This window comes from Triticum aestivum, chromosome 1B, assembly GCF_018294505.1.
Source record: "Triticum aestivum cultivar Chinese Spring chromosome 1B, IWGSC CS RefSeq v2.1, whole genome shotgun sequence".
Lineage (NCBI taxonomy): Eukaryota > Viridiplantae > Streptophyta > Magnoliopsida > Poales > Poaceae > Triticum > Triticum aestivum.
Genome location: NC_057795.1, coordinates 101766739 through 101837985, shown reverse-complemented (window position 1 = coordinate 101837985; position 71247 = coordinate 101766739). Strand labels below are relative to the sequence as shown.

General features: G+C 45.5%; 4 protein-coding genes across 12 annotated transcripts; 2 read left to right on the top strand and 2 right to left on the bottom strand.

Moving 5' to 3' along the window:
- Positions 1-43215: 43215 nt before the first annotated feature.
- LOC123110441 (uncharacterized) lies at positions 43216-51621 on the top strand. Of its 2 annotated transcripts, XR_006453389.1 has the most exons (10): positions 43216-43387; positions 45098-45544; positions 45626-45728; positions 45941-46094; positions 46173-46323; positions 47253-47401; positions 47483-47583; positions 47671-47914; positions 47990-48076; positions 49951-50097. XR_006453389.1 is itself a non-coding variant. In XM_044530959.1 (7 exons), exons 1-7 carry the CDS (start codon positions 47771-47773, stop codon positions 51236-51238), a joined length of 807 nt encoding a protein of 268 aa, XP_044386894.1. In that variant the 5' UTR covers positions 47732-47770; the 3' UTR covers positions 51239-51621. The 2 variants fall into 2 exon arrangements, 1 of the variants encoding a protein (XP_044386894.1); XM_044530959.1 differs by lacking the exons at positions 43216-43387; positions 45098-45544; positions 45626-45728; ... (2 more) ...; positions 47253-47401; positions 47483-47583 and adding exons at positions 50561-50693; positions 50785-50846; positions 50935-51001; positions 51072-51621 and having other exon boundaries at positions 47732-47914.
- Positions 51622-51691: 70 nt separating this feature from the next.
- On the bottom strand, positions 51692-58643 carry LOC123110443 (protein ALP1-like). 6 transcript variants are annotated; one of them, XM_044530969.1, is made up of 7 exons: positions 58280-58643; positions 57456-57524; positions 55712-56756; positions 55300-55604; positions 55148-55220; positions 54509-55048; positions 51692-52266 (listed from the first exon to the last, which is right to left on the bottom strand). In XM_044530969.1, the coding sequence occupies exons 3-6, from the start codon at positions 55872-55874 to the stop codon at positions 54747-54749; spliced, it is 843 nt and encodes a 280-aa protein (XP_044386904.1). In that variant the 5' UTR covers positions 55875-56756; positions 57456-57524; positions 58280-58643; the 3' UTR covers positions 51692-52266; positions 54509-54746. The 6 variants fall into 6 exon arrangements, 4 of the variants coding, with proteins under 4 accessions (XP_044386904.1, XP_044386918.1, XP_044386912.1 ...); XM_044530983.1 differs by having other exon boundaries at positions 55712-55834; XM_044530977.1 differs by lacking the exons at positions 57456-57524; positions 58280-58643 and having other exon boundaries at positions 55712-57444.
- Positions 58644-59604: 961 nt separating this feature from the next.
- LOC123077508 (uncharacterized) lies at positions 59605-61827 on the top strand. Its single transcript, XM_044499793.1, has 3 exons — positions 59605-59833; positions 59937-61625; positions 61729-61827. The coding sequence occupies exons 2-3, from the start codon at positions 60603-60605 to the stop codon at positions 61825-61827; spliced, it is 1122 nt and encodes a 373-aa protein (XP_044355728.1). The 5' UTR covers positions 59605-59833; positions 59937-60602.
- Positions 61828-64091: 2264 nt separating this feature from the next.
- Positions 64092-67668, bottom strand: LOC123110427 (uncharacterized). Of its 3 annotated transcripts, none has more exons than XM_044530946.1 (2): positions 67346-67668; positions 64092-65987 (listed from the first exon to the last, which is right to left on the bottom strand). In XM_044530946.1, the coding sequence occupies exons 1-2, from the start codon at positions 67479-67481 to the stop codon at positions 64522-64524; spliced, it is 1602 nt and encodes a 533-aa protein (XP_044386881.1). In that variant the 5' UTR covers positions 67482-67668; the 3' UTR covers positions 64092-64521. The 3 variants fall into 3 exon arrangements, with proteins under 3 accessions (XP_044386881.1, XP_044386872.1, XP_044386865.1); XM_044530937.1 differs by having other exon boundaries at positions 64092-66001; positions 67360-67668; XM_044530930.1 differs by lacking the exon at positions 67346-67668 and having other exon boundaries at positions 64092-66488.
- Positions 67669-71247: the final 3579 nt, after the last annotated feature.

The following is a 71247-nucleotide window of genomic DNA, read 5'->3' as shown; positions in this document are numbered from 1 at the left end:
CTCACGCAATACTTGTGGTTATAGAGTTTCAACCGGACACTGAGAAAGAGAGGGGCTTATTGTGTTGCCTCCCAACGTATTCACCTTTAGGCGATGTCAACAATAATAGCCTATGCCAACTTACATCCAATTGGATATATGTATCATGATCTTTCAAACACGAGGAGCTTGCCAAAGGATAAAATGAAAAAGCGGAAAGGTGAGGATCACCTTGACTCAAGCATAAAGTAACATAAAGTAAAAGATAGGCCCTTCGCAGAGGGAAGCAGAGGTTGTCATGCACGTTTAGGGTTGATGCATGAAATCTTAATGCAAAAGAACGTCACTTTATATTGCCCCTTGTATGTGGACCTTTATTATGCAGTCCGTCGCTTTTATTACTTCCATAACAAGTTCGTACAAAGCTTATTTTCTCTGCACTAATAAGTCATACATATTTAGAGAGCAATTTTTATTGCTTGCACCGATGACAACTTACTTGAAGGATCTTACTCAATCCATAGGTAGGTATGGTGGACTCTCATGGCAAAACTGGATTTGAGGATATTTGGAAGAACAAGTAGTATCTCTACTTGGTGAAAGGAATTTGTCTAGCAAGAGGGGGAAAGGCAAGCTCAACATGTTTGGAAGGTCAATGACAATATACTTTAACTGAGATGTCGGAAAACATAAACCATTACGTTGTCTTCCTTGTCCAACATCAACTCTTTTAGCATGTCATACTTAATGACTGCTTCACAATCATAAAAGATGTCCAAGATAATATATCTATACGTGAACCCCTCTTTCCTTATCACTTCCTATTAATTGCAACGATGACCAATGCCACGTTCATCAACTCTCAACAATTTTTATGCCTCATACTTTCTATGTGTGAAGTTATCACTATCCATAAGATCAATATGAACTCGTTTGTTCTTTCTACTTTCTCAAGATCATAGCAACATAGCAAAGCCCTTGACTCAACACTAATCTTTATTATAGATAGCACACGGACTCACTTACATAAAGAGATCACAATGCAAAACTCAAAACTACTTGATATCAAAACTTCAATCTACTAGATCAAGATACTACTAAAAGGATCGAACTAAATAAAGCGGTAAAGATAGGAGTGTGAAGGTGATACGATACCGGGGCACCTCCCCCAAGCTTGGCAGTTGCCAAGGGGAGTGCCCATACCCATGTGATTATTTCTCCTTCTTCACGGTTGGTGTTATGATCTTCTTGGCGATGATGCCCTTCAGGATACGGTTCTCCTCCTCGAGCTTATTGACTTGTTGTTTGAGGTCCATAATTTCTTTACGGAGCTTCCCGTAACGGCCAAAGCTCCTTTTACCCAAGGATGCTGCATAACTTCTGGAGAATACGTGAAACTCTTTTTCATATTTTCATAAGAAAGAAATCTAGAGTTGGAAGGGATGACCGAAGCAGGGATAGCCAGGCTAGGTAGTTCCCCCATAGTGAATTCTGCTTGGAGACGAGAGGTAACTTCTTGATCTTCCTCCATGGCATCTATCCTTTTCAAATCAGCCTTCATCTCATCCTCCGTTGATGGTCCAAAGTAATAGGCATCACCATTTGCTCCTGGACCTGGCATTGGGTGACACATCCGACTCTCCCCAACTGATTCCTGAGAAGACATCTTGCTTTATTCCGCAACAGGAACAACTCGAAACGAAAACAGAAGATATTTGCATGATACGGTGGTCAAAACCTTTGGGAGTATATATAATGAATTTTTACCGACCAAAATACGTAACATACAAGAAAACGGAGTCCGGGAGGTACACGAGGTGCCCACGAGACAGGGGGGCGCGCCCTACTATGGGGCTGCGGCCTCCTCTCTCGTGGGAGCCTCGTGTCCTTTTCGAACTACTTCTTTCTTCCTAAAATTCTTAAATAATCCAAAACTAATAAAAATTGCCATTAGAGTTGTTTTGGAGTCGGTTTACTTACTGTACCAGGTACCTATGCCTTTTCGGGGTCTGGAACATTCTGGAAAGTGTCTCTTATGTATTCCTCGGGGGTTATGGTTTCAATAATATTAGTTTCAACATTGATAGGATTACTTGAAATATAATGTTTAATTCTTTGACCGTTAACCACCCTCGGATTTGTGCCTTTGAAGTTGTTAATTTTTATAGCACCAGAACGATAGACCTCCTCGATAATGTAGGGACCTTCCCATTTTGAGAGAAGTTTTCCTACAAAAAATCTTAAACGATAGTTGAATAATAACACATAATCTCCTACGTTAAACTCACGCTTTTGTATCCTCTTATCATGCCAGCGTTTGACTTTTTCTTTGAAAAGCTTGACATTCTCATATGCTTGGGTTCTCCATTCCTCAAGTGAGCTAATATCAAACAACCTCTTCTCACTGGCAAGTTTGAAGTCATAATTGAGCTCTTTAATAGCCCAATATGCTTTATGTTCAAGTTCAAGAGGTAAATGACATGCTTTTCCATAAACCATCTTATATGGAGACATACCCATAGGATTTTTGTATGCAGTTCTATAGGCCCATAATGCATCATCAAGTTTTTTGGACCAATTCTTTCTAGATCTATTCACAGTCTTTTGCAAAATTAATTTGAGCTCTCTATTGCTCAATCTACTTGACCACTAGACTGCGGGTGATAAGGAGATGCGATTCTATGATTGACATCATACTTAGCAAGCATCTTACGGAAAGCACCGTGAATAAAGTGTGAACCACCATCTGTCATAAGATATCTAGGGACTCCAAACCTCGGAAAAATAACTTCTTTAAGCACTTTAATAGAAGTGTTATGATCAGCACTACTAGTTGGAATAGCTTCTACCCACCTAGTAACGTAATCAACATCAACTAAAATATGTGTATAACCATTGGAGGCAGGAAAAGGTCCCATATAATCAAAGCCCCAAACATCAAATGGTTCAATAACAAGAGAATAATTCATAGTCATTTCTTGACGTCTACTAATGTTACCTATTCTTTGACATTCATCACAAGATAAGACAAACTTATGAGCATCTTTGAAGAGAGTAGGCCAATAAAAACCAGATTGTAGTACCTTGTGTGCAGTTCTATCTCCAGCGTGGTGTCCTCCATAAGATTCAGAGTGACACTTGCGTAGGATTTGTTCCTGTTCATGCTCAGGCACACAACGTCTAATAATACCATCTACTCCTTCTTTATAAAGGTGTGGATCATCCCAGAAGTAATGTCTTAAATCATAAAAGAACTTTTTCTTTTGCTGGTATGTGAAACTAGGTGGTATATATTTAGCAACAATGTAATTAGCATAATCAGCATACCAAGGAGAAGTACGAGAAGCATTGACAACTGCTAATTGTTCATTAGGAAAACTATCATTAATAGGCAGTGGGTCATCAAGAACATTCTCTAACCTAGACAAGTTGTCTGCAATGGGGTTCTCAGCTCCCTTTCTATCAATAATATGCAAGTCAAATTCTTGGAGCGAGAGAACCCATCTAATGAGTCTATGCTTAGCATATTTCTTTTCCATAAGATATTTAATAGCAGCATGATCAGAGTGAATAGTAACTTTGGAATCAACAATATAAGGTCTAAACTTATCACATGCAAACACAACTGCTAAGAACTCTTTTTCAGTAGTAGCATAATTTCTCTGGGCAGTATCAAGAGTCTTACTAGCATACTGGATAACATTCAATTTCTTATCGACTCTTTGCCCTAAAACAGCACCTACAGCATAATCACTAGCATCGCACATAATTTCAAAAGGTAAATTCCAATCAGGTGGCTGAACAATAGGTGCAGTGATCAAGGCTTTCTTAAGTGTTTCAAATGATTCTACACAATCATCATCAAAGGCAAAAGGAATATCTTTTTGCAATAAATTAGTCAGAGGCCTAGAGATTTTAGAAAAGTCCTTAATGAACCTCCTATAAAAGCCGGCATGACCAAGGAAACTTCTTATACCTTTTATGTCCTTGGGACATGGCATCTTTTCAATAGCATCAACTTTGGCTTTATCGACTTCAATACCTCTCTTGGAGATCTTGTGCCCCAAGACAATGCCTTCATTAACCATAAAGTGACACTTTTCCCAATTCAGGACGAGATTAGTGTCTTCGCATCTCTGCAAAACTCGATCAAGGTTGCTCAAACAATCATCAAAAGAGGATCCATAGACGGAGAAGTCATCCATGAATACCTCACAAATATTTTCACAAAAATCAGAAAATATAGCCATCATGCATCTTTGAAAGGTAGCAGGTGCATTACATAAACCAAAAGGCATACGTCTATAAGCAAAAGTACCAAAAAGGCAAGTAAAAGTAGCTTTAGATTGATCCTTCGCGAACACAGGTATTTGAGAGAAGCCAGAATAACCATCTAGAAAGCAAAAATGTGTGTGTTTGGATAGCCTTTCTAGCATTTGATCAATAAAAGGTAAAGGGTAATGATCTTTCTTAGTAGCTTTATTTAACTTATGGAAATCAATTACCATCCTATAGACTGTAATAATTCTTTGCGGGATCAATTCATCTTTATCATTAGGAACAACGGTAATACCTCCCTTTTTAGGGACACAATGGACGGGGCTTACCCATTCACTATCAGCAACGGGATAAATAATACCTGCCTCAAGGAGCTTTAGTATCTCCTTTCTTACCACTTCCTTCATCTTGGGATTTAATCGCCTTTGGGGATCTCTAACTGGTTTGGCATCGTCCTCCAATGTAATTTTGTGTTGACATAATGTGGGACTAATGAATTTAAGAACATCCAGAGTATATCCAATAGCAGCTCGGTGCTTCTTCAGAGTTTTCAATAATCTTTCTTCTTTCTCTGAAAGGTTAGCACCAATAATAACAGGATATATTTCTTTTTCATCAAGATAAGCATACTTGAGATTATCACGTAAGGGTTTGAGTTCGAACATGGGATCACCCTTGGGTGGAGGGGGATCCCCAAGAATTTCAACGGGAAGGTTATGTTTTAGCATAGGTTCTTGTTTAAGGAACACTTCATCTATTTCTTCCCTTTCCTTCATAAACATATCGTTTTCATGGTCTAACAAAATATTGTTCTAATGGATCAGTTGGAGGAACAGCAATGGAAGCAAGACCAATAATTTCCTCCTTACTAGGTGGTTCCCTTTCACGAGGTTGTCTACTAAACTTAGCAAAATTAAACTCATGAGACATACTGAGGGAGTTCCGGACTAGGGGGTGTCCGGATAGCCGAACTATCATCATCGGCCGGACTCCAAGACTATGAAGATAGAAGATTGAAGACTTCGTCCCGTGTCCCGATGGGACTTTCCTTGGCATGGAAGGAAAGCTTGGCGATACGGATATGTAGATCTCCTACCATTGTAACCGACTCTGTGTAACCCTAGCCCTCTCCGGTGTCTATATAAACTGGATGGCTTTAGTCCGTAGGACGAACAACGATCATACCATAGGCTAGCTTCTAGGGTTTAGCCTCCTTGATCTCGTGGTAGATCCACTCTTGTAACACACATCATCAATATTAATCAAGCAGGACGTAGGGTTTTACCTCCATCAAGAGGGCCCGAACCTGGGTAAAACATCATGTCCCTTGTCTCCTGTTACCATCCGCCTAGACGCACAGTTCGGGACCCCCTACCCGAGATCCGCCGGTTTTGACACCGACATTGGTGCTTTCATTGAGAGTTCCTCTGTGTCGTCACCAATAGGCTCGATGGCTTCTTCGATCATCAACTACGACGCGGTCCAGGGTGAGACCTTTCTCCCCGGACAGATCTTCGTATCCGGCGGCTTCGCACTGCGGGCCGATTCGCTTGGCCATCTGGAGCAGATCGGAAGCTACGCCCCTGGCCGTCAGGTCAGATTTGGAAGTTTGAACTTCACGGCTGACATCCGCGGGGACTTGATCTTCAATGGATTCGAGCCACAGCCAAGCGCGCCGCACTGTCACGACGGGCATGATTTAGCTCTGCAGCCGGACAGTATCCTGGAGGCCGCACTCGAGCCCGCTCCGATCTTCAATTCGGAGCCGGCTGCGCAGATCGAGGACGGATGGCTAGACACCGCCTCGGGGGCTGCAACCTCTACGGCGATAGAGCCGAACACTGACCTTGTCCCTCACAAAGCTCGTGACTCCAAGGTGCCGGACTCCTTGCCGGACTCCGAACCTCCCGCGCCCCCTCCGATCGGATCTGATTGGGCACCGATCATGGAGTTCACCACAGCGGACATCTTTCAACACTCACCTTTCGGTGACATCTTGAGTTCGCTAAAGTATCTCTCGTTATCAGGAGAGCCCTGGCCGGACTGCGGTCAAGACGGTTGGGATGCGGACGACGAAGAAATTCAAAGCCCACCCACCACCCACTTGGTACCACTGTCGACGACCTAACCGACTTGCTAGACTACGACTCCGAAGACATCGACGGTATGGACGACGATGCCGGAGACAACCAAGAACCAGCACCCATCCGGCATCGGAAAGCCACCCCAACGCATGACGTATACATGGTGGATACACCAAAAGGAAGCGACAACGAGGAAAAACCGGACGGGGCGAAGGACAACTCCCCCAACAAACAACCAAAACGGCGATGCAAGCGCCGCCCGAAGACCGGCCTCGATAAAAACGGCACCCATATGGACCCGGCCCTAGAGCAGGGCGAAGCAGTGGACGACGAACATGCCACCAAGCAACCCATCCCCGGCGAAGACGATCTCACATCACCAGAGCATATGAACCTTCATAAAAGGCTCGTCGCCACTGCAAGAAGTTTGAAGAAGCAAAAGCGGAAGCTCAAGACAGCGGAGGACGCACTCAGAATGAGATGGAGCAAAGTACTCAACACCGCAGATAAATATGGTGCTAGTCACCAGACAAAGAGCTACCCGAAGCGCAAGTTGTTGCCCGAATTTGACGAGGAGGCCTTAGAGCCCCCGCAGTCAAAAAAGAAAGAAGCCGCCTGGCCGGATAGACGACCAGATGACAGGCCAAGAGCAGCAAGGGGCGCCGGACACAAGCCGGCACACGATCCTCGGAAAAAGGGTGACACGGCTAGGTCCATCTATGGGCCAAAAAAGAATACTCCAGGAAGCAACATAACCCGCCGAGCATTTGAAGACAACGGCACACCCAAATACAGGGGCGCCGCACACCCACTATGTTTCACCGATGAGGTACTAGATCATGGATTTCTAGAGGGATTCAAACCCGTAAACATAGAGGCATATGACGGAACAACAGACCCCGGAGTCTGGATTGAGGATTATATCCTACACATACATATGGCCAGAGGAGACGATCTCCATGCCATAAAATACCTACCCCTCAAGCTCAAAGGGCCAGCTCGGCATTGGCTCAAAAGCCTCCCAGAAAATACCATTGGAAGTTGGGAAGAGCTTGAGGATGCGTTTCGAGCAAATTTTCAGGGGACTTATGTCCGCCCTCCGGATGCAGACGATTTAAGTCACATAACTCAACAGCCCGGAGAGTCAGCACGCAAATTCTGGAACAGGTTCTGTTGGGGAACGTTGCAGAAAATAAAAAATTTCCTATGGTTTCACCAAGATCCATCTATGAGTTCATCTAAGCAACGAGTGAAAGGGGAGATGCATCTACATACCACTTTGTAGATCGCAAGTGGAAGCGTTCAAAAGAACGAGGTTGAAGTAGTCGGTCTCGTCGTGATCCTATCACCGGAGATCCTAGCGCCGAACAGACGACACCTCCGCGTTCAACACACGTACGGTCAGCGTGACGTATCCTCCGTCTTGATCCAGCAAGGGGAAGGAGAGGTTGATGATGATCCAGCAGCACGACAACGTGGTGGTGGATGCAGCAGAACTCCGGCAGGGCTTCGCCAAGCTGCTGCGGGAGGAGGACGAGGTGTAGCAGGGGGAGGGAGGCGCCAAGACTTGGGGTGCGGCTGCCCTCCCCCCTGCCCTCCTTTATATAGGCCCCCAGGGGGGGCCGGCCCTGGGAGATCAATCTCCCAAGGGGGGGCGGCGGCCAAGGGGGGTGGAGTGCCCCCCAAGGCAAGTGGTGCGCCCCCCCTAGGGTTTCCAACCCTAGGCGCAGGGGGGGCAAGGGGGGCGCACCAGCCCACTAGGGGCTGGTTCCCCTCCCACTTCAGCCCACGGGGCCCTCCGGGATAGGTGGCCCCACCCGGTGGACCCCCGGGACCCTTCCGGTGGTCCCGGTACAATACCGGGTGACCCCGAAACTTTCCCGATGGCCGAAACAGCACTTCCTATATAGTTTTCTTTACCTCCGGACCATTCCGGAACTCCTCGTGACGTCCGGGATCTCATCCGGGACTCCGAACAACATTCGGTTTGCTGCATACTCATATTCATACAACCCTAGCGTCACCGAACCTTAAGTGTGTAGACCCTACGGGTTCGGGAGACATGTAGACATGACCGAGACGGCTCTCCGGTCAATAACCAACAACAGGATCTGGATACCCATGTTGGCTCCCACATACTCCTCGATGATCTCATCGGATGAACCACGATGTCGAGGGTTCAAGCAACCTCGTATACTATTCCCTTTGTCAAACGGTATGTTACTTGCCCGAGACTCGATCGTCGGTATCCCAATACCTCGTTCAGTCTCGTTACCGGCAAGTCACTTTACTCGTACCGTAATGCATGATCCCGTGACCAGACACTTGGTCACTTTGAGCTCATTATGATGATGCACTACCGAGTGGGCCCAGTGATACCTCTCCGTCATACGGACTGACAAATCCCAGTCTCGATCCGTGTCAACCCAACAGACGCTTTTGGAGATACCTGTAGTGCACCTTTATAGTCACCCAGTTACGTTGTGACGTTTGGTACACCCAAAGCACTCCTACGGTATCCGGGAGTTACACGATCTCATGGTCTAAGGAAGAGATACTTGACATTGGAAAAGCTCTAGCAAAACGAACTACACGATCTTGTGCTATGCTTAGGAATGGGTCTTGTCCATCACATCATTCTCCTAATGATGTGATCCCGTTGTCAATGACATCTAATGTCCATAGTCAGGAAACCATGACTATCTGTTGACCAACGAGCTAGTCAACTAGAGGCTTACTAGGGACGTATTGTGGTCTATGTATTCACACGTGTATTACGATTTCCGGATAATACAATTATAGCATGAATAAAAGACAATTATCATGAACAAAGAAATATAATAATAATCCTTTATTATTGCCTCTAGGGCATATTTCCAACAGTCTCCCACTTGCACTAGAGTCAATAATCTAGTTACATTGTGATGAATCGAACACCCATAGAGTTCTGGTGTTGATCATGTTTTGCTCGCGAGAGAGGTTTAGTCAATGGATCTGCGACATTCAGATCCGTATGTACTTTGCAAATATCTATGTCTCCATCTTGAACATTTTCACGAATGGAGTTGAAGCGACGCTTGATGTGCCTGGTCTTCTTGTGAAACCTGGGCTCCTTGGCAAGGGCAATAGCTCCAGTGTTGTCACAGAAGAGTTTGATCGGCCCCGACGCATTGGGTATGACTCCTAGGTCGGTGATGAACTCCTTCACCCAAATTGCTTCATGCGCTGCCTCCGAGGCTGCCATGTACTCCGCTTCACATGTAGATCCCGCCACGACGCTCTGCTTGCAGCTGCACCAGCTTACTGCTCCACCATTCAACATATACACGTATCCGGTTTGTGACTTAGAGTCATCCAGATCTGTGTCGAAGCTAGCATCGACGTAACCCTTTACGACGAGCTCTTCGTCACCTCCATAAACGAGAAACATGTCCTTTGTCCAGTGTTCCTTGTCGGGATTACTTTGGTACCTTCCTACCAAACTTACGACAAGGTTTACATCAGGTCTGGTACACATCACGGCATACATAATAGATCCTATGGCTGACGCATAGGGGATGACGCTCATCTCTTCTTTATCTTTTGCCGTGGTCGGGCATTGAGCCGAGCTCAATCTGACACCTTGCAGTACAGGCAAGAACCCTTTCCTGGACTGATCCATTTTGAACTTCTTCAAAATCTTATCAAGGTATGTGCTTCGTGAAAGACCTATGAGGCGTCTCGATCTATCCCTATAGATCTTGATGCCTAATATGTAAGCAGCTTCTCCAAGGTCCTTCATTGAAAAACACTTATTCAAGTAGGCCTTAATGTTGTCCAAGAATTCTATATCATTTCCCATCAAAAGTATGTCATCTACATATAATATGAGAAATGCTACAGAGCTCCCACTCACTTTCTTGTAAACGCGGGCTTCTCCATAAGTCTGCATAAACCCAAACGCTTTGATCATCTCATCAAAGCGAATGTTCCAACTCCGAGATGCTTGCACCAGCCCATAAATGGATCGCTGGAGCTTGCATACTTTGTTAGCATTCTTAGGATCGACAAAACCTTCCGGCTGCATCATATACAGCTCTTCCTTAAGATAACCGTTAAGGAATGCCGTTTTGACGTCCATCTGCCATATCTCATAATCATAGTATGCGGCAATTGCTAACATGATTCGGACGGACTTAAGCTTCGCTACGGAGAGAAAGTCTCATCGTAGTCAATCCCTTGAACTTGCCGATAACCCTTAGCGACAAGTCGAGCTTTATAGATGGTGACATTACCATCCGCGTCCGTCTTCTTCTTAAAGATCCATTTGTTTTCTATCGCTCGCCGATCATCGGGCAAGTCAGTCAAAGTCCATACTTTGTTTTCATACATGGATTCTATCTCGGATTGCATGGCTTCAAGCCATTTGTTGGAATCTGGGCCCGCCATCGCTTCTTCATAGTTCGAAGGTTCACCGTTGTCTAACAACATGATTTCCAGGACAGGGTTGCCATACCACTCTGGTGTGGAACGTGTCCTTGTGGACCTACGAGGTTCAGTAGCAACTTGATCCGAAGTACCTTGATCATCATCATTAATTTCCTCTCCAGTTGGTGTAGGCACCACAGGAACATTTTCCTGAGCTGCACTACTTTCCGGTTCAAGAGGTAGTACTTCATCGAGTTCTACTTTCCTCCCACTTACTCCTTTCGAGAGAAACTCTTTTTCCAGAAAGGATCCGTTCTTGGCAACAAAGATCTTGCCCTCGGATCTTAAGTAGAAGGTATACCCAATGGTTTCCTTAGGGTATCCTATGAAGACGCATTTTTCCGACTTGGGTTCGAGCTTTTCAGGTTGAAGTTTCTTGACATAAGCATCGCATCCCCAAACTTTTAGAAATGACAGCTTAGGTTTCTTCCCAAACCATAATTCATACGGTGTCGTCTCAACGGATTTAGATGGTGCCCTATTTAAAGTGAATGTAGCTGTCTCTAGAGCGTATCCCCAAAATGATAGCGGTAAATCGGTAAGAGACATCATAGATCGCACCATATCCAATAGAGTGCGATTACGATGTTCGGACACACCGTTACGCTGAGGTGTTCCAGGCGGCGTGAGTTGTGAAACGATTCCACATTTTCTTAAGTGTGTACCAAATTCGTGACTTAAATATTCTCCTCCACGATCCGATCGTAAGAATTTTATCTTTCGGTCACGTTGATTCTCTACTTCATTCTGAAATTCCTTGAACTTTTCAAAGGTCTCAGACTTGTGTTTCATCAAGTAGACATACCCATATCTACTCAAGTCATCAGTGAGAGTGAGAACATAACGATATCCTCCGCGAGCCTCAACGCTCATTGGACCGCACACATCGGTATGTATGATTTCCAACAAGTTGGTTGCTCGCTCCATTGTTCCGGAGAACGGAGTCTTGGTCATTTTGCCCATGAGGCATGGTTCGCATGTGTCAAATGATTCATAATCGAGAGACTCTAAAAGTCCATCAGCATGGAGCTTCTTCATGCGCTTGACACCAATGTGACCAAGGCGGCAGTGCCACAAGTATGTGGGACTATCGTTATCAACTTTACATCTTTTGGTATTCACACTATGAATATGTGTAACATTACGTTCGAGATTCATTAAGAATAAACCATTGACCATCGGGGCATGACCATAAAACATATCTCTCATATAAATAGAACAACCATTATTCTCGGATTTAAATGAGTAGCCATCTCGTATCAAACGAGATCCAGATACAATGTTCATGCTCAAACTTGGCACTAAATAACAATTACTGAGGTTCATAACTAATCATGTGGGTAAATGTAGAGGTAGCGTGCCGACGGCGATCACATCGACCTTGGAACCATTCCCGACGCGCATCGTCACCTCGTCCTTCGCCAGTCTCCGCTTATTCCGCAGCTCCTGCTGTGAGTTACAAATGTGAGCAACGGCACCGGTATCAAATACCCAGGAGTTACTACGAGTACTGGTAAGGTACACATCAATTACATGTATATCAAATATACCTTTAGTGTTGCCGGCCTTCTTGTCCGCTAAGTATTTGGGGCAGTTCCGCTTCCAGTGACCCTTCCCTTGCAATAAAAGCACTCAGTCTCAGGCTTGGGTCCATTCTTTGACTTCTTCCCGGCAACTGGCTTACCGGGCGCGGCAACATCTTTGCCGTCCTTCTTGAAGTTCTTCTTACCCTTGCCCTTCTTGAACTTAGTGGTCTTATTGACCATCAACACTTGATGTTCTTTCTTGATTTCAACCTCTGCTGACTTCAGCATTGAGAATACTTCAGGAATGGTCTTCACCATCCCCTGCATATTGTAGTTCAACACAAAGCTCTTGTAGCTCGGTGGGAGCGACTGAAGGATTCTGTCAATGACCGCCTCGTCCGGGAGGTTGATCTCCAGCTGGGACAGGCGGTTGTGCAACCCAGACATTTTGAGTATGTGCTCACTGACAGAACTGTTTTCCTCCATCTTACAACTATAGAACTTGTCGGAGACTTCATATCTCTCGACCCGGGCATGAGCTTGGAAAACCATTTTCAGCTCCTCGAACATCTCATATGCTCCGTGCTTCTCAAAACGCTTTTGGAGCCCCGGTTCTAAGCTGTAAAGCATGCCGCACTGAACGAGGGAGTAATCATCAGCACGTGATTGCCAAGTGTTCATAACGTCTTGGTTCTCTGGGATGGGTGCTTCACCTAGCGGTGCATCTAGGACATAATCTTTCTTGGCTGCTATGAGGATGATCCTCAGGTTCCGGACCCAGTCTGAATAGTTGCTGCCATCATCTTTCAGCTTGGTTTTCTCTAGGAACGCGTTGAAGTTCATGTTGACATGAGCGTTGGCCATTTGATCTACAAGACATATTTTGCAAAAGTTTTAGACTAAGTTCATGATAATTAAGTTCATCTAATCAAATTATTTAATGAACTCCCACTCAGATTAGACATCCCTCTAGTCATCTAAGTGTTACACGATCCGAGTCGACTAGGCCGTGTCCGATCATCACGTGAGACGGACTAGTCATCATCGGTGAACATCTCCATGTTGATCGTATCTTCCATACGACTCATGTTCGACCTTTCGGTCTCTGTGTTCCGAGGCCATGTCTGTACATGCTAGGCTCGTCAAGTTAACCCTAAGTGTTCTGCATGTGTAAATCTGTCTTACACCCGTTGTATGTGAACGTAAGGATCTATCACACCCGATCATCACGTGGTGCTTCGAAACGACGAACTTTAGCAACGGTGCACAGTTAGGGGGAACACTTTCTTGAAATTATTATAAGGGATCATCTTATTTACTACCGCCGTTCTAAGTAAACAAGATGCATAAAACATAATAAACATCACATGCAATTATATAAGTAGTGACATGATATGGCCAATATCATATAGCTCCTTCGATCTCCATCTTCGGGGCTCCATGATCATCTTCGTCACCGGCATGACACCATGATCTCCATCATGATCCATCATGTGTCTTCATGAAGTTGTCACGCCAACGACTACTTCTACTTCTATGGCTAACGCGTTTAGCAATAAAGTAAAGTAATTTACATGGCGTTCTTCAATGACACGCAGGTCATACAAAAATAAAGACAACTCCTATGGCTCCTGCCGGTTGTCATACTCATCGACATGCAAGTCGTGATTCCTATTACAAGAACATGATCTCATACATCACAATATATCATTCATCATTCATCACAACTTCTGGCCATATCACATCACATGACAATTGCTGCAAAAACAAGTTAGACGTCCTCTAATTGTTGTTGCATCTTTTACGTGGCTGCAATTGGGTTCTAGCAAGAACGTTTTCTTACCTACGAATAACCACAACGTGATTTTTGTCAACTTCTATTTACCCTTCATAAGGACCCTTTTCATCTAATCCGCTCCAACTAAAGTAGGAGAGACAGACACCCGCTAGCCACCTTATGCAACTAGTGCATGTCAGTCGGTGGAACCTGTCTCACGTAAGCGTACGTGTAAGGTCGGTCCGGGCCGCTTCATCCCACAATACCGCTGAAGCAAGAAAAGACTAGTAGCGGCAAGAAGTTGACAAGATCTACGCCCACAACAAAATTGTGTTCTACTCGTGCAATAGAGAACTACGCATAGACCTAGCTCATGATGCCACTGTCGGGGAACGTTGCAGAAAATAAAAATTTTCCTATGGTTTCACCAAGATCCATCTATGAGTTCATCTAAGCAATGAGTGAAAGGGGAGATGCATCTACATACCACTTTGTAGATCACGAGCAGAAGCGTTCAAAAGAACGGGGTTGAAGTAGTCGTTCTCGTCGTGATCCTATCACCGGAGATCCTAGCGTCGAACGGACGGCACCTCCGCGTTCAACACACGTACGGTCAGTGTGATGTCTCCTCCGTCTTGATCCAGCAAGGGGAAGGAGAGGTTGATGATGATCCAGCAGCACGACGGCGTGGTGGTGGATGCAGCAGAACTCCGGCAGGGCTTCGCCAAGCTGCTGCGGGAGGAGGACGAGGTGTAGCAGGGGGAGGGAGGTGCCAAGACTTGGGGTGCGGCTGCCCTCCCCCCTGCCCTCCTTTATATAGGCCCCTAGGGGGGGCACCAGCCCTGGGAGATCAATCTCCCAAGGGGGGTGGCGGCCAAGGGGGGTGGAGTGCCCCCCAAGGCAAGTGGTGCGCCCCCCCCCCCCCCCACCTAGGGTTTCCGACCCTAGGCGCAGGGGGGGCAAGGGGGGTGCACCAGCCCACTAGGGGCTGGTTCCCCTCCCACTTCAGCCCATGTGGCCCTCCGGGATAGGTGGCCCCACCCGATGGACCCCCGGGACCCTTCCGGTGGTCCCGGTACAATACCGGGTGACCCCGAAACTTTCCCGATGGCCGAAACAGCACTTCCTATATAGTTTTCTTTACCTTCGGACCATTCCGGGACTCCTCGTGACGTCCGGGATCTCATCCGGGACTCCGAACAACATTCGGTTTGCTGCATACTCATATTCATACAACCCTAGCGTCACCGAACCTTAAGTGTGTAGACCCTACGGGTTCGGGAGACATGTACACATGACCGAGACGGCTCTCCGGTCAATAACCAACAGCGGGATCTGGATACCCATGTTGGCTCCCACATACTCCTCGATGATCTCATCGGATGAACCACGATGTCGAGGGTTCAAGCAACCTCGTATACTATTCCCTTTGTCAGACGGTATGTTACTTGCCCGAGACTCGATCGTCGGTATCCCAATACCTCGTTCAGTCTCGTTACCGGCAAGTCACTTTACTCGTACCGTAATGCATGATCCCGTGACCAGACACTTGGTCACTTTGAGCTCATTATGATGATGCACTACCGAGTGGGCCCAGTGATACCTCTCCGTCATACAGAGTGACAAATCCCAGTCTCGATCCGTGTCAACCCAACAGACGCTTTTGGAGATACCTGTAGTGCACCTTTATAGTCACCCAGTTACGTTGTGACGTTTGGTACACCCAAAGCACTCCTACGGTATCCGGGAGTTACACGATCTCATGGTCTAAGGAAGAGATACTTGACATTGGAAAAGCTCTAGCAAAACGAACTACACGATCTTGTGCTATGCTTAGGAATGGGTCTTGTCCATCACATCATTCTCCTAATGATGTGATCCCGTTGTCAATGACATCTAATGTCCATAGTCAGGAAACCATGACTATCTGTTGACCAACGAGCTAGTCAACTAGAGGCTTACTAGGGACGTATTGTGGTCTATGTATTCACACGTGTATTACGATTTCCGGATAATACAATTATAGCATGAATAAAAGACAATTATCATGAACAAAGAAATATAATAATAATCCTTTATTATTGCCTCTAGGGCATATTTCCAACAGGTTCCTCACTAAAAAGAACCAAATAGTGGACTGTCCGGACGCTGAAGCCTTAGCAGCCTTTAAACACAACGTCCGAGACGAATGGCTCGCCATACACCTCGGCCAGGAAAAACCAAGAACAATGGCCGCACTAACAAGCCTCATGACTCGCTTTTGCGCAGGGGAGGACAGCTGGCTGGCTAGATGCAGCACCAGCGACCCGAGTACATCCGAAGTCAGGGATGGAAATGGGAAATCATGGCGCAGAAAAGATCAGCGCCGGAATAAGGAAAATGGCCCAAATAGCACGGCGGTCAACACCGGATTCAAAAGCTCTCGGCCAAATAACAAAACACTGCCCCTCAAGGACAACAGTGATGATCTATCCAACCTAAACAAAATTCTGGATAGGCTATGTCAAATACATGGTACCTTCGGGAAGCCTGCGAACCATACCCACAGAGATTGTTGGGTCTTCAAGCAGTCCGGCCGACTTAACGCCGAACGCAAGGAGCTCGACACACCAAGCGAAAGTGATGAACCCCAAAAGCAGCACTCCGGAAAAAAGAAGACTTTCCCACTAGAAGTCAAAATAGTGAACTCACTTCATGTGATAACACGAAAAAACAGCGTGGCACCTGCCGTATCAGGACACCGTCCATAGAATGGGGGTAGACCCTACCAAAATTCGCCATAATAGCACTTCCTTCAAAGGAGTGACGCCAGGCCTTTAAGCCAATTATACGGGCTCTGTACCACTAGAGGTTGTGTTCGATTCATCCGATAACCTCCGTCGTGAAAAGCTCACTCTCCATATTGCCCCATTTTACAGTAGCCATCGAGCACTACTGGGACGCAAAGCTTTCGCTCGCTTTAACGCACTACCACATTACACGTATCTTATACTTACAATGCCTGGTCCACGCGGCATAATCTCATTAAAGAGTAACTCCGAGTGTTCCTCGACCACGGAGAGCGTGGGGCTGCCTTGACAGCCACTCCGACCTTGCAGGTCAAGGCCCCTAAAATCAGGTCAATGAGACCCCGGACACGTCTAGGCGAGTCCGACGTAAATAAACAAGGGGCTTCCCAGCCGCATACCCCCTTTATAAGGGACCGCGCATATAAATGATGAGAGCCAATAAAGCTCAACTTTCTTCATTTTCCAAATTATACTTTATTTTAATATAACTTTTGCACGATATTTCTTAGAAACTAAGTCCTTCTCTTTTACAGATGAAGCACGTGCTACACCCGTCCAGGATACAGCACAACGGAGACACAGGCGCAGACGTGCAGCAGGGACCCGTTGCAAGGATTCTTTTCAGATTAAGACCCTGCGTAAACCTTTCTTACTGTCTCTTGTTGATACACATCCCCCGGTTTCCTACCATAGCCGAGGAGGAGGCTGGCGTTTTGGCATCGGCCGCGTCAGAAGTCCCCGTCTGTACCTAGACACTAGGGGCTTAGGGCATTGTTCTGCCCGGTATCATAAAGACCGAACACCTCAGGGAGTGTTCGGCGTCTCGAGTTAGGCCTTATATGCATCAGCTCCGAATCATGTCTTTGGTCAAATGTTGGGTTTGCCCGGCTCCTGTGTTTTGCTGCCTTACGTTCCGTATCATCGGCTAATGCGGCACCAGGAGAACTACTGCGATTGTGCCCCGGTTCGGCCGGGCGAGCACCTCAGTAGAGAAAGCCGAAAACTGACTGTCATGATATAGCGAGAGACCGGTCAACCACTCGATCGACCATTGGAATGTTTAGAATTCCTCCGCTTTGACGAAGGACCACTTCCCGGTCAGGCACATATGTGCCCGTGCGGTGCCTCTAGGGGCTATATAGTAGCCCCACCATCGAGCTCCTATGGCTAAGTGAAAGTGATAAAGCATTATAGTCCGGTTGCCTAGTTTGCTATGCTATCACCTCCTTCAAAGGACCAAGACGTTGGATTAAGTGTGAGAAAGCGCTTTTTTTTGCAAACACCCCCGCACCATGTGCGTGGGGGCTGAAGCCAAAGACTGCAACTTTCAGGTTATTCATACATATACGGCCGCACAGGAGATAGTTCAATACTTGAACGCACAAGTATAAAAAGCTATTGCATTATAAACATGATCTCACAAATTATACACGTCATTTGAACATGACATCTTTCGAGCACTGCGACTCTATTAAATGAGCGCCCTGCAGGACTTCCTCAAAATAGTGCTCGGCGGGTAATCGGCTCTTGTCCGAACCCCGGGATGCAACAGCGGTGGCATCCATGTCCGCCCAGTATGTCTTCACACGGGCGAGAGCCATCCGTGCACCTTCTATGCATGCCGACCGCTTCATCGCCTTGATATGCGGCACCGCCCCAAGGAATTGCTGCAACAAGCCAAAATAACTCTTAGGCTTGGGCCTTTCCGGCCACAGATGAGTGACCACATCCGTCATGGCAAGTTCGGACAATCTATTCAACTCAGCCCACTTAGCCAGCCGATCAGTCAACGAAAGTGGACGCTCCGGACTATGGAATTGAGACCAGTAAAGCTCTTCCATTTCGTGATCCTTCTGGCTTTGGAAGTGCACGACTGCGTCCGCCGCACTCGCCGCCAAATCCAGATAAGGATCCTCCACACCACACAACTGGCCTAGCTGAGCATACTTCGGATCCGTGAACTTCCTACGCAGAAGAAAGGGCTTTCCAGCCGCAATGTCTCCGGCCTGCCGCAGTTCCTCCTTCATAGCCCGCATCTCACTCCGGGCATCCTTGACTTCGACGCCGGCCTTCTTCAGGCCCTCTTGCTCCACTCGGCGTTCTCCTTCAAGAACCTCGCAACGGTCGGTAGCATCTTTTAATTTCAAGGCCATTCCGGCCAACTCTTCCCTGCTTCGGCAGTGAGCAGCCTTTTCGGCTTTTAGCTCTTCTGCTGCCTTCAAGGCAGCCGCATCACTTATCCTGGCTTGCTCCTTGGCTCGAGCAAGCTCTGCTCGAAGATCTTCCACAGTAGTGGCGCCATCTGCATCAAGCATACAAATTGTAAGGAACAGGCACCAGCTCCCTTACTAGGAAACCGCGTAGCAACCACCTACCTTGCGACTCGTTAAGTCATTTATTGACCAGTGCGATGTCCGCATCCGCAACATCGAGTTGCCTCTTCAGTTCGGCAACTCCATCAGTCCGGCTGGCCACCGAACGTTTTGCCACCTGCATAGGAAAGGCGACATTCTATAACTGAGATTATGATCCTTGGCACGCTATCGCTTTCGACAGCATACCAAGTCTCAGGGGCTACTATCTATACAGGGCGCACTTCATGTGCAAAACTGTCAAAAGGTATGTCATTTTTTGTGTACCTCAAACCCCGTCAGCAAGCTTCCGACGGCCTCATACAACCCGCTCTCGGCGGATGAGATCCTTTCAATCACCGTACTCATTAATGTGCGGTGATCTTCCAAGATAGACGCCCTCTTGAGCAAATCCTGCAGCTCCACCGGCCGTATTCCAATGGGTGCCGGACTTTCCGGCCCTGCCGGACTCGGGGAGACCCTCCGTGACGACACCTCAGGGTTGTCCGCCCTGCCCGACGGGGCGGCAGATGAAGGCGTCTCGTTTTCCATCATCTCCGGACGAAGGTCCCCCGAAGTTGAGCTCTGCTGAGATGGGCTGAGATCCGAACTACAAGGTGAAAACTTCGGTTACCTTTGGAAATAATATAGGGGCATTCCCTATTACAAAATTCCCCCTTTTTTACTTACGGCTCGCTGGAGGGCTGATTCCTCCGAGGAGATAGTACGGCCGGGGCTCTTCCCGACACCGGACCTTCCGGTACAGATTTCTTTCCCCGCTTTGAGGCCTTGACCTCCGGGTCTTCGGAAGCGGTCCTCTTCTCCCCCTGGAAGGAGGGACTCTCGATTCCTCCCTTACTGAAAGCCTCCTTGGCAGAGGTGGTAGTTCCCCTATGCTCCCCTTCGCCCTCCTCCGAAGGTGCAACCTCCAACATTTTGATTAACACGGGATCCTGCATGGTCTCAGGGAGGGGGGCCGGACACCGTATCAGTTTTGCTTGCGCTATCCACTCCTGTCCAAGGGATAGTTGGTTAAAAGGAAAACCCACGATAAATAAATGGACAATGTGTCCGGACACAGGGCTACTTACTTGAGTATCCGAGCGATTGCAGCTTAGGCTAGCGTCCTCGGTCAAGTCCGGACGCATATCTTGCGATCCGAAGAACAGTTTGTACATCTCCATGGGTGTCAAACCCATGAAGTGTTGAAGAGCTCGTGGCCCCTCCGGATTAAATTCCCACAGGCGGAGGGGGCGACGTTTGCAGGGCAGTAGGCGCCGGATCAGCATAACCTATACCACTGCGACTAGATTGATCTCCCTTTCTTGGAGGCCTCGAATCTGGTCCTGCAACAGGGGTACGTCTTTGGACGGCCCCCAGTCACGCCCCTTGTTGACCCATGACGTCAACTGTTGTGGAGGGCCCGAGCAGAAGACGGGCGGCGGCCTCTGCCTGCTGCCCCTGGGAGCGGTGATATAGAACCACTCATGTTGCCACAAGCCGAGCTCCTCCTGAAAAGAGCCCTCGGGCCATGGAGCATCGGCCCTCTTGCTTATAACCGCCCCGCCGCACTCTATCTGATGCCCCTCAATCATCTTCGGCTCCACGTCGAAGGTTTTGAGCCACAAGCCAAAGTGAGGGGTAGTGCGGAGGAAGGCTTCGCAGACGACAATGAATGATGAGATGTGGAGGATGGACTCCGGAGCCAAGTCATGGAATTCCAGCCCATAGTAAAACATGAGCCCCCTCACGAAGGGATCCATCGGGAAGCCTAAACCCCGACAGAGGTGAGACACGAACACGACGCTCTCGCCGGGCTCGGGAGTAGGAATAATTTGCCCTCGGGCAGGCAACCTATGCGAAATCTCGTAGGTTAAATACCTGGCGTCTCTCAGCTTTAGCACGTCTTCTTCCGTGACGGAGGAGGGCATCCATCGGCCTCGTAGGTCGGGGCCGGACATTGTCGAAGATCGAAGGTACCCGAATCTGGAGCCCTGGGTGTTGGAACTCGGGGCAAGGGGCGGATTCGATAGAGGATTGAAGGAAAAGAACGAGCCTTGGTCTCATTATAAAGAGGAAGAATACCAAGAGCCGTCCCCGTGACCGTTTGGAACCCCCCTTCGATGGAGGAGGTGTGGCGACGGGCACGGTTGGGTTACCCACGTCCGTATTGATGGGAATCCCGGAATAAGGGGAACACGATCTCTGCTTCGACAAGATGTGCCAAGGAAACCGCTTCGCTAAGCGCACTGAGGTGGTACAATAAAAATGATTCTAGTAAAGGCTTGGTAGTGGTGTGACGTCACGCCGCAAAATACGTCAGCAGATTGAACTTGTGTAATATTATTCTCTCTACGGTGGTGTGTGGAATTTATTTTTGCAGAGCCGGACACTATCCTGGTGTTCACAATCTTCTATAAATTATTCGGAGGAAGAACCCGCCTTGCAATGCCGAAGACAACATGCACGCCGGACTCGTCGTCATTGAAGCCTGGTTCAGGGGCTACTGAGGGAGTTCCGGACTAGGGGGTGTCCGGATAGCCGAACTATCATCATCGGCCGGACTCCAAGACTATGAAGATAGAAGATTGAAGACTTCGTCCCGTGTCCGGATGGGACTTTCCTTGGCGTGGAAGGCAAGCTTGGCGATACGGATATGTAGATCTCCTACCATTGTAACCGACTCTGTGTAACCCTAGCCCTCTCCGGTGTCTATATAAACCGGATGGCTTTAGTCCGTAGGACGAACAACGATCATACCATAGGCTAGCTTCTAGGGTTTAGCCTCCTTGATCTCGTGGTAGATCCACTCTTGTAACACACATCATCAATATTAATCAAGCAGGACGTAGGGTTTTACCTCCATCAAGAGGGCCTGAACCTGGGTAAAACATCGTGTCCCTTGTCTCCTATTACCATTCGCCTAGACGCACAGTTCGGGACCCCCTACCCGAGATCCGCCGGTTTTGACACCGACACATACCATCTATGCCAACTGTGACAATATTCTTTTCACAATTTATCTTAGCACTAGCAGTATTCAAGAAGGGTCTACCAAAAATAATGGGACAAAAATCATCTTGTGGGGAACCAAGAACAAGAAAATCAGCAGGGTATTTAATCTTCCCACACAAGACTTCAACATCTCTAACAATCCCAATAGGTTTAATGGTGTCCCTATTAGCAAGCTTAATAGTAACATCAATGTCTTCTAGTTCAACAGGTGCAATATCATGCATAATTTCTTTATAAAGATCATAAGGTATCGTGTTAGCACTAGCACCCATATCACATAAGCCATGATAACAATGATCTCCTATTTTAACAGAAATAACAGGCGTGCCTACAACAGGTCTACGTGTCTTAGTATCGGGTCTAGCAATATTAGCAGTTTCACCCAAGAAAGAGATAACATGCCCATATAAGTTCTCATCCAAGAGATCTTTAATCATAGCAATACCATGTTCAACATTAATTTGCTCAGGAGGTGTATAAGTCCTAGTATTACTCTTATGAACAACAGTCGAAGCTTTAACATGATCTTTTATCCTAACAGGAAAAGGAGGCTTTTCGACATAAGCAGTGGGAATAATAGGATCACTATATGTAATAGTCTTTTCTTCGACTGTAATAGGTGCAACTACTTTCACTTCAACGGGAGGATTATATTTAAACCACTTATCTTTAGGGAGATCAACATGAGTAGCAAAAGTTTCACAAAAAGTAGCTACTATCTCAGAGTCAAGTCCATACTTAGAGCTAAATCCACGAAAAGCATCGGTATCCATAAAAGATTTAACACAATCGAACTTAGGTGTCATACCTGACTCATTACCATCATCGGAACCCAAATCTTCAGAGTTTCGTTTAATTCTTTCCAATAAGTCCCATTTGAAATCAATAGTCTTCAGCATATAGGAACCAACACAGGAAGTATCGAGCAGGTTGCGATTATCAAGAGAAACCCGAGCATAAAAATTCTGGATAATCATTTCCCGAGAGAGCTCATGATTGGGGCATGAATATAACATTGACTTAATCCTCCCCCAAGCTTGAGCGATGCTTTCTCCTTTGTGAGGCCAGAAATTATATATGTAATTACGATCACGATGAACAAGATGCATAGGATAGAACTTCTGGTGAAATTCCAACTTCAATCGCTTATAATTCCAAAATCTCGTATCATCACATAGCCTATACCATGTCATTGCATTTCCCTTCAAAGATAAAGGGAAGACCTTCCTTTTGACAACATCATCGGGGATACCTGCAAGCTTAAATAATCCACAAACTTCATCCACAAAGATAAGGTGTAAATCGGGATGCAATGTTTCGTCTCCTGCAAAGGGACTAGCTAGCAGTTTTTCTATCATACCCAAAGGAATCTCAAAGTGAATATTTTCATAAGGTTCAGTAGGTTGAGGAGCATCTCTTTGCTCTTCTGGTTGGGGTGAAGATACCCCAAACAAGCCCCTCAAAGGATTAGTTTCCATAGTGACAAGTAACAGAAAATTTCAGCACACTATATAAATGTTTCCTTACCAAGTTCCACTCACCAAAAGTGCTACACTCCCCGGCAACGGCGCCAGAAAAGAGTCTTGATGACCCACAAGTGTAGGGGATCTATCATAGTCCTTTCGATAAGTAAGAGTGTCGAACCCAACAAGGAGCAGAAGGAAATGATAAGCGGTTTTCAGTAAGGTTTTCTCTACAAGCATTGAGATAGTAGGTGATAGATAGTTTTGTGGTAAGATAAATAGTAACAAGCAAAAAGTAAATAAAGTAAATAAAGTGCAGCAAGGTGGCCCAATCCTTTATGTAGCAAAGGATAAGCTTGGACAAATTCTAATAATGAAGAAGGAGCTCTCGAGGACACATTGGGAATTATCGTCAAGCTAGTTTTCATCACGTTCGTAAGATTCGCGTTCGGTACTTTGATAATTTGATATGTGGGTGGACCGGCACTTGGGTACTGCCCTAACTTGGACAAGCATCCCACTTATGATTAACCCCTATTGCAAGCATCCGCAACTACAAAAAGGAGTATTAAGGTAAACCTAACCACAGCATTAAACATATGGGTCCATATCAACCCCTAACGAAGCAACGCATAAACTAGGGTTTAAGCTTCTGTCACTCTAGTAACCCATCATCTACTTATTACTTCCCTATGCCTTCCTCTAGGCCCAAATAATGGTGAAGTGTCATGTAGTCGACGTTCACATAACACCACTAGAGGAAAGACAACATACATCTCATCAAAATATCGAACGAATACCAAATTCACATGACTACTAATAGCAAGACTTCACCCATGTCCTCAGGAACAAACGTAACTACTCACAAAGCATATTCATGTTCATAATCAGAGGAGTAATAATATGCATAAAGGATCTGAACATATGATCTTCCACCAAGTAAACCAATTAGCATCAACTACAAGGAGTAATCAACACTACTAGCAACCCATAGGTACCAATTTGTGGTTTTGATACAAGATTGGATACAAGAGATGAACTAGGGTTTTGAGAGGAGATGGTGCTGGTGAAGATGTTGATGGAGATTGACCCCCTCCCGATGAGTAGATCGTTGGTGATGACGTTGGTTGTGATTACCCCCTCCCGGAGGGAAGTGTCCCCGATAGAACAGCTCCGCCAGAGCCCTAGATTGATTCCGCCAAGGTTCCGCCTCGTGGAGGCGGAGTTTCGTCCCGTAAGCTTGCCCACGATTTTTTCCAGGGTAACAGTGATGATATAGCAGAAGATGGATAATAGCATGAGTGCTTCATAAATTGTAGATACGTTGGAGATGTATCAGGTACTACCGCCTCTACTACTGTAACTAGTGCCACAAAACCTGACACAAAAAACGAGCCCTCGAGTTGAGGCGGTAGGAGCACGAAGCCGCAACAGTACTACGTGATAACCCACAAGTGTAGGGGATCTCAACAGTTTTCGATAAGTAAGAGTGTCGAACCCAACGAGGAGCTAAAGGTAGAATAAATATTCCCTCAAGTTCTATCGACCACTGATACAACTCTACGCATGCTTGACGTTCGCTTTACCTAGAACAAGTATGAAACTAGAAGTACTTTGTAGGTGTGATAGGATAGGTTTGCAACATAATAAAGAACACGTAAACAAAAACTAGGGGCTGTTTAGATAAAGATGCAATAAAGTAAATATATCGAGTGTGGAAAAGTGGTGATAGGAGTTGTGGAATTGTCCCTAAGCAACTGACTATGTTACTAGACCGATAATCACTATTGCAATTCTATTTGAGGGAGAGGCATAAGCTAACATATCATCCCTTACTTGGAATTCTATGCACTTATGATTGGAACTCTAGCAAGCATCCGCAACTACTAAAGATTCATTAAGGTAAAACCCAACCATAGCATTAAAGTATCAAGTCCTCTTTATCCCATACGCAACAACCTACTTACTCGGGTTTGTGTTTCAGTCACTCACGCAACCCACTATAAGCAAATCATGAACGCATTGCAACACCCTACGGCGGTAATCCCTCACGCTTGCGCGACACAGAGGGCACCATAGGACAGCACCAATAATAAAACATGCAACTCAAACCAATCATAGCAATTCATCAATCACCGATAGGACAATGGAAATCTACTCAGACATCATAGGATGGCAACACATCATTGGATAATAATATGAAGCATAAAGCACCATGTTAAAGTAGAGGGTACAACGGGTTGCGGGAGAGTGGACCGTTGTAGATAGAGGGGGGAAGGTGATGGAGATGACGGCGGTGGTGGTGAAGATCGCGGTGATGATGATGGCCCCCGGCAGCGCTCCGGCGCCACCGGAAGCAAGGGGGAGAGAGGGCCCCTTCTTCTTCTTCTTCCTTGACCTCCTCCCTAGATGGGAGAAGGGTTTACCCTCTGGTCCTTGGCTCCCATGGCTTGGGAGGGGTGAGAGCCCCTCCGAGATTGGATCTATCTTTCTGTTTCTGCGTTTTCTGATTCTACCCTTCACCGTTTCCTTTATATCTGGAGATCCGTAACTCCGATTGGGGTGAATCTTTCGCCCAGATTTTTCTCATAAAATTAGCTTTCTTGTGGCAAAAGTAGGGCATCAACCGCCTTACAGGTGGCCCACGAGAGGCCAGGGCGCGCCCCCCCTATCTCGTGGCCACCTCGGACACCATTTTGCGTTGATTCTTCCTCCGGAAAATCCCAAATATTCCAAAATAATTCTCCGTCCGTTTTTATCCCGTTTGGATTCCGTTTGATATTGGTTTTCTGTGAAACATAAAACATGCAACAGACAGGAACTGGCACTGGGCACTGGATCAATATGTTAGTCCCAAAAATAGTATAAAAAGTTGCCAAAAGTATATGAAAGTTGAAGAATATTGGCATGGAACAATCAAAAATTATAGATACGACAAAGACGTATCAGCATCCCCAAGCTTAAGTCCTGCTCATCCTCGAGTAGGTAAATGATAAAAAAGATAATTTTTGATGTGGAATGCTACCTAGCATAATCTTGGTCATATGTCTAATCATGGCATGAATATTAAGACACGGGTGATTCAAAGCAATAGTCTATCATTTGACATAAAAAATACTTCGAGTGTACCAATAAAGCAATCATGTCTTTTCAAAACAACATGGCCAAAGAAAGTTATCCCTACAAAATCATATAGTCTGGCTGTTGCTCTATCTTCATCACACAAAGTATTTAATCATGCACAACCCCGATGACAAGCCAAGCAATTGTTTCATACTTTAATAATCTCAAACTTTTTCAACTTTCACGCAATACATGAGCGTGAGACATGGACATAGCACTATAGGTGGAATAGAATATGATGGTGGAGGTTATGAGGAGAAGACAAAAAAGGAGAAAGTCTCACATCGACTAGGCGTATCAACGGGCTATGGAGATGCCCATCAATAGATATCAATGTGAGTGAGTAGGGATTGCCATGCAACGGATGCACTAGAACTATAAGTGTATGAAAGCTCAAACTAAAACTAAGTGGGTGTGCATCCAACTTGCTTGCTTATGAAGACCTCGGGCATTTGAGGAAGCCCATCATCAAAATATACAAGCCAAGTTCTATAATGAAAATTCCCACTAGTATATGAAAATGAAAGCATAGGAGACTCTCTATATGAAGAACATGGCGCTACTCTGAAGCACAAGTGTGGTAAAAGGATAGTAACATTGCCCCTTCTCTCTTTTTCTCTCATTTTTTCTTTTATTTTTCATTTTTTTTTATTTTTTTCTTTCTCTTTGGTGGGCTTCTTTGGCCTCTTTTTTTATTTGGGCTTCTTTGGCCTCTTCTATTTTTCATAAAGTCCGGAGTCTCATCCCGACTTGTGGGGTAATCATAGTCTCCATCATCCTTTCCTCACTGGGGCAATGCTCTAATAATGATGATCATCACACTTTTATTTACTTACAACTCAATATCTGGAGCAAAGATATGACCCTATATGAATGCTTCCGGTGGTGTACCGGGATGTGCAATGATCTAGCATAGCAATGACATCAAAAAATGGACAAGCCATGAAAACATCATGCTAGCTATCTTACGATAATGCAAAGCAATATGACAATGAATGCTCAAGTCATGTATATGATGATGATGAAAGTTGCATGGCAATATATCTCGGAATGGCTATGGAAATGCCATGATAGGTAGGTATGGTGGCTGTTTTGAGGAAGATATAATGAGGCTTATGTGTGATAGAGCGTATCGTATCACGGGTTTTGGATGCACCGGCGAAGTTTGCACCAACTCTCAAGGTGAGAAAGGGCAATGCACGGTACCGAAGAGGCTAGCAATGATGGAAGGGTGAGAGTGCGTATAATCCATGGACTCAACATTAGTCATAAAGAACTCATATACTTATTGCAAAAATCTACAAGCCATTGAAAAAAAGTACTACGTGCATGCTCCTAGGGGGATAGATTGGTAGGAAAAGACCATCGCTCGTCCCCGACCGCCACTCATAAGGAAGAAAATCAATAAATAAAATTGTGCTCCAACTTCATCACAAAGCGGTTCACCATACGTGCATGCTACGGGAATCACAAACCTCAACACAAGTATTTCTAATAATCCACAACCACCCACTAGCATGACTCTAATTTCACCACCTTTATATAGCAAAACTATTGCAAGGAATCAAACATATCTTATTCAGCGATCTAGAAGTTTATGTAGGATTTTATGACTAACCATGTGAATGACCAATTCCTGTCATCTCTCTAAATAGATATAAGTGAAGCAAGAGAGTTTAATTCTTTCTACAAAAGATATACCCGCACTCTAACAAATATAAGTGAAGCAAAAGAGCATTCTACAAATGGCGGTTTTCTATGTGAAGAGAAACAGGCAATCCAAACTTCAAATGATATAAGTGAAGCACATGAAGCATTCTATAAAGCCGCACTCAAAAGATTTAAGTGAAGTGCAATGAGCATTCTATAAATCAACCAAGGACTATCTCATACCAGCATGGTGCATAAAATAAAAGTGAAAACTAAATGCAAAAGACGCTCCAAGACTTGCACATAATGCATGAATGAAACGAATTCGAAAACATACCGATACTTGTTGAAGAAAGAGGGGATGCCTTCTGGGGCATCCCCAAGCTTAGACGCTTGAGTCTCCTTGAATATTTACTTGGGGTGCCTCGGGCATCCCCAAGCTTGAGCTCTTGCCTCTCTTCCTTTTTCTCATATCGAGACATCCTCGATTAGACACTACTTCCACACAAAACTTCAACAGAAAACTCGGTAAGATCCGTTAGTATAATAAAGCAAATCACCACTCTAAGTACTGTTGCAAACCAATTCATATTTTGTTTTTGCATTGTGTCTACTGTAATATAGCTTTTCCATGGCTTAATCCACTAATATAAATTGATAGATTCATCAAAACAAGCAAACTATGCATCAAAAAGAGAATCTATCAAAAACAGAACAGTCTGTAGCAATCTGAACATCCACCATACTTCTGGTACCCCAAAACTTCTACCAAAATTAGGAAAAATAAAAAAGTTGTATAGCAAGACAGTGCAAAAAGAATCAGAACCATTTGACGTTCCAGTTAAAAATGTAAAATCGAGCACTACAGCCAAAGTTTCTGTCCTGCACCGTACAAACCAACAAGCGTTGTAAACATCCTAAAGGCAAACCTTGGCACATTATTTTTATAATACAATGGAATTGTACAAGGGGATAATTATTTTTGATGAAAAGTTTCTGTAATCAAGATTCGCAAAGTTTCCGTGAGCATGAACAAAGTTCAAGGAGCTCCCCCACTTCAACAATGCTTGTCTCTCTCACTTTCACTTTCCTTTATGAAAAGTTTTTGTGTTCCCCTCTTTATTTTTTTGTTTTTAAACTATATAAAAGCACTCAACAGAAATAAATGACTCTCTAAAACTTCAGGGTTGTCTCCCTGGCAGCGCTTTCTTTAAAGCCATTAAGCTAGGCATTTAGTGCTCAAGTAATGAATCCACCCGGATCCCAAGGTATATCAAAGCCAATTTGAATTAACAATGATTTGTAATTTAGTAGTGAGCACAAAGTAACATATATCAAGCAACAACAAAGTCTAACTCTCTTCCTATGCATCGGCATGTCATAAAAGAACAATTCATGCACACATAGTAAAGGCCAATGCATAGTATAAGCAGTTTCTTGCAATTCTATCGTGTTGGAAACATAAAGAGGTGGAGATAAAGTTCCTCTCTCATAATAATTGCAAGCAGGAGCAGCAAGCACATGCATATTATATTCATCAAAATCATCATGTGCAATGGTAAAAGGCAACCCATCAATATAATCCTTAATAAGCACAAACTTCTCCGATATAGTGTAGTTGGGAGAATTCAAAAAGATAATAGGACTATCATGCGTGGGTGCAATAGCAACAATTTCATGTTTAACATAAGGAACTATAGCAAGTTCATCTCCATAAGCATAATTCATATTGGCATCTTGGCCACAAGCATAGCAAGCATCATCGAAAAGGGATATTTCAAGAGAATCAACGGGATCATAGCAATCATCATAGCAATCATCCTTCGGTAAGCACGAAGGGGAATTAAACAATGTATGAGTTGAAGAGTTACTCTCATTAGAAGGTGGGCATGGGTAGCTAATCCGCTCTTCCTCCTTTTGTTCTTCGCTCTCCTCGTCATCTTTTTCATCCAATGAGCTCACAGTTTCATCAATTTCTTCTTCCATAGCTTCCTGCAAAATATTAGTCTCTTCTTGGACGGCGGGGTAGGCCTCAATATATAGTTTGACATAGGAATTAGAAGCATAATTATCATAGCAATATTCAAGTATGGCTAAATTTTTGGATTTGTAGAGAGTAGCATCATACTTTTCAATCAAAGAAACAATTTCATATGCACCCTTAAAAGCAACAAATTCTTCAATTTGTTGAACATCATAGTAATTATAAACACCCTTATCATATTGAAACATGCAACTCAAACCAATCATAGCAATTCATCAATCACCGATAGGACAATGGAAATCTACTCAGACATCATAGGATGGCAACACATCATTGGATAATAATATGAAGCATAAAGCACCATGTTAAAGTAGAGGGTACAGCGGGTTGCGAGAGAGTGGACCGCTGTAGATAGAGGGGGGAAGGTGATGGAGATGTTGGTGAAGATGACGGCGGTGTTGGTGAAGATCGCGGTGATGATGATGGCCCCTAACAGCGCTCCGGCGCCACAGGAAGCAAGGGGGAGAGAGGGGCCCTTCTTCTTCTTCTTCCTTGACCTCCTCCCTAGATGGGAGAAGGGTTTCCCCTCTGGTACTTGGCTCCCATGGCTTGGGAGGGACGAGAGCCCCTCCGAGATTGGATCTATCTTTCTGTTTCTGCGTTTTCTGATTCTACCCCTTCACTGTTTCCTTTATATCTGGAGATCCATAACTCCGATTGGGGTGAATCTTTCACCTAGATTTTTCTCATAAAATTAGCTTTCTTGCGGCAAAAGTAGGGCATCAACCGCCTTGGGGAGTGCCCCTATCTCGTGGCCACCTTGGACACTATTTCGCGTTGATTCTTCCTCCGGAAAATCCCAAATATTCCAAAATAATTCTCCGTCCGTTTTTATCCCGTTTGGATTTCGTTTGATATTGGTTTTCTGCGAAACATAAAACATGCAACAGATAGGAACTGGCACTGGGCACTGGATCAATATGTTAGTCCCAAAAATAGTATAAAAAGTTGCCAAAAGTATATGAAAGTTGAAGAATATTGGCATGGAACAATCAAAAATTATAGATACGACGGAGACGTATCACTACGGCGGAGGGCTCCAAGCGGTACTATCGCTGAGGAGCGGTACTGTCGCTTGATGCACTCGGGCGATACTACCGTTGTGGCCCGCAGTACTACCGCTGGGACCAAACAAAGCACATAAGAAAGGTAATGAGCTCTCCATTGAAGCGGAAAGGCTCAGAGGGTGTGACAAGGATGTGTACGTGTTGATTCCACCCTAGCCTTACCACAGCGGACCCCCTCTTGATAGTACGGAGACTCCTACGAAACTAGTCCACGAACATAGAAACGAAAGAGCTGCACCATCTTGAATAACACTCCGAGGGGAGGGAATCGTCTCGTGCCAAAGGATGAATCTCTGAAAAACTCAACGCACACGATTAGTCCGCAAAAGCATTGCCATCAATCACCAAAACACCTTAGGGATAAATATGCCCTTACAATCTCCCCCTTTTTGGTGGATTGATGACAATACGGGATTTGCACAAACGGGAAAAGACATATGACATAAGCAAACCCCACAACTCTAAAATATAGACGGGCTCCCCCTAGATGTGTGCTTTGGACTGCACGGCACACATACTAGGATCAACACTCCCATATATTTTAGAGACCAACAACCTAAGCAGGATATATGAGAGCAGGGTATATAACAAGATAAGCATGCAACTCATAAGATACCAAAGTACTAGATAGACATAGATAATGATAATATAAAGATAAGGTAGCATATGTCTCACACCATATGTCGGGAACTTAGGTCTCACTGGCACAAAACCAAACAAAGCAAATGGCGAGAAAACACGACAACACCACAAAGAGACACTCGCAACTCAACAAACGACACAAATCCCTAAACTCTCTCTCCCTTTGGCATCGAGACACCAAAAAGGCAAAGAGTGCTGCTACAGCTCCAGGTGATAGCAAGCTGAGGATCTCGAACATCATATCCCAGCGGGATCGTCTGCATCACCGTCATCGGTCGAAAACTACTCGTCGTCTGAATCTGTCTACAGACAGTGCTGTTGAATCCACTCCTCCTCCTCAGTTATCTGGCCCTCAGATCCACTATTAACGGTCGCACCCAACTGACGCATGAGCTCCTTGTGACGTCCCCTGGCCTTCTTCTCAGCCACACGAGTCATGTGCTGACCATGAGACTCCATGCAGAAAAGTTTCTTCATCTTGAGCTTGAGCTTCTTTTCCCAAGAGGGCTCTGCTCTAGAAGGCTCATAATTAGCGTCATCATCAGCATCAGCCTTGTCCTTGTTCTCCATGGCAGCAGCAGAAGATGTACCCCCAGTTTTAGGGACCGGGGTGCCCCAGTTGTCCTTCTTCCTCAGACGCTTGATCTCGTGAGAAATCAAATATCCAGTTTCCAGCATGACCCTGGGATAGGAATGTTCCCAGGCCTTCTCAATGAGTAACATGATGAACGGTCCATAGATCGGGCACTTGCGCTCAGAGATAGCAGATATAAGTTCAGACCACATAACATGAGAAATGTCCAGGGACTCGCCAGTGTTTGCTTCCTTCTCATGTTGGCAGAAAAGAAGCATGTCCACGAGATAGGAGTGGACCATATCCAGATTCCCGATACGAGGGAAGAGAGTCTCTCGGAAGACACGGTGAAGGATGTCCAGAAAGGTAGGCAGCTCATAGGTTTCCTTCTTAGTCTCGGGGTGAATCTTCACGGAACAGTAGGGCCAGAGGGCTTCCTTGTGAGTGGAGGTGGCATTGCGGTGAGGGCGGAAGCCGACTGGAGTCTCAAGCCCGTGATCTTCCACCCCAAGTAACTCCATGAAGGCCTTCCACTTGACAGAAAGCAACTTGCCATTTGTCATCCAAGTCAGAGTCCTATCCTCATCAGTTCCTAGATGGACAGTGGCATAGAATTGAGCCACTATATTTGCATCAAAGTCCTTGTTGAACTACATGATTCTGAGAATGTTCAACTGAGAGCACATCTAAAGGGCATCACCAAAGTACTCAGGGTCCTTCTCCATAAAGTCTGTGTCGACGGAGCACACATCAACATAGAGATTCTTCTTGGCCTTGATCACATCAAAGAAGATGGCAAACTGAAAGCGGTTCCAGAACGGACAATTGACCAAAGTGGGTTATTGGTCTTCCACATAGGGGTTGCAGCGACGCCTTGCCCAGAACTCCTTGGCATTCATTTCAGGCACAGTTTTGCCCTTCGGCTTCGGCTTGACGGCAGACTTCTTCTTGAGTTGAGGTGGAGGTGGAGCACTTGAGTAAGCACCCGCTGGCGGCGGTGGAGCACTAGAGGAATCACCTGCTGACTCAGATGTGCGGTAGCACTTTGACGTTGCACGAACGGGGTTGACACGGCGGGCTTGCTGCTCAGGAAGTTCATCACGTGGAACCAAACACACGAACACACGAAACAACCAGAAAGAACGAGCATAAGCCAACAAACACAACAAACAAGATCAGGAAATGGCAGGAACATGATGGAATTGGGCAGACAGCGGTAGTACAGCGATTCGTAAGCGGCAGTACCGCCCGAGCGGTAGTACCGCGCCACTGGGAGCGGTAATACCGCTCAAGACGGGGAAACGACGGTTCCCTACTGCCGTGGTCAAATCCGGCACTACCGGACTGCCACATTCAAAAATACTCCTACCAAACACTAATCCAAATAGTCTAGTTGCCTTCTCCAACCTACTCAAGCCTAGATTTAGCCAAAAATCGATAGATGCAACCACTATTGCCCCTAAGATGCTAGATCTGAAATCTAGACAAAAAGAGAGGAGGAACTGGGGCAATACCGGCATCCATGGCAAGAGGACGAGGTAGGGATCGACTCCACCAAAGGAAATGGAGAGGGACGACCCTGAGAAGACAGCCCGTCAGAGCCCTCCCGCGGTGAGGCGATGCTGGAGAGACGAAGAGGAACGAGGGGGCGGAGCGAATTGGTATGGGGGAGAAGAAACCTCCCCCTACCCCGACATAACCCCCTGGTCCCGCCCCTCAGCGGTAGTATCGCGCTGGTGGGCGGTAGTACCGCTTGTCAACATAAGCAGTAGTACCACGCACCACCAGCGGTAGTACCGCCCAGCAAAGGCTCAACAACTAGACAACAAACGACTTTGCTCAAAAAAAGAAGAGAAAACCAACGGCAAGAAGAGGAAATAAAACTCGGCAGCGAGAACACTAGCAAGGGGACAAGAAACCCACCTCTTCAAGAGAGGGTGGTGGCCGAGGCCACCTATGTTTGAGTCTGTTTGAGTCAAGAGGTATGGCGCCGCGAAGATTTTAATCTTGGGCCCATGACCACAACTCGTCCTTGAAGCACAGTACCATCAAAAATGGTTAGTGTGAAAGATACGATCAATTTATGCATAATGAGGGGAGGGAGAGTTCATTGAGAGAACAACACTCCCCCTATGTCCGGGCCTACATCTAAACTAGACAACAAGTTGAATGTGGTGGGGTGTGCATGGGTCAAGTCACATTGCTCGAATCAATGATATTTAGCTCATGCCTTAACTCATGAAATATTGCTTCATCCAAGGGCTTCGTGAAAATATCTGCAAGGTTATCATGAGTGTTGACATACTTGAGCTCGATCTCCCCTCTCCTAATGTGATCCCGGATGAAGTGATACCAAATCTCAATATGCTTCGTCTTGAAATGTTGCACCGGGTTGAGAGAAATCTTGATGGCACTTTCATTGTCACACCAAAGAGGCACTTTGTCACAAATGACACCGTACTCCTTTAAAGTTTGCCTCATCCATAAGAGTTGTGCACAACAACTACCGGCCGCCACATACTCCGCTTCGATGGACGAGAGAGACACACAACTTTGCTTCTTGGAAGACCAACTCACCAAAGAGCAACCAAGAAATTGGCACCCTCCGGAAGTGGACTTCCTATCCACTTTGTCTCCCGCCCAATCGGAATCCGTATATCCTTCAAGCTTGAAGTTTGCTCCTCTTGGGTACCATAAGCCAAAGTTTGGGGTATGAGCCAAATATCGAAGATTCGCTTGACCGCCACAAAGTGGCTTTCCTTCGGTGCGGCTTGAAACCGTGCACACATTCCCACACTCAACATGATATCCGGTCTAGATGCACAAAGGTAAAGCAAGGAGCCAATCATGGAGCGATATACCTTTTGATCCACCGCTTTACCATTGGGATCAATGTCAAGTTGGCACTTGGTGGGCATTGGAGTAGAAGCCGGCTTGACATCACTTAGCTTGAATCTTTTTAGCATGTCTTGAGTGTATTTGGCTTGGTTGATGAAGGTACCTTCTCTTCTTTGCTTGATATCGAAACCGAGGAAGAACTTCAACTCTCCCATCGAAGACATCTTGAACTTAGAGGTCATGAGAGCGGCAAATTCCTCATTGAAAGCTTTGTTAGGGGAACCAAAGATAATATCATCAACATATAGTTGGCACACAAACAACTCCCCTTTGACCTTCTTAGTAAAAAGAGTGGGATCGATTTGCCCAACCTCAAATCCACGATCTTGCAACAACTCGGTAAGGTGGTCATACCACGCACGTGGGGCTTGCTTAAGGCCATAGAGTGCCTTATCGAGTTGATACACATGATCCGGGAAGTAGGGATCCTCGAACCCGGGGGGTTGCTTGACATAAACCAACTCATTAATAGGACCATTAAGAAAAGCACTCTTCACATCCATTTGTTGTAACTTAAAGTTGTGATGGGAAGCATAAGCAATCAACAAACGAATGGATTCAAGGCGAGCAACGGGAGCAAAGGTTTCACCGTAGTCGATACCCTCGACTTGGGAGTAGCCTTGTGCTACCAATCTTGCCTTGTTGCGAACGATGGTCCCATGAGCATCTTGCTTGTTCTTGAATATCCACTTGGTTCCAATGACATTGTGGTTCCCCGATGGCCTTGGCACCAATCTCCACACCTTGTTGTACTCGAAGTTGTTGAGTTCTTCATGCATGGCATTGAGCCAATCCGAATCTTCGAGCGCCTCATAGACCTTTTGGGATTCAACACAAGAGACAAACGCGTGATGTTCACAATAGTTTGCTAATTGTCTACGAGTGCTTACCCCCTTCCTTAGGCTTCCAACCACATTCTCCATGAGATGACCTTTGGTGGTGAGCTTGGAAGCAATCTTCGTGGCACGACACTCTAATTCCTCCTCGGATGTGGAAGGAGGAGGGTTAACTTGATTATCTTGAGCGCCGTCTTGAGCTTGTTCTAGATCTTGAGCTTGCTCTTGATCTTGAACTTGCTCGAGGGGGAGAACTTGACCTTGGGCATCATTTGGTGGTTCACCACCATCTTGAGGTTGATCTTGCCCTTGGTCTTGTTCATGAGGTTGAGGGCCTTCACTTTGTTCTTCGGAAGCGTGTGGGTCTTGGGTTGGTGATGGCTCCACTTGAGTGGAGCATTGTCCTTCTCCTTCGGCCACAAGGGGTTCCTCAATGGGTAGGATATGACCCACACCCATTCTTCTTATGGCTTGGGGAGGAATTTCATCACCTACATCACAAGTACCACTTTGCTCCACTTGGGAGCCGTTATTTTCGTCAAACTCCACGTTACACGTCTCCTCAATGAGTCCGGTGGACTTGTTGAGGACACGGTAAGCATGAGAGTTTGTAGCATAACCAACAAATATGCCCTCATAAGCTCTAGCCTCAAACTTAGACAAGCGAACACCTTTCTTGAGAATGAAACACTTACACCCGAACACCCGGAAGTACTTGAGGTTGGGCTTGTTACCGGTAAGTATTTCATAAGGAGTCTTGTTCAAGCCTTTGCAGAGATAGAGCCGATTGGATGCATGACATTCCGTGTTGATGGCTTCAGCCCAAAAGTTGTATGGAGACTTGAACTCCGCCATCATGGTCCTTGCCGCATCCATCAACGTCCGGTTCTTCCTCTCCGCGACACCATTTTGTTGAGGGGTATATGGTGCAGCATATTGATGCTTGATCCCCTCATCACTAAGAAACTCATCCAAGGTGTAGTTCTTGAACTCGGTGCCATTGTCACTTCTTATTGTCAAGATCTTTGCATCATGTTGACGTTGAGCTTCATTTGCAAAGTCGATGACGGTTTGTTGAGTCTCACTCTTCCTCTTGAATAAAAATACCCAAGTGTACCTTGAATAATCATCCACAATCACCAAGCAATACTTTCTACCTCCAAGACTATCAAACGATGGAGGCCCAAAGAGATCCATGTGAAGGAGCTCCAAGGGTCTCTTCGAGTAGATGATAGTCGTGGGAGGGTGAGCCTTTTCATGAAGCTTTCCTTCGATACAAGCACTGCAAGCACGATCTTTGGCAAAACTAACATTTGTTAGTCCACGGACATGGTCCCCCTTGAGAAGACTTTGCAAAGATCTCATATTGACGTGGGCTAAACAGCGATGCCAAAGCCATCCCACATCAACTTTAGCCATTAGGCATGTCGCGGTCTTAGTGGGTCGCTCCGAAAAGTTAATCACATAGAGACCGTTCTCGACATGCCCAACAAAGGCTACTTTAAGAGTCTTGCTCCACAAGAGGGCCACGGTATCAATATCAAAGAAAGTGGCAAAGCCCATGAGTGCAAGTTGACGAACGGAAAGTAGATTGTACGCAAGGGACTCAACAAGCATGACTTTCTCGATCGTTAGATCATGAGAAATGACAACCTTGTCAAGACCCAATACCTTAGAAGATGAGGCATCACCCCACTCGACATTGGTGGGCATAGATGGGATCTCGTGCACGTCCACCACCAAGTCCTTGCTCCCGGTCATATGATTTGTTGCTCCACTATAGAGCAACCATGATCCCCCACCGGAAGCAAACACCTACAAGAGATCAATGCTTGGTTTTAGGTACCCATTTAGTAATGGGTCCTTTGATGTTAGTAACAAGGGTCTTAGGAACCCAAATAGACCATTCAATGTACTCATAAGGAGAACCAACAAAATTAGCATAAAACATGCCCATCACTGGCACAACACAACACATAAGAAGGGTTAAAGTCACTGGCTTTGTTGGAAGAGGTGGCTTTGCCCTTTTTGACATCACCACCCTTCACATTGTTCTTCTTCTCCTTAGGAGCACCCTCTCCCTCCTTTACAAAAGTTTGGTTGAGAGGAGGAGGTCGTTTGGTCTTGTCGTTCTTCTTCTTGTTCTTGGACTTGGGTGCGAACCCAACTCCCTCCTTGGCCACAACTTCCTTTTGATTGCTCAAAAGGTCGTTGAGGTTCTTCTCACCTTGTATGCATGTCACAAGGCCTTTCTCAAGTTGCTCCTTCAATTTGGCATTCTCCTCCACAAGATGCACATGCTCACAACACGGGTTAGTGGCATTTGCATTATCAATTAATACCATATGAGGAAAGGTGGCCTTTTCTTTGGTTAGCTTAACTTGGAGTTGAGAATGAGACTCCTTGAGGCTAGCATGAGCACCCTTCAAGACCTTGTGGGCCTTTTCAAGTAAATCAAACTTCTCCTTGAGTCTAGCATGGTCAATGCCAAGTTTAGCCTTCTCGGAAGTTAGCACACAAGACACAACAAGAGCATGATCAAGATCTTTCTTTAACTTAGCATGGTCATCGTTGTGTGACTCCTCAAGAGCCAAACGATGCCCATGCTCTTCCTCAAGAGCATTGGAGAGATCCGATATCTCATCGGCATTGTCACGACTATGACCTTCCATCTTAGAGATGGTTTCTTCATGAGCCTCGATCATTCATTGGCTTCACCAAGTTGTTCCAAGAGAGCAACAAAGTGCTTCTTGGATTTGCCCTTGAGCTTACTCATAAAAGACTCAACCTCATTCACTTCCTCATTAGAACTCTCACTTTCATCAATGCCATCCGTCAAGGAGGGATTAGTAATGATGGTGGTTTTGATGTTGGGGGTTACCTTGTTGGTGGCTTTAGCCATGAGACACTTGGCGGTGATGTTCTCATTGGGAGAGTCAAAGAGGGACACTCGTGGAGATGTGGCAATGGCAACGGAGGCCATGGCCATGGCTTCACTATCTTCATCATCATCGTCATCCTCATGGTATTCTTCTTGAACCACCAACCCTCGAGTAGGAGTCTTTTTGGTGAAGTTGTTATTGTTTGGGAAGGACTTGGCTTTGTCCTTTCGGATGAGCTTGCCACTGTTGTCTTCCCGCTTCTCGTAAGGGCAATCCACAACAAAATGGCTCACATTGCCACAATTGTAACATGTTCTCACACGTTGCTTGCCCTTGAACCCACTTGAGTTGTTCTTGTTGAAGTTGGGTCTTGTGTTCTTCTTGCTACAAAATTGCCTTGAAGCAAGAGCCATGTGCTCATGATAATCATATTTTGTATCTTCGGGGTTGCTCTCCCTATCTTCCTCTTCTTCCATAATAACCTTGGCTTTTAAGTCAAGGTTGGGCTTCTTTACCCTTTGAGAGCGCAACACCGTGTTGTTGGCGGTCTTGTCCAAGATCCTCATTGCCACAAACTCATCCAACACTTCATTTGAGGTCAAGGAGTGGAAGTCCGGTCTTTGACAGATGACGGAGGACAAGGCCTTGTGGTAAGGCATCATAGCTTTGAGAAACTTGCGCTTGATCCAATTGTCATCCGTGTCCTTGCTCCCATGATCTCGGAGTGAGACCGCAAGCTTGGTAACTCTCCGAAAGAGCTCATGAGGTTCTTCATCTTCTTTCATTGCAAACTCATCGGCTTCACCTTGCACCACTTCATAGTTGGAGCGTTGAATGCTTGCACTTCCCTTATAGAGGGAAAGAACGCAATGCCATGCGTCTTTGGCCATGTCGAAGGGTCGAAGATGAGGGAGATCTTCGGGTAGAACTGCATCTTGAATGATGAAGAGAGCATTCTCATTGAATTGATGGTCCACGGCTTCTCTAGGGGTGAAGTTGCTTCGGTCATGTGGATGGAAACCTTCTTCAATGATTCTCCAAAGATTAGTGTTCACATGATTTAAATGACGCTTGAAGCAATAAACCCAAGAATCAAAGTACTCATTTTTCACAATCTTAGGAGGAGGGCCGGCATGATTTAAATGGGTAGAAGGAATCGGTCCTCCATAGACTGGAGGTGCCACATGGCAAAGATGCCGGTGCCATTTCTACCACTAGTAGAAGGATCCTTTTCACTAGTAGCTTCCCCCTTGTCGGAGTTAGCATCCGTCACCTTGTCGGTGGGATCCCCCACTTTCAACGGCGAGGTAGATAGTTTAAGTCCTTCTAAGAATTTATTAAACATGCTTTCAACCTCGGTTTTCATGGAGGTTTTCAATGTGTCCAAAGCCACATTGAATTCCTCATGAGACACCGCAGTTCCCCCATCACCCGTAGACGAGCTCGGATTCACACCGGAGTGCTCCTCCCTACCGTCTACGGTGTCAACCATACTCTTCGGACGACAAAGTCCTTAATAAAGAGACGAGACTCTGATACCAATTGAAAGGATCGATATAGTTGACTAGAGGGGGGGGGTGAATAGGCAACTAACAATTTTTAGCTTTTCTTTACCAAATTAAACTTTGCATCAAAGTAAGTTGTCTAGATATGCAACTAGGTGAGCAACCTATATGATGCAGCAATCAACAAGCGCACAAACAAGTAAGGGATACAACACAAATAAGCTTGGACAAGTAAAGGCACGAGATAACCAAGAGTGGAGCCGATGGAGACGAGGATGTGTTACCGAAGTTCCTTCCTTTTGAGGGGAAGTACGTCTCCGTTAGAGCGGTGTGGAGGCACAATGCTTCCCAAGAATCCACTAGGGCCACCGTATTCTCCTCACGCCCTCACACAATGCGAGATGCCGTGATTCCACTATTGGTGCCCTTGAAGGCGGCGATCGAACCTTTACAAACAAGGTTGGGGCTATCTCCACAACTTAATTGGAGGCTCCCAACGACACCATGAAGCTTCACCACAATGGACTATGGCTCCGCCGTCTAGGGTGCTCAAACACCTAAGAGTAACAAGATCCGCTAGGGATTAGTGGGGGGAATCAAATTTCTCTTGGTGGAAGTGTAGATCGGGGCCTTCTCAACATATCCCGAGCAAATCAACAAGTTTGATTGGCTAGGGAGAGAGATCGGGTGAAAATGGATCTTGGAGTAACAATGGAGCTTATGGGGGAAGAGGTGGGTCAACTTTGGGGAAGAAGACCCCCTTATATAGTGGGGGGAACAATCCAACCGTTACCCCCCAAAGCTGCCCCGCAGAGAGTGGTACTACCGTTGGGGAAGGCGGTACTACCGCTGTGGCCAGCGGTACTACCGTTCCACCTCGCGGTACTGCCGCGTAGAAGAGGGGAGCGAGGAGCAAAGGGAGGACCTGGACCCAGAGCGGTACTACCGCGGTGGTAAGGGCGGTACTACCGCTTAGGAGCGGTACGACCGCCTCTACTACCGCAACTAGTGCCGCAAAACCTGACACAAAGAACGAGCCCTCGAGTCGAGGCGGTAGGAGCATGGAGCCGCAACGGTACTGCGGTGGAGGGCTCCAAGCGGTACTACCGCTAAGGAGCGGTACTGCCGCTTGATGCACTCGGGCGGTACTACCGCTGTGGCCCGTGGTACTACCGCTAGGACCAAACGAAGCACATAAGAAAGGGAATGAGCTCTCCATTGAAGCGGAAAGGCTCAGAGGGTGCGACAAGGATGTGTACGTGTTGATTCCACCCTAGCCTTACCACAGCGGACCCCCTCTTGATAGTACGGAGACTCCTACAAAATTAGTCCACCAACATAGAAACGAAAGAGCTGCACCGTCTTGAATAACACTCCGAGGGGAGGGAATCGTCTCGTGCCAAAGGATGAATCTCTGAAAAACTCAACGCACACGATTAGTTCGCAAAAGCATTGCCATCAATCACCAAAACACCTTAGGGATAAATATGCCCTTACACTCAAGCTCCACATGTGTAGGTTTGATGAACACCGCCACATCATCCGCAAAAATGGACAAACGTTGCCTCACGCCTCTCCGGGCCAAGGGCTCCAAAATACCTCTGCGCATGGCCCGATCAAACAACCTCTGCAAAGGCTCCATAGTAAGAATAAACAACATTGGTGAAATTGGGTCGCCTTGCCTTAACCCCTTGTAGTTGTAAATAGTATCCCCGGGGTCACCATTCACCAAAATCTTGGTGGTGGATGTAGCAAGAATCCCACAAATTCAAGATCTCCACCTAGGTCCAAAACCAAGCTGCTGCAACACCTCAATCAAAAAGGGCCATTGTACAAAATTGAAAGCGTTAGAAATATCCAGCTTGAGCAGAACCGCAGGTATTCATAGGGCATTTAGTCTACGAGCCGTGCTTTGGACCAACATGAAGTTGTTGTGCAGGGACCTACCCTTCACGTGCACTCTCTCCCACACGTCTGCACGATTCTTCTCTCCATCTTAGGACTGTACAATCTGCGTCCTACGACACAGGCGTCACTCATAACATTAGTTTTCTACCGTTTATAGTTTAACTTTACCGTTCTTAAATAAACCAATTTAAAGTATATTTTCTGTTTTTTAAAAGAAAATTCCTAAAAAGAAAAAAATGAAAAAAAAACGATGCCATTGGGTATGTGCTATTATTTTCGCAAAAAGAATGGTAAGCATGTGCTAGTGAGCGGGCTTGACCCCTAAAAAAAACAAAGGTGAGCGGGCTTGTGGCTTTCCCTCGAGCGATGTGTTGAAGACGAGGAGGCCGCCAAGCGGCAAGCCTGGTAACGCAAGCGAAACCCAGAACCCCCCCTTCCTTCCCTCTCCTCCCCGGCGATCGCCAACGGTTCTCCCGACCTCTCCCCGTCGCTTCCCGCCGAGCTCGGGTCCTCCCCCTCCGCTTCCGAGGTAAATATCTGGATCCTTCCTCCCCAGCCTCCTCCTCCTCCTCCCCCGCCGCGTGGTGCCGAATTTTGCTCGGTGAGTTTAATCTTCGAAACCCCCCTCCCCCCCTCCCGTGTCGCTCGCGGGAGCGACCCGGGAGGGAAACCCTAGCCGCCGTCTCAGTCCTCCCTCCTCCTCTCCTCTTCTCCTCGCCGCCGCCGGAGCGCGCTGACGGGCGAAGCCCGCCGGCGTCGGCGGCGGCGGGGCCCTTCCTCCCTTCGCTCGGTGGCGGCTGGCGCGGGCCGGCGGCAGCGGGCGTGGCGTCGCGCTGACGAGGGGCGTGGCGGCGCGGCGGCGGGCGCTGGCGGCGGGGTCGCGGGTGCGTGGCGGCGGCGTGGTGGGCTTCGTGGGCGCGGGCGCGTCCTTGGCAGGAGCGGCAGCGGCCTGGTCTGGCTCGGCCAGATCTGCTGCCTGGTGGCCACGGACGGCGCATCAATCTGATTTGATCAACATCTGTACAGAAGTCTAATAGATACTATTAGAATCCCTGACAACTGCTGTTACCGGGTTAACTTATTCTAGTGTTTTGGCCGATTGTGTTGTTTAAGGTTGTAAATGCAGATTAACTTTGTAGGTTGGAGTTTGGTTAGCCATGGTTCAACCAACTATTTCTAGCTTAGTTTGGCTGGTTTGGTAGGTGGTGTAACCTACCATTGTGCCGCTGGTGCAACTGGTGTCCATGAGTACTTGTAAATCCGGTTAGAGTTCATAGCTTGAAAATATATAGTAAATGCTACTGCAGTTTTGGCTTGAGGGTGCCAGAAGAGGTTTCCCTGCCAATTATGTTACCTGGTTAGCTTTGTTCTAGTGATTTTGCCGTTTAGTGCTATAAATGCAGATTAATATTTCAACTGCAATTATCTTTATAGTTTAAAGTTTGGTTAACTTATCTGCCTGATTGTTTGATCAGTTTGTTGGTGGTGTTCTGGAAATTGTTTGCATGAGTTGTTATGTATCTGGTTATAAATAGTTGTGGGTTGATCTGTCATGTTTATAATTTTTCCTAGTTATCCAGTACGAATATTAGCGAAGGAAGTGTAAGCATGCAGATATCGTTGGGAACTTAGGCTTGAGAATCTTTTTTTTATTAGTCATTCAGATGCAGTTTAATGCTGTGAGTGCAGATTAGTTATTAAGATGCAGATTATCGTTTGTAGGTTGGAGTTTGGTTCACTGATATGCTTGATTCTTCGGTTAGTTTGGTATGTGGCGTTGTCTTAAATCCAGCGCTGTTGAAACTTCTGGCCATGAATATTTATATCTGTATATAATTATTTTAAGGATCGATCTGTATGTATTATATGATTGCAGTGCAGGTTCCTAGAGTTATCCAGTTTACTTGATGTTTGTTTAATATAGCTTATGTAATCTAGTATAGTACTACAATTGTGTCTTGGAGGTGCTGGACGAATTCTAATGTCATGTGGTAGCTTTGTCCTAGTGCTTTTATATCTGTATAGAATTATTAGAGGACTTTTGAGCTGAAGTCTAGATGTCTTTCATGATCGACCAAGTGCTTTTGTTACTTCAGTTAGTCGTCCAGTAGCACTAGAGTTGTAGATAAGTAAGTTCATGCTTGTAACTAGCAAGTTATTAACTTTTTTGCTTTGATCTAATTGCTTTATACTTTTCTTACGGGCTCATAGTATATAATGCTAATGCGTATCACTACAGATGGACAGTCGGAGGGGCCCATGTCAGATCCATGGTCCTCTACCCCGCGTGCAATCGGGACCGCCTCCTCCTGCTGGTGGAGGTGCAGGTGCGAGTGGCGCCTTCCAGGCGTTGAGGAGCTCTGCGATGGAGGTGGGGGCAACATCAGTGCTCGAGAAAGAGGACCATGAGTGGCAACTCCAGAGTTCGTGTTCCACATCACCTAAGAAGACTCACAAGATTCGTCCAAAGATGGTGCACCCACAGTTGCGTGTGCACTTGTCCTGCGCATTGGCGCGGATGTGTACCACCTTGGTTGATAGGGGAGTGTTCGACGAGTGCCTATCCGAGATAGCTGAAGCATTGCTTAAGGCAGATTTCTGCTCAGAGATGGTCTCGGAGCTGCAGTTAAAACTCAAGAAGGCCATAGATCTCACTGTGAGCGGAAGCAATCACAACCTACAACAGGTTGTGTCATTAAATCCTTCTCTTATGTATTATAAGACTGATCTTGTAGACGAATCTTGATCTCTGATTTTGGTTTTGCAGGTTGTCCACAAGGAGATATGCAAGTTAGTTGATCCTGGAAAGAAGCCATCCTTTGTCCCCAAGAAGGGGAAGCCATGTATTGTAATGGTGATAGGTCTCCAAGGTTGTATTCTAAACTATTTTCCTGCCTCATATATGTTGGTTACTTGGGCGATATCTATCATTTTTCAAAAAAGATCATGCTGTCCACATTTAGTCTTTCTCTTGATGTCATCAAGCCTAAGGTCATTTTGTAGGATTTGTGTACCAAAAATATTCATTTTGGGTATATATTAGATCTCTCTCTCACCTAATTGTTACTACTCATTTGACTAGGCTCTGGTAACACTACAAGTTGTGCCAAGTTTGGGTACCATCACAAACATAAGGGATACAAACCTTCAATGGTCTCCACGGATACAAGAGGAAGTAGTTCACTTGATCGGACAAAACAGATTGCACGCGAGGCTAAGATCCCTTTTTATGGAAGGTAGTCTGTTTTTATTGGTTAAAAGCAAGTTTTTAGCATTTAACCAAGGGTAAAAAAACTAAAATGTTGTTTCTGCAGCAATTTGGAACCAGATCCTGTGAGAGTTGCCGTTCAGGGCGTGGACAGATTCAGAAAGGAGAACTCAGATCTTATAATAATTGATACAAGTGGGAGCTCTACATCTAAAGATGCACTTTTTGATAAAATCCTTAAAATTGAGAAGGCCACGGTATTGTTTCTGTCTTGACTTCTTCTGCTTCTCCTGGAGCTTCAGAACATGATCCAGATGTCATCCTTCAAGTCTCCATCACAATGCACTCATGCATACATGATAAATATGAACGAGATACGATCCAATGACATGTCCAATACATGTCTACATGATTAGATGCAGAGAATACCTTTAAAATACACCTCTCTTTGATGATGCTTACCATGTCTAATGCTTTGCGTGCCTGATTTCTTGCTAAACCAGTTCTCTTATCATTTAATTTGCTTCTGTTTGACGGCTGATTATATGCTTCTTATTTCCTTTTAGCAAGAAATTAAGTACTCCCTCCGTTCCATTCCTGCTCCGTATGTAGTCCATATTGGAATCTCTAAAAAGACTTATATTTAGGAACGGAGGCAGTATTTTGTTACATTTCTATCGTCCTTTTCATACTGGAATGTGTTATTTCATAGAATCTCAGATAATAAAGTTCAGATGATTCTGCATGCCCATATAACATTTTTCCAGGAAACATTTAATCAAAATGTTATATTCAATGGAACTTGATTATTGATCTTAAGTATGATGGGTCAAAAGCCACCCTAAACCAATTTACTTTTACAGTGAAACTTGATTATCTAATCAGTATTTTATTGTCATTTGCTAAGAGAAAGTATCTAGTTTTATTCTTCAGTCCAAGGAATATATATATATTGTTAAAAAAGAATTTGACAAGATCCCAAGCGCCTTACAGTGATCACAAATGCTTTGTCCATAAGCATTAATTCAGATAACTTTGATGAAAACAAAAGGCTTGCACTGCACGAACTTTATAGTCACACACAGGAGGAATCCTCCTATAATCTTAGCTCCAACCCATAAGCCCAGAACACTTACTCCCCACTACCTCCTGTTATTTTGAAATTCCACCTTGTGATTCTTTGCAGAAGCCAGATCTGGTAGTGCTCGTAGTTGATGCTGGAGCTGGCAAGTCTGCATGTGATGTAGCTGTGTTCTGCAAGAGATATGGCTCTATTGGTTCTGCTATCGTGACCAGAATGGACCGCCATCCAAATGGAGGCGGTACACTTAGCGCGTTAGTATCTACTGTTACTTCTTTTATTTTATTAGATTATTATTGTTTTGGTGTATATTCATAGTATCTTCCTATTTTCAGACTTGCAGCAGCAACATGTCCTGTTATATTTTATGGAACGGGAAAACAAATTGATGCATTTGAAACCTTTGACGTGAAGGTCTTTGTGAATAATCTTTTAGGTAAATAAAACCAATCTAATTTACATTCTGCATATGGCTGCGCCTTCTGAACATTGGTGCTACGCTAATGCTCTGTTCAAATTTCAGATTACAAGAATAGGACTTTACAATCAATGTTGAAGATATGCATGGTATGCTGGGCAACCTGCAAGTATCTGAGACTGAAAGAAGAAACGCGATTGTAGAGATGGAAAAGACATGCCTGAATGCATATCATGCTGTCTTGGAGAAGCACAGGATGCTTGCTCAGCAGATTTCTTGTTCAGAATCAGAATACAATAAAATTTGCGACATCCTTGGCGAGCAAGAACTCAAGAAGAGCAGAATCAAGGTTAGCTACAGGTTCCATAGAATCAGAACAATAATTTTTTTTCTGCCATTTACGGTTTTATTCTCTTTTTTTCAGTCTGTCTCTTCATTAGAAGAAAGGAAAGAGATAATGATGATCAATCTAAGAAGCATGAAGAACGAAAAGGATGAAAGAACTAGTAAGGTAAGCCAAAATAAATTTGGTATGTAGTATGTTATAATGTGAGTTACTTACCGTCAACGTCCTACTAGAGTCTAGAATAGTCTAGAGCTTGAGTCAAGTTCTAAATTTAAGCCATGGCTGCCTCGCATGGCGAGATGTGTTGTTTGAGAGTGGGCTGCTACTCTGTATGAGATGCTGATCAGAAAGGTAGAGTAGGATACTGTAGAAGAACGAGTGGAGGACATGATCTGAAGTGATGGAGGAAGATGTAGGAGGAAGAGGAGTGGATCCAGGGACATTTGTTTCCTCTGGATAGGATCTGAAGGCTCGGTGTGTCTCGGAAGCACTTCCCTGCCCGCTGATCAGTACATGGGAAGAGAAGGGTGAGGTAGATCTTATAGCACTTAGCAACGAGGCCCTATCCATTAGTATTCCACATAAGAAATCCATTCTAGAAAAAAATACAATTAGATTAGCTTGTGTGCTGCTTGTGGTGCTCCAAACCTGTACATGGGAAGAAAAAGAGAAGGAGGAGAAGGGCGCTGCTTATTGTTGCTGTTGCTGAAGGAGGGGATTGTTCTTTACTTGGACTAGTACAAGACAGCAGTGCAGAGAACTGGAAGAGGCGATAAGTAGGAGGTGCTCCTGGCTTGCTGCCAGGAGCATAGAGGGAGAAGAGGCACACACAGATGAGAGCAAGTGTAGCTGCATGTGTTGCTCTGAAGAGAAATACACAAGGGATTTGCTGGTCACAATTAGTATGAATGCTTGCCCGCTGTGCTGTGTTGGTGGAGGACGAGGAGGTGAGGACCATGATGGTTGGCTGTTCTCTGTGTTGCTCCGGACCTGTACCTGAGGAGAGAGTAAGAAAGGTATTGTGCTGTGCTCGTGCATGTGCACGTGTGCAGAAGGTACATCAGGCTGCAACAATTTGGAGAATGCAGAAGAACTGAAACTGAGAAGAGGAGGAGCAAACCCGCTCCTTGTTGCATTTGTGCGTTTGAGGAGGTGCAGCAAGAAAAGTCAAGGGATGTGAATGGTGAGCGCGCTGCTGCTACTGATGGCTGGCAGCTAGGGTGAATAGGTGGGTGAATTGAGGAGAATGAGATGCCACATTTTGATATTTGCAGCAAGGGGGGGATGTGACTGGAGGCTGAATGTGTTGCTGATGGGATGCTGGAGGAAGTCATCAAGGAGATGATGGAGGCTGAGATGTGAAAGTAAAGAGTTTACTTGTACTTTGCCGCTCTGAGCGATGTCGGCTTGAGATGTGATACAGAGTAGCAGGCGAGAGAGAGCAGGGCAGCAGGCAGAGTAGAGTTGATGTTGTGCCTGCACATTGGTGTTGTCATATGAATGGTGTTGTGAAGCAGGGATGTACTGCTGCTGATATTGGTGTTGTGAAGCAGGGATGTGCTGCCGCTGATATTGGTGTTCCAGGGTATGGAAGGTCGTGAAACAGGGGGAGGTTGGTGGTGAGTTTGGGTGCACTAGGTACTGATGCCTTGGCGCAGGTTGAGATGGTGGAAGCTGCGAGGAGGCGATGTGAGGCCAAGTGTGATTCAGTGAAGGCGCACCAATGGTGGCGATGAGTGACATGTGGTTGCAACAGAGGTGTGGTGATGGAGATGATGAAGCTGTGTGCTTAGAGGTAGTGTTTGCCTGTTTGGTGATGCTCGTGGAGATGTCTGGGGGTTTGAGGAGAGAGATGGTTGAGGTCCAATGGATGAAACCATCCAAAAATATAGGAGAGAGATGGTGGGGATGTCAGTTATATTTATATATTTAGTGTGGTGGTCGAATGGACAAACCCATCCAGATTTTTTCCACACAAAAATCTATAATTTGTTTGTTGTTTTACTCTCTAACTGCATTTTTTCTGTAAAATATAACAGCTCAAGGATCTCATGTCAAAAGCCTTGGATTTGTGGAACTTCTTGGGTGTGACATGCCCTGAACAGAGGACCTACAAGTCTAGGATGAACAATCTCAGTTCATTCCTTCAACAGGCTAATAGCCTGTCATCCAAATCGCTTGAGAAGGTAAGAGTTTAACACGAATGGTCTTATTTACCAAGTGATAATTACTCTGCATTAATGGCATTTCCTGAGTACAATGTTAGAAGTTGAATCGCTCAACTCCTCTCTCTGAGATGTGCTTCACACACACACGCACAGCTACTACTAGCAGTGAAACTTTATTGATAGCATCTCTCTCTCTCTCTCTCTCTCACACACACACACACAGAGCACTAAGCGCTGAAGCTTAGTTGAATCATTCAGCCCCTCTCTCTCTCTCTCTCTCTGCTGGAGCTAATTACTCAGCTCCTCTCCCTCTCACCCTCTCTGTTGTTTCTCACAACATGCACAAGTACACAAGCTCAAAAGCAGCTAGCTATGCTGAACAAGCAAAAAAAGACTGACACTACTAGCTGACTGCATACTCCTATCTGACATGCATATTCTAACATAGAACATGTTACTGTTGTTTTCTGATTTCTTGCAGCTTGCAAAGATTGTTAAGGAGCTTGAATGTAAGAAAGTGAAGCAACTTGAAGCAATGAAAGCGGATATTCTTAGACGTGCAAAGATCTTTATAAGAAGGACCGAAGGCAGCACCAATTTTGCCAGCCTAAAAGGTAAGAAAATAAAACCAGTGCACAATATTTGTAGAATAATTGTGGGCTTGTGGCTATTTTCATTTTATTGGATTTTGGTGTGTTCAAACAGATTTGATAAGCACGGCTGTTGCATGGGAGGCACAACAGAGGGATGCCATTCTGTATGAACAGGCAAGTTATTACTGCTTTAATCGCTCTTTAATCTCAACTGTTTAAACATGAGAAAATTTTCATTTATCTTTTCTATAATTCTTTCCAGGAAAACCTGGTGGCTCGCTTAAAAATGGTGGAAAATGATATGCGGATGTTCGACTTTGATTCCACAGGTAATGTTACGGAACAAGCAATGGGTTTGATATGCTAAAATTGCTGAAATACTAACCTAAGTCTCTGTAGCTGAGAGAGAAGACAAGAGAGATACTCACATGGGAACGTCAAGCTCATCCAGTGAGACTACCAAGTCTGACCCCAAAGACAGTGACTACATGCCTGAGAGTTCGGAGTCGGATGTAGACATGAGAGACTTTGTGGTCTCCGAGTCTTCTGATTCGGTCTCTTCATGAGGGATGTGATGCTTTGATGTGGCGGCAGAGCTAGGTGCAATCAGGGTAGTCACTTGCTACTGCTCGCTCAGGCTATGAACAATCATGGACCAGACGCCTCTAGGTATGTGATGCCTATCGAGGACATGAAAGTGTGGGCAAGGCTATGGTTTTCTAGTTGCGCTATCCAAGCTTGCAAGCGTGATGCAAATAGAGCTGCACATGCAGTGGCTAGGTTGGGATATTCTTGTGATGTAAATCCTGCCTTCCTGTGGGAGGATGATGTTCCAGCTGTAGCTGCAAACGTTGTGGTGGGCGAGATGCCCATTTTGCCTGCAGGCTATACATATGCCCTTTCTCTAAGATTGATTGCACTGTCCAGCGGCAATATTTTCGTTGATGAATTGCCCTACCAAATCTCCATACGGCCTTGTTCGGTTGTAGCAGAATTAATCCTCTAGTGGATTTAATCCTCTAGAGGATTGGGTGATCCCCGCTTGACACCAAAACCACTTGGGGACCAAATCCTTGCCAGTATGCAATCCACGCCACTCTCATGCATTCGGTTAGTCCCCAAGGGCACTGGACCACAAGGACAACAGTATTGACATAGATGAAGTCGTACATATAGATAACAACAATTCTCATGCAGTAATTACACATATAGATAACAACAATTCTCATGCAGTAATTACACAGATGCAGACTGAAGTGACAATAACACTGACAATTTAAAACACTTATTATCCCAACAATAACAACAATTCTAAGATTTGAACAGGGCACAAATACTAACAAAAATAATAGCAATTTGGAGCATACATAATATATAATATGTTGAATAGACCACAAGAGCTTAATTATCAGTTCCTCCCAAAATCTTCCATGCTACAGTCAGTTGTTTCAGAAATAGTGTTTAGCTTCTCTACAAATATTACATGGACAAAACCCAGCGAATAGATATGAAGCCTTCCACTGAAAAGCACACACAAATAGATCCAAGTCGTGGCACCTTCGCTCTTCTTCGGGAGCATTCTTATGTAGAACTCCTGCTTTTTGAAACCATTCAAACCCAAAATTAGTTTGAGAGTGAAATACTTGGCAGTTTTATTTCCAGGAATGGGAACAATGAGAAAAACATACATAAATAGTAGGTAAATCAATCTCTATCCTCTGATCTATGTTAAAAGCATCCCTTTTTATTTTCTAGGGACAAGGCATCATAGCAGTTTAGAAATAGACAATGACTACAACCACAAGAAAATCAGCCTAGACTAGCTACAACACAAGCACTTGTCAACCTGTGTCGATACATCAAGCAATCATTTGAAAAAAGGTTGTATTATTCAAGCAAAGTATTCCTATAACCAGTCAGTCTAATAGTTTGCAAAAGAACTTCATAAATATATTTAAAACAACTATCCATTTCAGCAGAAAATAATGTCTTTACAGCAGCAGCAGCAACAACATGGACTAAATGGCTAGCAAGGAGTTTAGTAACATGGACTAATTGAAAAGAGGAATACCTGAGTTATTCCATTTCAGCTTTCAGCCACATAAGAGCAGTCTCTGGTCTGGCACTCATGAAAATCTCTCGGTTCTCGGGGATCTTGAAGACTTGGAAAGCCTTGACTTCTTCTTCAAGTGTGATCTCCATTGTTTTCAGCAGATCAATGCAGTTTTTGATAGAGTACTCATCCACGACCCTTGGCTTATTCCTCTCATCCTCCACCTGCTTCGTCCTTATTTCCAAGTACTTCTCCATCATTGCAGCCACATCACCATTCGCCCCCCTCCTTCTCTTTGGTTCTTTCTCTTCTCCATTTCTTGAGGGTGCAGTAGCCAAATTTGGTTGAGTTTGCTAGGGCTCCACAGCAATGTTTTCTTGCATGTAAACCTCCTCAACATCTTCATTAATCTGCACCCTTTCTCCTCCAAGATTCTCACCATCAGCTGATGTTTCTCCTTGATTCTTGCTAGCTCCTCCAATATTCTCGAGATGTGATTGGGTTGAGCAATGTGATGAATCGACAGAGGTGAAGTTATATGTCCCTTCTGCAGTTTGGCCTACAAGTTAAAGTGACAATCAAATATAAGATTTCAAACTAGAAGAGTAAACAAACATAAAACAATGACATGAGTATATGAATGAAGTTGATAACTAACCATCATGCAATTCTCCCAAAGCTTCAAAAAGAGGGAAGGCTTTTGTCTTGAACTTTCCAGCTTTAGGCCTTGTTCGGTTGTAGCAGAATTAATCCTCTAGTGGATTTAATCCTCTAGAGGATTGGGTGATCCCCGCTTGACACCAAAACCACTTGGGGACCAAATCCTTGCCAGTATGCAATCCACGCCACTCTCATGCATTCGGTTAGTCCCCAAGGGCACTGGACCACAGGGACAACAGTATTGACATAGATGAAGTGGTACATATAGATAACAACAATTCTCATGTAGTAATTACACAGATGCAGACTGAAGTGACAATAACACTGACAGTTTAAAACACTTATTATCCCAACAATAACAACAATTCTAAGATTTGAACAGGGCACAAATACTAACAAAAATAATAGCAATTTGGAGCATACATAATATATAATATGTTGAATAGACCACAAGAGCTTAATTATCAGTTCCTCCCAAATTCTTCCATGCTACAGTCAGTCGTTTCAGAAATAGTGTTTAGTTTCTCTACAAATATTACATGGACAAAACCCAGCGAATAGATATGAAGCCTTCCACTGAAAAGCACACACAAATAGATCCAAGCCGCGGCACCTTCGCCCTTCTTTTGGAGCAATCTTAGAACTCCTGCTTTTTGAAACCATTCAAACCCAAAATTAGTTTGAGAGTGAAATACTTGGCAGTTTTATTTCCAGGAATGGAAACAATGAGAAAAACATACATAAACAGTAGGTAAATCAATCTCTATCCTCTGATCTATGTTAAAAGCATCCATTTTTATTTTCTAGGGACAAGGCATCATAGCAGTTTAGAAATAGACAATGACTACAACCACAAGAAAATCAGCCTAGACTAGCTACAACACAAGCACTTGTCAACCTGTGTCGATACATCAAGCAATCATTTGAAAAAAGGTTGTATTATTCAAGCAAAGTATTCCTATAACCAGTCAGTCTAATAGTTTGCAAAAGAACTTCATAAATATATTTAAAACAACTATCCATTTCAGCAGAAAATAATGTCTTTACAGCAGCAGCAGCAACAACATGGACTAAATGGCTAGCAAGGAGTTTAGTAACATGGACTAATTGAAAAGAGGAGTACCTGAGTTATTCCATTTCAGCTCTCAACCACATAAGAGCAGTCTCTGGTCTGGCACTCATGAAAATCTCTCAGTTCTCGGGGATCTTGAAGACTCGGAAAGCCTTGACTTCTTCTTCAAGTGTGATCTCCATTGTTTTCAGCAGATCAATGCAGTTTTTGATAGAGTACTCATCCACGACCCTTGGCTTATTCCTCTCATCCTCCACCTGCTTCGTCCTTATTTCCAAGTACTTCTCCATCATTGCAGCCACATCACCATTCGCCCCCTCCTTCTCTTTGGTTCTTTCTCTTCTCCATTTCTTGAGGGTGCAGTAGCCAAATTTGGTTGAGTTTGTTGGGGCTCCACAGCAATGTTTTCTTGCATGTAAACCTGCTCAACATCTTCATCAATCTGCACCCTTTCTCCTCCAAGATTCTCACCATCAGCTGATGTTTCTCCTTGATTCTTGCTAGCTCCTCCAAGATTCTCGAGATGTGATTGGGTTGAGCAATGTGATGACTCGATAGAGGTGAAGTTATATGTCCCTTCTGCAGTTTGGCCTACAAGTTAAAGTGACAATCAAATATAAGATTTCAAACTAGAAGAGTAACCAAACATAAAACAATGACATGAGTATATGAATGAAGTTGATAACTAACCATCATGCAATTCTTCCAAAGCTTCAAAAAGAGGGAAGGCTTTTGTCTTGAACTTTCCAGCTTTAGGGTGTGACTACATAGTTGACAAGAAAATGATATTAGAGCATGCAACAAGTAATGAAACTTTTAGGGAATAACAATGACATTCTTACTATGATGATGTTTTTCCAAAGTGGTGGATCCGCTAGAATCCTGCACTGCCGGTCGTCCCATGAAACACCGCTTTGCTTCCTTATCTCTTTGATCATCTTGTATTCTTTTTTCAACTCTTTTTCCTTTTCTTGGATTTTCTTCTTCTCGTACCTAGCATAAGGATTCTTTTGGTGGAATTTCTTCACTATCGTATTCCATGCTTCTGAGCTCCATCCATTTTGACCCTTATGTTCAGGTGTATCATGCTCACGAAGCAAGTCCACAAGATCTTTCTCAAGGCTTGCATTCCACTGTGCTCTATCTTCTGCATTTCCACATTGTATGTTAATGTACCTTTTTCTATCTTAACTATTTTGGTTTTAAGCAAATAAAGTCCCGACAAGAGAAATAAAGTCACGGCTAGTTTATTACCTTTGGGAGACCCTCTCCTCCTCTTTGTCACACTGCTTGTAGGAGGTGATGCTCTATCCCTTTTGACAGCTTTTTTGAGGAGGCTCAACCTTGGTGACCCTCGAGCAGTCATCATAGTGACTTCTGAACAATATTCATGACATGAACAATAGAAAAAAAACATAAACTTCTACACTATACTTATTACTACTACACTACAAATGACAAGTTATGCATGTCGATAATCAGCCCACATTTGATGAGCAATGGCATCTCTAAGGTTGTCGCCTTCATGGTTGATTTGATGATTTTGAGGAATATCACCGTCAGGAAGATCAACAAAATTCATGACAGGTATATTGTTTGGTTGGTTATCTAACCAACGCTCATCTCCTTTTTCAGATCGGATGATGTTATGTAAGATTGCCGCCGCTGCTGGTAGCTTGACTTGGTTCTCTATTCGATGATGCGTGCCCACTTTTAGGATTGGGAACCGCTTCTTCAAGATTCCTAATCCCCGTTCGACGTGATTTCGTAACACGGCATGACGGAGATTGAATAGCTCCCTGTGATTTTGGGGTCGACGGCGACCGCGTGCAAACTCCTTTAGATGGTACCGAACACCACGATACGGTGCCAAGAAGTAAGGTGTGTTGGCATAACCACCATCAACCAGATAAAACTTGCCCGGAGGTACATGAAACCCACTATTAAGTGCTGACCGGAGAACTTTAGCATCGGTAGCAGATCCCTCCCAGCCACAAGAAATGAAGGTGAAGTTCAGGTCGAAGTCGCACACGACCATAACATTATGGCTTAGGGTCCCTTTCCTATTTCTGAATGGTGCGGCTTTTTCTCCTGAAATTGTTATGGGAACATGTGTCCCATCAATTGCCCCAATGCAGTTCTGCAACGAAATACTATAACTTAGCACCTATAACATGAAGAGTAAGTTATCGATGTGGATCAAAGTTGGCGAAGCAAAAACCTGAAAATAAGGAAAGAATCTCGTGTCCGACTGAATCTTCGGATGCACTTGACTGGGATTTGGAGGCTTCAAAAAATGCTTGGAGAGAATAGGGATGATGTCAAAGAAATTCTTCATTTGCCAATGGAAAGTATCCCCGCTGTGACCAAACCGAACTTGAAGGTCTTCAAATGAAGAATTATGGGATAACATCCACAGAAATGATGCTAGTTTCTCTTCGACTTTAATTCTGGTATCTTTCACCAACTTCTTCCTTCGAAGATAATTAGCCAAAGATTTGAAGATACGCGGCTCCATCCTAAATGCTACCCGACAATTTTTGACGTGCCCTTCGAGTAACTCCTTAACAAACATCTCGCCTGTTAGCGATGATGTATGACGCGGAATCCTCCGCTTCCTAAGAGCAACTCCATCGGTCTCTATCAAATGTAGTGCAGGGAAAACAAATAACATAATTTCGTCATCCTCCTCCTCCCTCTTCCTAACACGATCCCTCATTTCAGGATCCATTCCAAGTCTAAAGAAGAAAAATGTGGCTAGTTATTACTACTACACCAGAACAGTAAGAGTGCAAGTTGTACAAACAAACAGTTTACCAAAAAAACAACTGCAGTAAGAGCAAAAATTCTTCAACAACTACAATGTCTAGTAATGTAAGATATTAACATAGCTCTCAGCTTACCAAAAAAACAGTTTGTAACACAGATCTATCGACCAAGCAATAATAACCAACAGTACATGAATAAGGAGAAGATTAAAACAAGAGGATTAATCTACCTTGTCCGTCACGATGCTGCCCAATTCAGGGTCTTGCTGCAGCTGTGAGGCGGCGAAGCTAGCTTATATCTGGCATCATCAAAATATCTGGCATTGGAACATCATCTAACAAAAAGGACAACACTAGAAAAAAGGACAACTGCAATGTGTACCAATGAAGAACAGATGATGATCACACACCATGAAGAGAACAATTATATAGTCTACCAATGATCATACCCGAAGTAATTATATAATCTACCAATGATCATACCCGAAGTATCTTTTGTTCGGACATAAAAAATCTTTGGAAGTATGTGCTCTGCTGCTAACAGAGATTAGGTTCACATACTACATTTTGGGACGAACATCATACTGTACTATCAGCAGCCAGCAACAAAAACAACATGCATTGTTGTTCCTCCAGATTAGATAGTCCTTTATACCAAGAGATAGACTAACAATTATACTACTACTACAATAATATGTCGAGAAAAATAAAACAAATCCAAATTACTAACACCAAATTGTACTGCTGACTCCAATACAGAGTAACCTGCTGACTCCATTTACTAACACAAAATTGTACTGCTGACTCCAACACAAATTACTAACAACGGGAAGACAGATCTTGACGACCATATTCGGGAAGACAAATCATGAAATAACAATTGATGCTAGTTCCTAGGAAACCCCAAGAAAAGTCTCGACCTTGACGACCACATTCGGGAAGACAGATCAATATTTGTCTAGGTTTTCATGGAGGGAGCAAATCAGTGCTGCTAGAGAGAAAGGCGGTGGGAGGGAGGGGGGGGGGGGGGGGGGGAGGGAGAGAGAGAACTAACCAGAGATCTCCTCGCCTGCAGCAACCACTTCTCCGGAGCTAGGGTTCCGACCGCGGGCCCGCGGCAAGGGGGCGGCAGGGGAGATGGGACAATTAGAGGCTAGGGTTCCGGCGGGCTTCGTGGCAGGTCGTCGAAGCAGGAGGGCACCCTCCTCCTCCGGGTAGGTTGCGCCGCCGCCGTCCACTCGTCCCCGCCGCCTCCTTGCCGCCGCTTCTGTCGCTCGGGAGAGATGAGACGAGCGCCTCGCTCGGGGATTCCTTCCACGGGGTGCTAGTGGATGATTTTTTCCGCGTGGGTTTGGAGAGGTTTGGGCCGGGGAAATACAACGCGGGGCTTAACCGAACGAGAAAAACTGGATGGGCCGGGTTTATTCCCCGGCGGGGGTAATCCCTGCGGACCCGCGTGGATTGGACCCAAAACCTCGCCGGGCTGGGTGTAACCGAACAAGGCCTACAGATACTGGACTGGCATATTTATGCCATGCGATTAAGAAAAATGGGAAGAGATTATCTGCAAAGTAGCAGTGAATTGCTCACAACATTAGTGAACCACCAAAGGAACTCTGGTCTGGCATCATTTCTACTACTCGCATCACATCAAAGTCAAACAATCTGTCTTAAGCAGGTCGTAAAATGTGATGTGATAAAGCTGGAAATGAAGTAGGTCGTAAAATGTGATGTGATAAAAGCTGGAAATGGTCAGACTACAAAGTATTATTTCCTCCGTTCCGATTTACTCGTCGTGAAAATGTAAGATGTTTTTTGCAGTTCAATTATCTTTTGGTACAAAGGGAGTACAACAACAACAAAATTCAACACACAGGAGTCAAAAGAAAACTCAACTATTCATGTGAGCGCCTTCACATTCACTCTCCATTTCACCGCCAAGACTGCAACACTGGTGCTTTCATGTTTTGACGACCCAATAGCAGCGCCAAATCCAACGCCACTGCTACATACAGGAGAGGAACGCTCACCAGGCCATAGCAAGAAGCAGGTACACCATGCCCAAGAGTGGGGCCGGCGAACAAATAGCACTTCCTGTCAACGAACATCAATCACAATCAACACCTACCCACAACACCAGGCTAAGAAGATGACTACTCAGAAAATCAGGAACAAAAAAACCCAAGAGTAAAATGCAAGCGCGGTCCTAATTCTTTCCCAAAAGTGTCGACTGGGTCCTAATTCTTTCAAAATGCACATCTGGGTCCTAAATCTTTCTAAGTTGTTCACCCGAGGTCCTAATTTCGACTGTCCGCCGCTGACCAGCTCGCGTGGCGCTTTGACCGCTGCCACGTCGACTCCAGGGCCCACGCGGGATAACGACCAGCCGTGCATTTTTTCAAAAGAGCCCCCCAACCCTAATCTCTCCACAGCCGTAGTCCTTTCCTCTCCTCTTCCCCACCTCTCTCTGCTCTGGCGAAACAGGGGAGATCGACGGCGGCGGTCCGGTGAGAAGAGGCAGGCGGCCATCGTAGGCGCTTGTCCGGCGGCGGCGCCGCTAGGATGGCGCCCGTGCATCGGCGACCTGGAGATCCTCCTCCACGATACGGTCAGTGTGTTGCCCATAACCCTAACCCTCGATCCTCTTTTTCCGTGGATTTCGATTTAGCTCGAATCGATGGTAGTATTTGACTGAATCCCTCGATACCTAGGAGCACAAGAGGAGGTTTTTACCGTAGAAATCAACTATGGTGGATTTTTCTGCGGATTTGGCCGATCGAAGACGTATGTCGATGGTAAAGTTGCTCTGTTCGATGGTTGCGAAGTAGATACATGGTCTCCTCTCTGGCTCACTGATTTTATGCAGCAACTGGGATATAGTGACCAATCTAAGCATGTTATTTACTGGTTACTGCCTGGAAAGAATTTAGCCGACGGACTGCGGATTGTGGACTGTGACACTGACACTTTGCACATGACAGCAGTTGTTCCAAAATTCCAGTTGTTTCAGTTGTTTGTTGATCACAAAGATATGGCCTTTGACAATGTAATGGATGATATTCATGTTAGTGGTACACCTGAGCTACCTCTTGTACTAAGCCCTAAATCTCATGGGTTTAGCAGTGGAATAAGAGGAAGTCCCAGGTTTAAGGTGAAAGCTCACAAAGGCAGACTGAACCAATGTCATGCAGGCAGCAGCAATGAAGGGAGTAGCAGTGTTCCACCAGTGGGACTAAATGTTGGACATGAGCTTAGAAGAAGCAGGAGGAAACTTGTGGTAGAAGAAGAAATCCCCAATGAAAATGACAGTGACAGTGATAGTGATGACAGTGAATGGGATTCAGACTGGGTAGACTCTGACAATGAAGTAGGCAAAGATGATGATGATCTATATGAAGAATGGGTTGATGAAAAATTTGAGAAAAAAAAAGAAGAAATCTGAATGGGAGCAGGACAGTGACTATGATACAGATGAACTGCAGGAGCTACAAGGTTCAGAGCTTGAAGATAGTGATTCAGCAGAGGAAGTGGAAGTAGTATATGCACAAGGAAGGAAAAAAATGAAAAAGAAAGTGAAGCTGAAAAGGTGGAGGCCTGAGAACATGAAAGAAGTCAATTTTCACATAGGCATGGTGTTCTTGTCTGTCATTGAACTAAGAGCAGCAATTCAGGAGTACATTGTGAAGCAAAGAGTGCAAATTCATTACATAAAGAATGATAAGCAGAGGATAAGGGCAGGTTGTGTTGGAGATTGTCCCTGGTTCTTATTTGCTGCACCTGACAGCAGGACCAAAGCATGGGTTGTGAAGAAGTATGTGGGTGAGCATACATGTGAAAGAGAGTGGGCACTCAAGCAATTTACAGCAAGATATTTGGCTGGCAAGTATGTGGAAACATTTAGAGCAGATGAGAAGATGACACTGCAAAACTTTGGCAGACTTGTTCAATTGGACTACAACATGCAACCTACTAGAAGTAAGCTAGCTAGAGCAAGGAGGATTGCACTAAAGATAATTCATGGAGATGAACTTGAGCAGTATAATTTACTGTGGGACTTTGCAGCTGAAATCAGAAGATCAAATCCTGGCAGTACCATGCTTGTGCATGCAAACAATGGAAAGTTTGATAACTGCTACATGTCCTTAGATGCATGCAAAAGGGGTTTTCTGCTAGCTTGTAGGCCCATTATATGCATTGATGGGTGTCACATTAAGAACAAGTATGGTGGAGTGATGCTGACAGCTGTTGGAGTTGATCCTAACGATTGTATCTTTCCCATTGCAATTGCCATAGTAGAAGTGGAAGATACTGTCACATGGAAGTGGTTTTTGAACACATTGAAGGAGGATCTGAACATACAAAACACAGCACCATGGACATTGATGAGTGATAGGCAGAAGGTAGTAAGAACATTGTAGCATTTCATACTGTAGCATTTCATACTGTAGCATTTCATATTATCATACTGTAGCATTTCATTTGTTTGTTCTACAATGTATGTAGGGCTTGATCAATGCTGTCAATGCAATGTTTCCTGATGCACAACATAGATTTTGTGTGAGGCATCTGCATCAAAACTTTGCAAAAAAACTGGAAAGGTGATGTATTCAAGAATAAATTGTGGTTGTGCTTCAGGTTGTGCTTCCAGAAACACAACAAAGAACTAAACTACCAGTCAAGAGAAGGCCCAGTTGGAAGGTGCATTTCCCTTAAATGTTTCCCTTAAATGCCGTTGAAAACTAAAATTGCAATAGTCAACAACATTTCTTATTTTTTTTGCAGAAAAAGGCATGTCCAAAAGTGGGCAGAAGTACATCTAATATGATATCTTCTTCTATGAATTATGATCTTGCTTCATCTACTATGATTGAGATTTTACAGGACCAAGTGAGAGCTTTTTATTTAAATGCAATGTTAATAAATGCAATGCCATCTGTACTTCCAGAAATTCACCTACATTACTAAATACATGTTTGGTTGGTTTGTAGGCTATAGCTACTCAACAATCTCAAACAGTAGTGCCAGCTCCTCTACCAGAAAGCCAGTTCATTGCAAACTGCAGAGATGCCCTGCCAGCTCCAAGAAGCCACACTACTGCTACACTAGGTTTGAAGAGAAGGAAGAAAGTGAAAAAAACTAAGGAGAACAAAGCCCCAACAACTCAGAAGTGAAGAGCTACAAAGATGTTATGGAAAGAAGCAGTGTAGGATGTTTTTCTTTTGCTTAGGAAACAAGGTGGTTTGTAATGAAACCTCATGCTAAGATGTGGCTTTGGGTTTCACACAAACCATGGAAATGTAATACTTTTATTGCACAACTTCAAGACCTTGTAATGTTGGGTCCATCTATCTATCTTTCAGACTGCTTTGAAGTTCAGTTAGTAAAAGAATGGCCTTGCATATTACTGTTTATTTGTGTTGTCAATGCTAGTAAAAAAATGGTGCCAAAGTACAGAAAAACAACCAAAATGCTGCCAAATTTTAGTTCAATTTCATTGCAACAGTAAATCATCAACATCTGGATACACCAACAAGCATTGATCACTGGATACATCATACTAACACATCACTTCTTAAATCCTACATACACCACAACTACAATCAGTACAACAAGTGCACTGAGAATACTCCTACAGAGAAAAATGAGCTCATTCATCTTCTGCATTGCTTCTGCATATGCCACAGTCTCGACAGTGCTATGCATTGCTCCTGCACAAGCATCTTGCACCTCTGTTTCTTCACTTGCAATGACACCAGCCGAATCTAAACTGCTCAATCCACGGCTGACATACCCAGCTCTCACCAAAAAATCAAAATAGTTGTCTGGTCCATCTTCCCAATAGTAATGTTGGCAAGGATTTGGTTGAATCTGATAGAAATTGAGCAAAAAAAATTCAGTCAAAAAGAAACACAGAAACATCAAATCGATTGGGCACTTGTAAAAGATCTTACATGGTGATTGGGGCACTTGTAGAAAATCCTGCCAGGATTTGCCTTCGATTTTGACACAAGACGAATTGTAGATCGAATGCGGCAGCTAGGGCATGGTACCAACGGCAGCATACCGCGGCAGCCGGCGATGAGATGGGCGGCGAGAAAAGGGCTAACGCCGGAGGTGGAGCAGGCGCTTGGGCAGCCTTCTTCCCGCGGTGCTTCACGGCAGACGAGCTAGCGGCGGCGGACATGGCGGCGACGGCGCGGCGCCAGAGAGAGGGAGAGAGCAAGCAGAAGACCTAGGGACCGGGGAATGAAGAGAGGACAAACTCCAGGGGCCAAACTGCTTAAATTACCAACCTCCAACCGCGGGAACTATCCCGCGTGGGCCCTCGAGTCGACGTGGCAGCGGTCAAAGCGCCACGCGAGCTGGTCAGCGGCGGACAGTCGAAATTAGGACCTCGGGTGAACAACTTAGAAAGATTTAGGACCCAGATGTGCATTTTGAAAGAATTAGGACCCAGTCGACACTTTTGGGAAAGAATTAGGACCGCGCTTGCATTTTACTCAAAACCCAAAGCCACCACCAGATCCTAATAGCATAATCCAAATCCAACAGCGGCAGTTCAACATAATAGCGTCATCATCCAAACTAAATACTACTCCTACTAGAAAGCAAAATAAATAAAGGAGGAGAATGATGTACAACGCTGCCCCAAAAGCAAGACATCAGGCGAAGAAAATGAGGAACCTAAGAATACCCTTCAGAATATACTGAAGAATACCCTTCAGAACATATCAGACATCGGACGAATAAATCACAAGGAAAACAGGCAATAAAAACGAGCACAGGCTGCAAAACGCTATCATATTGGAAGAATACCCTTCAGAACATATTGCACAAACTGTCTGCAACCGAAACAACTGTCGAGAGATCAGAAAATGGTATACATATATTCAAGAGCCATCAGGACTCCTAGAAAATGATTAACATATATTCAAGAGCCTATGGTTCAAGGAGGCATGAGGACTCTGATCTGGCATGACAAAAGAAGTACTCCCTCTGTTCCTAAATATAAGACCTTTTAGAGATTACAATATGGACCACATGTACTAACTAGAAGAATGTAGTGAGGGATACTCCAGCCAGCATAAGTAGTCACCTCTTTCATTACCCAGCAAATACAGACAGAATTGAGCAGGGAACCCCAAATAACCGAACTTAACGGAACGGGCACATTTCTTTCCTTGGTTACACAGCAGCATATAAATCAATACATCCATCGGTCAATCTAGTTTCTCAAAGAGCATCCAGAATCATCAAGCATCACAATACATAATCTATACTAAGAAGAGATTTAGCTCAGCCTAGCAGCACTTCAATTTGGGGTGTCGAAGTCGAACAGCAGTCCAGGACGGCAAGTTTCTCCTCGTTGCTCCAGGTGCTTTGCTTGCTCACCATCTCCCAGTCCCAGGGGCCCCCCTTGTCCTCGACATGACCATGCTTGAACACCGCAACACGGCGCAGCGCCGTCGAAGTATCCACGGCGAACCTCACGAGGTACATTAGCTGATGATGTATCCTGCTCGTGCTCTGAAAGCCAACAACCACCAGCTCCTTCAAATGGCGGTGGCGCTGCCAAGAAGATGATGATGATGGCTGCTGCATCTGCAAGTAGGAGGAGATATTCTGACGACCTGGCTCCTCCTCATGTTGGCACTGGGACTGGGACTGGGACTGGGAAACATGAACATGAAGACTCTCCAGCAGTGGTGCTGCCTGGATGAGGATGCGCGGCCATGAGACATCCCAGGAGGATGGCACATCCGCAACAAGCAGCTTCTTCAGATTGGGCATCAGAGAAAACTGATTCTTCAGATTGGGCAGAATCCACATCTCTGGCCCAGTAAAGCGCAGAATGAGATTCCTCAAGCTGATGGCCGCGTCTTTCAACGAGAGCATGAACAACGCAATCAAGTGGTTCACAATGGAGTGGTTGTCCAGTGGTCCAATGGAGAAGACGAGGCTCACATGCGCAAGGCAAGGGACGTCGGCGTCGGAGCACAACAGAACCCTGGCATCCACGGCAGTGAGGCTCTCGAGCTTGGGGAGAGAGCGGAGCTTGACCGTCATCAACGGGCCGTCAGCGACAAGCTCTCTGATTTCTGACATGGGCGCGTCGAACACCACCCAACGGGCTGTATCCTTGTCGAAGGAGCAGGAGACGAGATGCAGAACCCGCAGCTGCGGGCACGCGGCGACCACGCCCTCGTAGACGGCCGCAGGTGTGGAGCAGGGCAGGTCCCGCAGCAGGAGCGTGGTGAGCGCGGTGAACCCCTCCAGCGGCGGGGGCAGGCAGTTGACGAGCTTGAGGCTTCGGAGGCGGGACTCCCCGGGCTTCCTGCTGATGCGACCACGGGGGAACGTGTAGACCGGACGAAGATGTGTGATCGGCTCCGTCGACTTGGCGACGACCTCGAGGTCCTCAACACCCCAGGAATCTACGGCGTCCACGACCAAGCGGTTGATGGCGGCGGAGGTGCTGAACGCGAAGAACTCGAGCGACAGCCTGCTGCACGCACGCCGGTGGCGGCGGGCCCTGAGGCTCCTGACGGAGCTGACCATGGCGCGCATGGCGCGGCGCTCGTACCGTCCGACGATGGGGCGTAGCCTCCGGCTACACCCGCGTAGCGCGTCCGATGTGACTGCCTCGTTGAGGAGGTCGAGCCACCGTCGGTAGCGCGGCGGGAGCGCGTCGCTGACCTTGAGATCCAGGGCGGGGAGCTCGCGAGGGAGGTGGGCCCAGCGCCTGCAGAGCGCGGCGGCGCCAAGCGCGCTGCGGGTGTCGAGACGGCCCACGATCTGGAGGATCAGGTCGTCGGAGAGGGCATTGAGGCGGTCCTCATCGCGCGGCCGACGGAGGGAGAGCCGGCGCCGGCGAGAAGACAGATCCTTTCTAGCCATCGCTCTCCTCGGAGGAAATTTGGTGTGGCGCGACTGGATGGAGGATCGGCCGAGTGGAAATATAGTGGCGATTGTCCGATGTTTGTCGGAATCGCGGGCTCTGAATGGGGATCGAAGACGGAGAGACCGCGTGGGGGCGCTGGGAAAGCTGCCTAGCGCGCGAGAGAGAGGGGCTAATTTTCGAAGCAAAACGCGCCGTTTCTTTTCTTCTTCGGTATATTCATTTCGAAAAGGCTGAAAATCTGACGACAGACTTTTAGCATCTAGGAACGCACTTTCAACCATGTATCTTTTTGAACAAATCTCTAGGAAAGTCTGTTGGAAGGGAGAGAGGGATTTGATGGAATAGTTGTTGTATTGCTTGAGCCTCGTGGGCATATATATAGGAGTACAATGATCTACTTTGAGTACAGGACAAGCCAGAACAAATCCTAGTCTATCTCGTCTTTCCTAATAAACATTATACTCAACATCCCCCCGCAGTCACAACAGTAGCGACGCAGACGGTGAGACTGGAGAAGAATCCGAACGCAAGCCGACGGACACCCCCCACAGTCGTAACGGCCGACGCATCGCGGAGTCGTGGCTGGAGTGGCAACCGACGAGGTTGCTCAAGCAAGGCGATAGCCCTTTGTGCCATTTGTCCGGGGGCCGGGGAAAAGCCAGCAAAATACGCGTCATTTATATTCTTCTTCTCTACTTAATTTTAACGGGATCTTTTCTTCTTCAGTAAATAGTACTAAAGAACGTACTTATATTATGGGACAGAGGGAGTATATTTTAGAATTTTATTTTGTAATTATTATTGGCTTGCCAACAAAACACAAGTTTATTTGGTAAGTCATAAAAGGCAAAAATAATTAGGGCATGGCCAACAGGTGGCTTCAACCGGACACGCCGCATGCCAACTAGGATATGGTGTTGGACCAGGCCTCGGATGGGCTCCTGCATAGGAGCCGGTTGCTTGATGAGGGAAGGAAGAAAATGAAGAGAGAGAGGGGGGGGGGGGGGGGGGGGGGAGAGGGGGGGGGGGGGGGGGTTAGAGAAAAAGAAAATGGCAAATGATCACAAGTGAAAAAGGTGAGAAAAAGAAAGAATAGATGAGGATGTGGGGCATTGCTTTATGTTGTGTGGTTCGGTAAAAGAAATATTGCCGAGGTGGATAGGCTGGGGCATCATAGCTCGTACCCTTAGTTTTTAACTTTAAGACGTCGATAACCACCAAGCGCGCTGCGGGTGTCGAGACGGCCCAGGATCTGGAGGATCAGGTCGTCGGAGAGGGCATTAAGGCGGTCCTCATCGCGCGGCCGCCGGAGGGGGAGCCGGCGCCGGCGAGAAGACGGATCCTTTCTAGCCATCGCTCTCCTCGGAGAACGATTAGTTCAGCGGTTCCGGCGGAAATTTGGTGGAGCGCGACTGGATGGAGGATCGGCCGAGTGGAAATATAGTGGCGATCGTCCGATGTTTGTCGGAATCGCGGGCTCTAAATGGGGATCGAAGACGGAGAGACGGCGTGGTCCGGAGGTTGGGGAAAAGCCAACAAAACGCGTCATTTATGGCCTCATGATTTTTTTCACGGAACCTAAATATATTTTAGAATTTTATTTTGTAAGAGCATCTCCAACCGGCGGGCTAGACAAGCGTTGCGCCGCAAATTTACCCATTTTAGCGTGCGCGCAATCGCTAGTGTGTCTTCAGCGGGCGCGCAATAACCGCACGCGCGGCATATAGAGTTGGACGCGCGGTCTGAATCGCTATCGCGCGCTGCGTATTTAGGGCGCCCGCTTCCGCGCGCGCCGCACTCTCTCCCCCGCGTCACCTTCGCGCCTGCACGCGCCGGTGCCGACGAGCTGACCCGATGGACGCACGCGTCCGCACTCCCCTCACCCTATCCTACAGCCGCGAACCCTCCAGCGCCGCCGCCGCCGCCGCAAACCCTAGTGCTGGGAGCGTTGGCCATGCCTCCGCTGAAGCTCCTCCGAGCATCGGCCTCGCGCGCGGCCTCTTCATGCCGCCTTGGATGACCTCGGCGGCTGGTGGCGTCGCGCCGGCGCCTGCCGTGATGAAGAACAAGGCTGTGGACGGCTCCGGCACCTCGAAACTCCCAAATGCACCACGACCGAAGAAGGGGAAGACATCCGCGAAGAAGAACAAGGCAGTAGACGGCTCGAGCACCTCGAAGGCGCCGAGGAAGAAGCTTGCAGGGCGTGTGACGAGCGCGGCGACTACCGAAGCGCCGGCGAGCTCACTTGTTGAGCCGGTGGCCGACGCGCACCATGTGTTCGACAATATGCCCCAAAGGTAAAAAAAAATCCCGATCTTTTTTTCCTTCTTTATTTTCTGAATGCATATATATATATATATATATATATATATATATATATATATAGCTTTGCATTGTTCTATATACTTTGTAGTGTGAACGATGGTGCATACATGTCAACTATGGGTGTTGGCTCGAACAATTCGCATTGGTCTCAAACCAATGACATGCATTTTGAAGACCTTGAGTTCGAGGTGGACGAGGATGGTGAGGGCATTATCAACGCACCGAAAGGAAGAGCGGGCAATTAGACCAACACCGAAGACATCTTACTATGCAATACTTGGTTGCAAGTGTCGAGGGATACATCCATTGGAGGTGATCAAAGTAGAGATGCATATTGGCTCCGGATGAAAGAACACTTTGATCTTCGCAACATGAGTGAAATTGACCGCTCCGCACGATCACTTCGCTTTCAGTGGTCGACCATCAATAGGGATTGTCAACAATGGTCGGCCGCACAAAAAGCGGTTGACAAGTTGAACCCAAGTGGCACCAATGATGATGATTGGGTAAGTGTGGTTTCATCATTCCTCATGTTCACATCATGCTTGTTGTTGGTGTTTCTTGTGTTAACCTGTTTTGTTTTCATGTAGTTGAACCTTGCACAAAACTTGTTCAAAGGAGAGGAGAAGAGGACCAGGAAGGGGGAGATCAAGAAAGGAAGGCCATTTACCTTGCCTCATTGCTATGAAGTATTGAAGGATGATGAGAAATGGAGGAAGCGTGAGGATATTGATGATTTGGATTTGTGCAAAAACCGCAAGCAAACAATTAATTTGAAAGATGATGATGAGGATGATGCATCAAGTGAAGATGGCAAGAGAAGCCCCACCCCAAACTCGGTTTCATACTCGAATCCAAAACGACCGGATGGCACGAAGAAAGACGCAAATAAAAGAAGAAGAGGAAAGGAGATGATGAGATCAAAAATGTTATGGAAGCAATTGTCAACGTAAGAAGAGAAGCCAACAAGGTGAGGAAAATGGCAAGAAACCAAGATGTCGCGGCCGAGGAGAGGAGGTTGGCGACCGAGGAGAGGAGGGTGGCCACCGAGGAGAGGAAAGTGGTATTGGAGGAGAAGAAGGTGGGCATGGAGGAGCGAGCTAAGTTGTTGGAATGGGAGAAGCACTTGTTCTTGTTGGACACATCTTTGTTCAATGATGCGCAAAAGGAGTATGTCAACCTTGCCTGCGAAGAAGTCTTGATCCAAAAAAGAGCCATGATTCGCACAATGGGTGGCGGTGGCCTTGGCGGCATGGGTAGTGGTGGCCTTGGCGGCATTGGTGGCGGTGGCATTGGCGGCATGGGTGCCGGTGGCCTTGGCGGCATGGGGGGCATTGGTGCTATGGGTGGCTTTGGAGCTACCATGGGCGGCATGGGTTTCATGGGTGGCTTTGGAGCTACCATGGAGACCATGAGAGGCATGGGTGGCTTTGGAGCACCTCCGGGCAGCTTGGACGACATGGGTGGCATGGATGGCATGAGTTTTGCGTCTCTCATTGGGGGTATGGGTGCACCTCCGGGCGCCGGTGTGACACCTTTGCATGAAGATGCCGTTGAAGATTTTGGCAACACCTTCCGAGCTTCACGTGATGAGGATACGACGCGCAATAATGAAGAATAGGAGGAAGAATCGTCTTCGGAGGAGTAAGATGAATCGGAGGAAGAGGATGAAGACAAAGACGAGGACGAGGCTTGATTCTTGTGCCTTTCATTTGTGTCATCATAACTTGGTTTGCATGTTAAACTTGATTTAATTATGGTGTGAGCATGAATTTAAACTTGTGGGCATGAACTTTTGGGCACGAACTTGGTTGGGATGATGTTTGTGATTCAATATATGCCATGTGTTTTGTGTTGATATGTGAAATTTGTGCCCAAAATGAGAACAAATATGTACACCGGTTGCTCGCACGCGCTGCATTTTAGCGCTACTGCTTGAGCAAGCACTGCGCGACGCGCCAAACCTGGTGATGCGCGCGCTGTAAACCAGATTTTAGCGCGCCGCGCATTGGGCGCCTGTTGGAGATGCTCTAATTACTAATATAAATGCCCGTGCGTTGCACCGTGCGATACATGTCGTAGAACTTGCTTCATGGGTTCTTTTTTGACATTTTCTATATCTAATTTGAATAAATTTTGAAACTGAAAATTTCCTTATTTTTATTAAAAATTAATTTTTCCATTTAAAATGTAAAACCTTGTGAAGAGTTGTTTAAAAACTTGTGTAAATCGGAACATTTCTCTATAAAAATAGTTTTATGTAAATTAATTATTTCAGTTGTATATTTTGAAATGGTTTTGTAGTTTTTAAAAGTACGAACATATTTTGTTCAAATATTTTTGAACTATTTTTATGTGTTGGAAACATTAGAAATAAGGTTGCACTGAGTATTTCTTTTTGGACTTTGTAATTTGGACATACCCTAACAATGTTTGTCATGATCTATTTCAGCTCCTCATTTTCATTTCATCCTATTAAAAAGTATCAATTTTTTTATTTTTCAGTAAAACACAATTATTTTTTTACTTTGAGTAGTTGTTTTTAGATTTTCAAGAATATTTTCTAAAATGGAATCATTTTTATGGTGACTGACATTTTTTTGAATATTATATTTCATGTCTTATTTATTTTGCACTATTTTTGTGTTTGGTCCGTTGAGAGTGGATGTGTTATTTTGGTAGCAGCTAGCTCAGAGTCGTTTGCTAAAAAAAGCTAGTTCAGAGTGGTCGCTCTGCCTCGTGCTTAGTCCTATTGGATGTTAGTCACCGCTTCAGACACATGCGCATTTATCCAA

Bases quoted from the DNA above. Each gene is read 5' to 3' on its own strand.
- LOC123110441 (XM_044530959.1), top strand. From the start codon at position 47,771: ATGGAAAAGACATGCCTGAATGCATATCATGCTGTCTTGGAGAAGCAC. The intron at 48,077-49,950 runs GTAAGCCAAAAT...AAAATATAACAG, and splicing joins AGGATGAAAGAACTAGTAAG to CTCAAGGATCTCATGTCAAA. The intron at 50,847-50,934 runs GCAAGTTATTAC...AATTCTTTCCAG, and splicing joins ATGCCATTCTGTATGAACAG to GAAAACCTGGTGGCTCGCTT.
- LOC123110443 (XM_044530962.1), bottom strand. From the start codon at position 57,188: ATGGATCCTGAAATGAGGGATCGTGTTAGGAAGAGGGAGGAGGAGGAT. The intron at 56,598-56,678 runs GTTTTTGCTTCG...ATTTCGTTGCAG, and splicing joins GATTCTTTCCTTATTTTCAG to AACTGCATTGGGGCAATTGA.
- LOC123077508 (XM_044499793.1), top strand. From the start codon at position 60,603: ATGATGATGATCTATATGAAGAATGGGTTGATGAAAAATTTGAGAAAA. The intron at 61,626-61,728 runs GTAGTAAGAACA...CAATGTATGTAG, and splicing joins TGATGAGTGATAGGCAGAAG to GGCTTGATCAATGCTGTCAA.
- LOC123110427 (XM_044530930.1), bottom strand. From the start codon at position 66,408: ATGGTTGAAAGTGCGTTCCTAGATGCTAAAAGTCTGTCGTCAGATTTT.